Below are 72,089 nucleotides of genomic sequence, written 5' to 3'. Positions count from 1 at the left end.
TCTCCCCCCTTTTTCCTCTCTCTACCCCACTGATGTGACATTTGAAAATCCCTTGGTTAACATAGAGATTCTGGGAACATCAGAAGGTGGGGGGAAATGAACCATATTCTTGTAATCCGACCAGTTGAACATATGTGTTGGTACTTAATGAATATGATGTCAGTTCGGTTGTCATCTGAGACATTCTCATCAATGATAGGATGACATAAACTCTACAGTGGAAAGTCTGCACATTGTAGTTATCGGATTCACATGGAATTGTTGTTCAATTTAAATGTTTGAATATAAAATTATTGGTGAAAAGATTAAATGTAATTTTAGCTTCCAAATGAGAGATTGGGTTTTCATAAGGTTAGAGCTCTGCTCAATCAGTGACCCGCCCCTGTGAAGAGACATGGGCTTGAAAACACACCCTTCTCCCTCCACTATATAAAGCCTTGACGAAAATGTAACGACGAAGGTCCCTACATTAAAAGGACTAACATGTCAGCTGTTATGTGTACATTAGGATGACGATCCGATGTCAGAATGGTTCAGATAATAACTACAGAACGAAGCCAACCTGAGCTTTGGTTGCGAATGGTATGAACTTTGAACTCTTATTCACTACAGAAGTGATACCTCCTAGCCATTGAGTTAGCAACAGCAGCTGCGAATGTGGGCTAGGAAAGAACAGACAGAGTATCCCGTCTACCACGCAATGACCGTTACTACAACGTCTCCAATTTACCAGCAGAGACATTTTTCAAAGGACTCTGTTGGTCAACACAGTCTTCCATCTACCACCAACCTACTGAAGCGCAGCTCAGAGTAAATATTTATTGCATTTTCCTTTTCCAAATGGGTGGTCATTTAGAATGCATAAGATACTATATTTACGATAGCATGGCATCTCCCTTTGTTCCTCAAGTCTTCCCGCTCTTTCACTCAAACCCAGCCCCTTTTCTTTAGTGTAACCAGCTGTCATATCTGTTCCGTCCGCTAGGGACGTTTTCCTTTATGATGTCATTTGTAATCAAGGTATGATTAATTCTGTGTATATGTAATTCTTTGTGATTAGTTAGGTATTTAGTAAATAAATAATTACATCCAATTTTGTATTGCTGATTCAAATTGTTAGCCAGGGTTCGTGAAGATAACCAAGAATTTACAACTTTCAGATGAGACTGAAATAAGGTGACGATTAATATTGAATGCTATTGATGTAAAATATTACTAGGTCTTCAAGAGTTTATTCGGAAGATGACAGCTCTATAAATATTATTTTGTGGTGCCCCGACTTTCTAGTTAATTACATTTACATGATTAGCTCAATCAGGTGATATTAATTAAGGAGAAATAATTTTATAGAATAGCATTTCATATCACTTAATCTGGCATAGCCAAAGACACGACAGTAGTATGGCTACCTTGGCAAACATGTCAGTGGTCATACCTTCCTGTGTGTGTGTGTAACGTCGGGAGAGTGATGGGTGTGGAGTCAGGCGCAGAGAGCAGAAGTTTCATGGGAAAAAAACGCTTTAATGTCCTCAGTAAACAGGAACAGGTACAAAAATGGGTGAAGACAGGCGCTAACACAACCCAAAGACCACTGTTACATAAACCGGACAGCGAAAACCCAAATTCAACAATATACCACCTACGTACACAACCACAAGCGGGCTAAACGAACTTAAATAATACCCACCCCAAAACCCCAACAAGGAACAGGTGAAAACAATTAGACAAAAACAAATGAAAAGGAAAAAGGGATCAGTGGAAGCTATGTAGAACGGCGACGACGACCGCCGAGCGCCACCTGAACAGGAAGGGGAGCCACCTTCGGTGATATTCGTGACAGTGTGGTGTCCCATATATAACAGGAGTTCCCTGATCCTGGTGCAGAATACACAGGGTTTCTCAATATCGTCTCAATCTCCATATTGTCTGAAACCATTCAATAATAAAAAAAGATACAAGTAAAAGTTGTGTCTAGTAAAATGTTTATGCCGAGTTCCAGGTCTCTCTCCATTCAGAGACATTGGTATCAAGTCAGTCTGGACTCCATCACATCATTTTGCAAATCTCCAAGTGCTGGCTCCATAGATGCATTTGTGAACACATACACACATAGCCGCGCTACAGTAGGCAATATCAGCCCACTAATACAGTAGGCAATATCAGCCCACTAATACAGTAGGCAATATCAGCCCACTAATACAGTAGGCAATATCAGCCCACTAATACAGTAGGCAATATCAGCCCACTAATACAGGACTGAACCAAAATATAAACAACATGTAAAGTGTTGGTCCCATGTTTCATTAACTGAAATAAAAGATAGCAAAATCAAATTCTGTGCACACATTTGTTTACATCCCTGTTAGTGAGCATTTCTCCTTTGCCAAGATAATCCATCCACCTGACAGGTGTGGCCTATCAATTAGCTGATTAAAGAGCATGATAATTACACAGGGGTACCTGGTGCTGGGGACAATAAGGCCACTCTAAAATGTGCAGTTTTGTGACACAACAAAATTCCACAGATGTCTCAAATTTGAGGGAGCGTACAATTGTTATGCTGACTGCAGGAATGCCCACCAGAGCTGTCGCCAGAGAAATGGAATGTTAATTCCTCTACCATAAACTGGCCTCACAACCGCAGATCACATTTATGGCGTTGTGTGGGTGAGCAGTTTGCTGATGCCAACCTTGGGGACAGAGTGCCCCATGGTGGCGGTGGGGTTATGATATGGGCAGGCATAACCTACAGACCATGAACACGATTGCATTTTATCGATGGCAATTTGAATGCACAGTGACGAGATCCTGAGGCCCATTGTGCGACCAATTTAAAAACAAAAAAAGTTATCTGTGACCAACAGATGCATCTCTATTCCCAGTCATGTCCATATATTAGGGTCTAATGAATTAATTTAATTTGACTGATTTCCTCATATGAACTGTAACTTAATAAAATCAAGGAAATAGTTGCATGTTGCGTTTCTATTTTTGTTCAGTATATTACCAATAGTGTATGTTGAATGTTGAAGTTTGAACAGGTCAGGCTTAACCTACCTAATTCTGGTCTCCCCATCAACAACCGTTGGTGAGCAGGCAAGAGGTGAGGCTGAAGGTAAAGGCCTTTGTCAGCACCCCATTGATGAGCATTGCAGCGAAGAGCAAATCCTGGCCCTTCATGAAAGATACTGGTCGGTGACACACAAACACAGATTACAGTATTAATGGTGGTTATGATTAACATGGTGGAACCAACCTGATTGCTGCATTCACCTTTCTATTTCACTTCAATTATCATGATATGTGAAGTGGCATGGTAAACAGAGCAATCAGACTGGTCCCCTAGGCTAGGTTATGAAGGTGAATTGTTACAAAACCCGAAACTGTTTTGACCTTTGACCAGGTCAAATGTCACCAACCTGATTCAAGTGTCCTCCCAGTACCATGTATAAGAATGCTCACAGCGAAGGCATGTCTGCGTGATGCTGGTCTAATTGGTGGTTGGTACGCAGTGCTGTCATGAGCCTGTATGTTGGGTGGTACGGTAATAGTTAGTCTCATCACCAACAGACTTAGGGGACTCTTTTCAGGGTTCAGTTCATCAGAGCTTCATATTGAAGTGTGTCTTCAGGACTACATGCATTAAGAAATGTAGCAATCTTTTTTTAAATGTTTTCTTTGTCAATGGAAACTAGCCTAATTCTGCCCTACATGCATTTGTTGGTGTTTTCCTTTGGATGTTTAGAATATTAAAACAATATTCTGCACATAGGATGCTTGTCCCATTTAGCTCTTTGAGCTTTTTCTTAATTCACTGCCATGATGAAACTCCCTGATGCTAAAATGTTCGGACCAAGGTAGGTGTAACTCATTGTATGCTCAAGTGTGGCGCTACCTAGAGTGAATTTGCATCCGTGGAGGCTGCTGAAGGGAGGATGGCTCATAATAATGGTTGGAACGGCACAAATGGAATGGCATCAAACATATGGAAACCATGGAAACCATGTATTTGATGCCATTCCGCTCAGACCGCACCAGTCATTACCACAAGCTCGTCCTTCCCAACTACGGTACCACCAACCTCCTGGGATTTGCATATGTCTTCCTGATATCTGTTTTCTTTTCTGGAATATCATGATTTGGGTCTTTTTAAGGTTTACTGCCAGGGTTTTCTGTCTCTCTCTCTCTCTCTCTCTCTGACAGTTATATTGACAGTTATATTAAGTGGGCTATTTTGCACTGTGACTTACCGTAAATGACTTGAATCCACCCTCACATCGACCTTTGAATCAGGAGTCCATTAAATCCAATGATCAACACCCACAAGTTCTCTATACTTTTTGATTGAATGATTGATTGGCAGTATCCAGTTACCTGGGCGACCGGGGCAAATACTTGATTGTTGGACCTCGGAATAAGCCTATATTCTGTGAATGTAGATGGGGATATTCAGTTCCTCACTGTTTAATTCTTTTCAATCATGCTGGTTTCAGAGAACAGCCAGGCCATGGCCTCACACAAGTGATTGTAATCATACCTTCTCTGATATACCTGCAATACCCCCTAACTTGCACCTTGATTGGTTACTTTCACAGAGATTATTTGTCGCATTGTAACAGCTATCAAGGTTCTGACGACCTCTTTTCAACCTACTTTCATGGTAATGTTCCTTCAAGTGGCTGCCAACAAGGATGCTATTTTCTCCCTCTGCCCTACATTAGCTAGCGAGATGGCAGACCTTGGCAGCATGCTCAAACGCACCATGCATCAGTGGACATTGTGCTGCTCGTGAAGTCTTACAATGTAGGCTAAATGAACACTGACACAGATAACACGCATGGCCAGATCTAGGTCCATTGTCTTGCAAAAACATGCCTCAAAATGGGTTTCACTTGCAAAAGTGGAAATGTATGGAGGGCAAAGAAAGGACTGTAGATTGTCTATTTAAAAAGTCAATCCATGGACTATTATTGAGCATGGTAAAAGTACAGCGGGGTGTGAAACTAATTGTATCCCAGGGGCCGCAGTCGGTCTTCAACGAGGTCCGGAGGACAGCACTGAAAATTGGTTATATTTCCTTGCCGTCAAAATTAGCAAGAAATAGTCCTCTATCCATCATAAAAATTTTAAAAAGTATGCTCCCTGACTGTCTAGTTTTCATTTCAGTGATTATTAGTCAGCTTGACACAGTCAATAAACTGTGAATGTAGGTCCATTATCATTTCTACAGTTTCGAATTGGTTTTAGTCATTTTAAATGATATTGAATTCTCCCCCCGCCCCCCATTTGATTTATTTGTATTAATATGTATTTTTGCTCAAACCACCCACTGGCCAGATTGGGCCACATGTTTGACACCCCAGTGATACAGTGGTCTTTATCTAGATCAATGGGACATGCACAAGCACCATCACTCCTGCCAACTGTTTCACCTCTTGTTGATGGACTAGAATCAACTACAGTATTAGTGTAATGAACTATTAGTATTTGTGTGCCTCCCTGTCAACATGAATTGGCACTCTGTGTTCACTCAATTTTTCTAAGGTATCCCACACATCTGATAATACAACAAACACTTGAAAGTATCCACTAAATATATCAAGACATAGTGCAAAGTATCATGAGGTTCACTGAAGGTGACACAAGGACAACCATCTTGTTCTTTCCCATCAAACACATTACGTAACCATGACCAACCCTGATTTAAGGGATTGGTCATTTTTGGTAATGACATTACCTTCCCACAACGTTTTGGCAACATAATCTGAAGGTAATAGCATAGCCACCATATTTGGTAATCTTCCTTACCACCTCAATGCGTCACAGAAACTTGATTTCATAACGTTACATATTGGTCCTGATTATACCCACAGAAAACGTCAGACTGATATGGGTTTTTAAAGGCTGCATGTGCATTTGCATGGCCTTATTCATGAAATAATTTGCTATTCAGATTGATGTATGGCTCACAACCTATTTCAGATGAGAAGCATGCACCCTCGAATGTATTTTGAATGCATAGATAGACAGTTTTGGTTCATTCAATGTTTAGATATAAAAAAAAAACTAAAGTTCTCCTTCTGTTTTTAAAATCATAGAGAATAAATTCCATATTTTCCGCTGGAGTGTCAATATTTAGTGCTACCACTAGAGGGAGATGTTCAGTGTTGCTACTGCCTTCATGCACTGCTCTTCACATTGAGAAGAAGCAAGCTAACTTTCCCTTCTCGTTCATTTATCCTGTTTTACAGTGCATTCAGGAAGTATTCAATCAATCACAGAACAACAGCAAAGGACCTTGTGAAGCTGCTGGAGGAAACAGGTACAAAAGTATCTATATCTACAGTAAAACGAGTCCTATATCGCTGAGCAAGAATGGAGCAACTGCTCCAAAACCACCATAAAAAAGCCAGACTACGGTTTGCAACTGCACATGGGGACAAAGATCGTACTTTCTGGAGAGATGTCCTCTGGTCTGATGAGACAAAAATAGAATTGTTTGGCCATAATGACCATCATTACGTTTGGAGGAAAAAGGGGGATGCTTGCAAGCCGAAGAACACCATCCTAAACGTAAAGCACGGGGGTGGCAGCATCATGTTGTTGGGGTGTTTTGCTGCAGGGGGGACTGGTGCACTTCACAAAATAGATGGCATCATGCGGCAGGAAAATTATGTGGATATATTGAAGCAACATCTCAAGACATCAGTCAGGAAGTTAAAGCTTGGTCGCAAATGGGTCTACCAAATGAACAATGACCCCAAGCACACTTCCAAAGTTTTGGCAAAATGGCCTAAGGACAACAAAGTCAAGGTATTGGAGTGGCCATCACAAAGCCCTGACCTCAATCCTATAGAAAATTTGTGGGCAGAACTAAAAAAGCGTGTGCGAGCAAGGAGGCCTACAAACCTGACTCACCAGACTGACCAGCTCTGTCAGGAGGAATGGGACAATATTCCCCAAATTATTGTGGTAAGCTTATGGAAGGCTACCCGAAACATTTGGCCCAAGTTAAAGAATTTAAAGGCAATGCTTCAAAATACTAATTGAGTTTATGTAAACTTCTGACCCTCTGGGAACATGATGAAAGAAATAAAAGCTGAAATAAATCATTCTCTCTACTATTATTCTGACATTTCACATTAATAAAATACAGTGGTGATCCTAACTGACCTAAGACAGGGAATTTTTACTAGGATTAAATGTCAGGAATTGTGAAAACCTGAGTTTAAATGTATTTGGCTAAGGTGTATGTAAACTCCCAACTTCAACTGTATGTCTTGTTAACTGTATGACAGACATTCGTGCCTGATTTGCCCTCTGATTTTCAATGCATCAATTGTTTTTATTGAACTGTGTACACACCTGATTGATGAAGATAGGTGCTTGGCAGAGAATATGGAGAAAACCTTTCTGTGAGTGTTTGGTTCTTGTTAAAAGGCACAGCAGAGTTATACAGTCATGAATCAGTTTTAAGAATCTTTCCAAAATGTTCCAACGCTATTTGATTCTTTGACTTTAGAAATGTTTATTATTTAGTTGGTATCAATCTTAAACCTGCCACCATGTTTCCTTTCGAACTGAGCTAATACATTAAGCAAGCAAATCATTTGAATTGATTTCATAACTGCAATTACTCAGGTAATGGATTCTGTTGAGGTCAGCCTATCTAACTTGCGAAACCCTCCGTTTAATCAGTACCCCCTCAGCTACGTCCCTAATCGCTGGTCGTAGGGACAGCTCCATCTCATTAAATGAGGAGGGCTCTGGCAGTGAAGATGAATGGTCTCATCAGGGAGAGAGATATCATGCCTGAGCATGATATCCTGTTTTCACCCAGGTAAGCATCATCCCTAGCAGCCCTCTCACTATAACAACTGTTTTAGGAGTTTTACTTGTATTAGTGCTGACTGTCTGTGTGTGTCCATCTGCTTGTCAGTTACCCCTTGAGTGAGGACCACTCTAAACCAAACCAGTAAATGAACAATCACTGCCCCTGCTGGTGTGACCGGACCCTCATGTTTCACACTGCCTAAGTCATCATCCACAGAGTGGGTGCACTGGCAACACTGTTATTCACACTTATTAACTAGTGGATTAAAACCTGTTTGTGATAGGGGGCAGCATTTTCACATTCGGATGAAAAGCATGCCAAGAGTAAACTTCCTGCTACTCAGGCCCAGAAGCGAATATATGCATATTATTAGTATATTTGGATAGAAAACACTCTGAAGTTTCTAAAACGGTTTGAATGATGTCTGTGAGTACAACAGAACTCATATGGCAGGCGAAAACCTGAGAAGAATCCAAGTAGGAAGTGGGAAATTTTCTCATGGATCTCTCTGTACTTTGCTCCGTTCATCTTTCCCTCGGTCCTGACTAGTCTCCCAGTCCCTGACGCTGAAAAACAGCCCCACAGCATCATGCTGCCACCCCCATGCTTCACCGTAGGTATGGTGCCAGGTTTCCTCCAGACGTGACGCTTGCCATTCAGGCCAATGCGTTCAATCTTGGTTTCATCAGACCAGAGAATCTTGATTCTCATGGTCTGAGAGTCCTTTAGGTGCCATTTGGCCAACTCCAAGCTGGCTGTCATGTGTCTAACTGAGGAGTGGCTTCCATCTGGCCATAAAGGCCTGATTGGTGCTGCAGAGATGGTTGTCCTTCTGGAATGTTGTCCTTCTGGAAGGTTCTCCCATCTCCACAGAGGAACCCAGGAACTCTGGTCAGCTCTAGGAAGAGTATTGGTGGTTCAAAACATCTTCCATTTAAGAATGAGTGAGGCCACTGTGTTCTTGGGGACCTTCAATGTTACAGAAATGTTTTGGTACCCTTCCCCAGATCTGTGCCTCGACACAATCCTGTCTCGGAGCGCTACAGAGAATTCCTTCGACCTCATGTTTTGTTTTTTCTCTGACATGCACTGTCCACTGTGGGACCTTTATATAAACAGGTGTGTGCCTTTCCAAATCATGTCCAAGCAATTGAATTTACCACAAGTGGACTCCAATCAAGTTGTAAAAACATCTCAAGGATGATGAATTGAAACAGGATGCACCTGAGCTCAATTTTGAGTCGCATAGCAAAGTTTCTGAATACTTATTTAAACAAGGTATTTCTGTATTTAATTTGTAATACATTTGGAAACATTTCTAAAAACCTGTTTTCATTGTCATTATGGGGTATTGTTTGTGGACATATGTTTATTTAATCCAATGTATAATAAATCTGTAACGTAACAAAATGTGGAAAAAGGGAACGGGTCTGAATACTTTTCGAATGCACTGTATAATGTCTTAACAACGGTCCTCCAAAAGCGGCCCTCCATAATAGTGGTTGATGCTTGGATTTAAAAACCTCTTGTAACTAGGGGGCAGTATTTTCATTTTGGGAAAAATAACGTTCCCAAAGTAAACGGGCTATTTTGTCAGGACAAGATGCTAGAATATGCATATAATTGACAGCTTAGGATAGAACACACTCTAAAGTTTCCAAAATTGTAAAAATATTGTCTGAGAGTATAACAGAACTGATATTGCAGAATAAAGCCTGAGAAAAATCCAATCCGGAAGTGACTCATGTTTTGAAAGCTCTGCGTTCCGATGCGTCCCTATTGAGCAGTGAATGGGCTATAAACCAGATTCCTTTTTCTACGTATTCACCAAGGTGTCTACAGCATTTTGACGTAGTTTCAAGCCTTTATGTTGAAGAATGAGCGTAAGCAACTACATTGCGTAAGTGGTCACCTGATGGCTCTCAGAGTGATTCTTGCGTAAAATACAGAGGTAGCCATTTTTCCTCCCGGTCCTACTGAAAAGCGAATTGTCCCGGTGGATATATGATCAAATAGATATTTGAAAAACACCTTGAGGATTGATTATAAACAACGTTTGCCATGTTTCTTTCGATATTATGGAGCTAATTTGGAATATTTTCCGGCTTTGTTGTGACCGATTTGTTTGTTGTGATCGATTTCTCAGCCAAACATGAAGAACAAACGGAGCTATTTCGCCTACAAAAATAATATTTTGGGGAAAAAGGAACATTTGCTATCTAACTGGGAGTCTCTTGAGTGAAAACATCCGAAGCTCATCAAAGGTAAACGATTTAATTTGATTGCTTTTCTGATTTTCGTGACCAGGTTGCCTGCTGCTAGCTAGGCATAATGCTATGCTAGGCTATCGATAAACTTACATAAATGCTTGTCTTGCTTTGGCTGTAAAGCATATTTTCAAAATCTGAGATGACAGGGTGATTAACAAAAGGCTAAGCTGTGTTTCAATATATTTCACTTGTGATTTCATGAATTGGAATATTTTCCAGTAATATTTATGTCCGTTGCGTTATGCTAATTAGTGTCAGTTGATGATTACGCTCCCATCCGGGATGGGTAGTATCAAGAGGTTTTAACTTCCTAAAAATTCCAAATGCATAGACAGTCATTTTTGTCAACCTCTTCATGTAACAGACGTATCGCTCACTGAGTTGTATCTCCAGGTAGCCCTTTGCTCTAATAATTATACATAGGTCTTGAAAATGGGCCAATTAAATCTACTTGCTCAATGTCCAAGGTGCATAAAGATGTGGCTTGTGTGATTAAACGTCACTCAGCTATAACACCTCCACAACTGTACCACAGTGCAATCCAGTGCCGTTTAAGATGAGGTTGGCCTTATTTCTATTAAAGCATATTGGATGACTGTCAGTCATATTCTATTCACCCAGTTCAATGTAACGTCGATAGGATTAGGCTACTACATGGTACTCAAAATTTCCCTATACCCATCATGGGGTTGCTCCAACCTAGCCTATGAATTAAAATGTTCAATGTAGGTGTGCGCAGGTCAAGAGAAATTTGAGTAATCATGGTGACAGACATTGACACATTCAATATCGCCTTGCACACTCTTGCTTTCATCTAGCTTATCTAGGGTGTAATCATTAGTCAAACGTTGCAAATGAGAGTTTCTATTGGACAAATTCAGGTATGTTAATCCACATCTTGTTCCGTTTGCTTCTGTTTAAGATTTTTTTTTTTCAACAGAATCGGCACCCCTGATCACACGCAAACACAGTTCACTTTCATAGCAGCCACATACGAACAGCATGATCCCTTTGATCGGTGTATAATTCCTTCTTGCATCGACATGCTCTCCTCTCACCTTTTTCTTTTGCTTGTGGACTTCAGTACATAGGACATCAGCTGTCTGACCAAGTGGAAAAAAAATTCCAAGCCAAACCTTCATATCATAACCGCTACACACAGCCTACATTGTTGTAATGATATTAGCTAACGTCATAGTCAATATAGCTAATAAAACGAATGCATTAGTAAACCCACTACAATCATGCTGCACAATCTGCAAGCAGTTTAGCAGTTACACTGGCAGGCCCCGGTGTTAATACATTTGTAAAACCAAACGCTTTGTTAGGTGGAGCAGCACAGGGGAACCCAAGAACAGACTCAGACCAAGAAACAGGGATGAATGAACCAAGGTATTTCTTGTAACACAGGGAGATATGGAGTGCAGATCCGGGGAAGCTCGGATGAGTGGTAGGAAACTAGATGTGGAGGCTGAGGTTGGAGTGAGCTGGGTTGGAACAGGGTAAACAGGTCCGTAGCGGAATCCAATGGAGTGGTGGTGTGGTGGATCCAGAACAGGGTAGCAGGGTGGTGAGATGTGGAACAGGAACCAGAGTCAGAGCGGCAAAATGAGCAGAGACTACGATCTGGCAGAGTGGAAGTGGCAGGACTGAGTATTTGTAGCGGTATTGACTATGGAACATATTGCAGCTGGTGAGGATCCGCTCTGGCTCCAGCACACCTGTCTCCAACCACACAATCACAAACAAACAGAAAGGGGGGGGGGGGCGAGAGTGTGTACTGGAGGGGTGGCTGCAGGACAAGGAGACCTCGGATGTCCACTAGGGGGTGTGGCAGGAGCAGATGTGAGACGCTTACCTTGACTTGGTAGTTGGATAGCCTCAAATGTTCCCTATAGCCATCATGAGGTTGCTAAAACTTAGCCTATGAATTACATTTGACAACATAGGTATACAGGTCGAGAAATTTGAGTAATCAAGGTGACAGCAGTGTAGCAGTTACACCGATGGGCCCCGGTGGCAATAAATAAATAAAACCAAAAGTATACCTTGACTGGAAGCGTGTTTCAATGAAACCATGTTTCATCGAAATGTACAGTTGTGTGTCATGCGCATAGCAGTGAATGTTAACATTATGTTTCCGAATGACATCAACAAGAGGTAAAATATATAGTGAAAACAATAGTGGTCCCAAAACGGAGCCTTGAGGTACAGTTGATTCGTCAGAGGACAAACCATCCACAGAGACAAACTGATATCTTTCCGACAGATAAGATCTAAACTAGGCCAGAACTTGTCCGTGTAGACCAATTTGGGTTTCCAATCTCTCCAAAGAAATTGGTGATCGATGGTATCAAAAGCAGCACTAAGGTCTAGGAGCACGAGGACAGATGCAGAGCCTCGGTCTGACGCCATTAAAAGGTAATTTATCACCTTCACAAGTACAGTTTTACTGCTATGATGGGGTCTAAAACCAGACTTAAGTTTCATAGCACAGGAAGGAGCTCTTTCAGTAGTTTAGTTGCAATAGGGTCCAAGAGATATAGTACTAAAACACTTGTGTCTCCCTTGATCCTAGGTCCTGGCAGAGTTGTGCAGACTCAGGACAACTGAGCTTTGGAGGAATATGCAGATTTAAAGAGGAGTTTGTAATTTGCTTTCTAATGATCATGATCTTTTCCTCAAAGAAGTTCATGAATGAAATGAAAGCCATCCTCTCTTGGGGAATGCTGCTTTTTCGTTAGCTTTGGGACAGTATCAAAAATACATTTTGGATTGTTCTTATTTTCCTCAATTAAGTTGGAAAAATAGGATGATCAAGCAGCAGTGAGGGCTCTTCGATACTGCACGGTACTGTCAAAAGACTTCCAGTTTGGTGTAGCGCCATTTCCGTTCCGTTTCTGGAAGCTTGCTTCAGAACTCGGGTGGTTTCTGTATACCAGGGAGCTAGTTTCTTGTGACAAATGTTTTTGTTTTCAAGGGTGCGATTGCATCTAAGGTATTGCGCACGGTTAAATTGAGTTCCTCATTTAGGTGGTTAACTGTTTTTTGTACTCTGACGTCCTTGAGTAGGTGGAGGGAGTCTGTAAGGGCATCTAGGAATCTTTGGGTTGTCAGAGAATTTATAGCACAACTTTTGATGATCCTTGGTTGGGGTCTGAGCAGATACTTTTTTTGCAATTGCAAACATAATAAAATGGTGGTCCGATAGTCCAGGATTATGAGGAAAAACATTAAGATCCACAACATTTATTCCACGGGACAAAACTAGGTCCAGAGTATGACTGTGGCAGTGAGTAGGTCCGGAGACATGTTGGACAAAACCCACTGAGTCGATGATTGCTCCGAAAGCCTTTTGGAGTGGGTCTGTGGACTTCTCAATGTGAGTATTAAAGTCACCAAAAAGTAGAATATTATCTGCCATGACTACGAGGTCCGATAGGAATTCAGTGAGGAACACTGTATATGGCCCAGGAGGCCTGTAAACAGTAGCTATTATAAGTGATTGAGTAGGCTGCAAAGATTATGACTAGAAGCTCAAAAGACGAAAACTACCCCTAACTGGGAGGGGGCCAGAGACAATTACTCGATGCCAACACATCTTTCTAGCTGATTTACACACTGAAGCTATGTTGTGCTTAGAGACCTCTGACTGTTTCATCCTAACATCGTTGGTGCCGACGTGGATAACAATATCCCTATACTCTCTACACTCGCAAGTTATAGCGTTAGCCAGCACCATCTTCAGATTAGCCTTAACGTCGGTAGCCCTGCCCCCTGGTAAACAGTGTATGATCAATGGATGATTTGTTTTAAATCTACTACTGCGGGTAATGGAGTCGCCAATGACTAGGATTTTCAATTTGTCAGAGCTAATGTTGGGAGGCTTCGGAGTCTCAGACCCCATAACGGGAGGTGTAGAGACCAGAGAAGGCTCGGCCTCCGACTCCGACTCTACTTAATGGGGAGAACCAGTTGAAAGTTTCTGTCGGCTGAATGAGCGACACCGGTTGAGCATTCCTACAGCATTTCCTTCCAGAAGCCATGAGAAAATTGTCCGGCTGCGGGGACTGTGCGAGGGGATTTATACTACTATCTGTACTTACTGGTGGCACAGACACTGCATCATCCTTTCCTAAACAGAAATTACCTTTGCCTAACGATTGCGTCTGAAGCTGTGCTTGTAGCACAGCTATCCTCGCCGCAAGGCGATCGTTCTCCTGTATATTATGAGTACAGCAACTGCAATTAGAAGGCATCATGTTAATGTTACTACTTAGCTTCGGCTGGTGGAGGTCCTGACGAACCATTTCCAGATAAAGAGTCCGGAGTGAAAAGGTTGAATGAAAAAAGTTGAGTGAGGGAAAAACTAAAAACATAAACGGTAATTCAAAAGTAAAAACCGTATTGTTGGCAGGTAGCAAAGTAAGGTTACACCCATTCAGCATCGTTCAAAACCTCTTAAGCTTTAGCCCCACCCATCTCGTTTCGCTCTCGGATCACATACTTGATGCTCTGGCCAATGATTTGTTACCTCAGGATAACACGAAAACAGTCGTACCAGCTCTGCTGACAACAATTTCACAACACTTTTTTGCCAACGTTTACTAACACAGGCCATATTCAACAGGTGTTGTACACTTTAGCTTGAGACATGTAGCTAGCTAGCTAGTTAAACAATGAACCTAGCTAGTTAAACAACGTGTAAGATCACACCCACCACGTAAAGTTAGCTAACGAGCCAGCCAGCTAACGTTAGCTAGTTAAACAACAATGAACATAGTGCCAAATCATGTCGTTACTACTTTGCATGAATCTGCAGGGAGCTAACCAACCAGGTTCAATGTTAGCTAGCTAACATTAGGCTATAACTAGCAAAACAATCGAATCTGGGATATGAATAATAACGTCATACACTTAACGAAGTCGTGACTTGCGACATATGTGACCCGTTTCAGGAAACTAGGCATATCAGAAATGTGTATAACTCCCATATAAATTAAGTAATTTCTCAGGAAATAACACTACAATAACATACAATTATGTACAGAACAATATATCCTGGGTATGCACATTCACTCTCTCTTTACCTTAACATGTGGTCACAGCAGATATATATTGCTATATATAAATGGGGATGTGCTGGGTCAAACTGTGATAAACAGTCATTTGTTACATAATGAAAGTGTGATCAAGATAGTCTCTCCAACCAATTAGTCCTGAGAAACAATCACCATTGTGGAGCATTGTTAGCACAAAACCTTATAAAAATGTATACAAGTACACTATTCCATATTGGCCCTCCAGCAAAGTCCACATCCTGGGAAAAGCCAGAGATCTCATTTAAAGCTCTCCAAATAAGACCCAATCAATGTAATACCAACCATTTAAAGAGATTACCATATCTTCTTCCTGGGAGACTTTGCTATTATATTCCTCATACGGGTCTACTTACTAACTAAATTGTTATGTAACCCAATGCGTTTTTACAGTGCTCTAGTGCCCGTGTCGGTCATCAGCCTCAGAACACTGAGGGAGTCAGGGTGAGTAGCGTCTTATGAAATCAAAAATTGGCCCATCAGGTAATTCCAGAGCCTACAAATAGACTAAGGTGATTGGAAACACATTGGCTCCTAAGGAGAGGACCAGTTCCAATGTGCTCTTCATTTTAACCCCTACTTCCCCTCGCTGGCTGGCCAGAAAACCTTTAAGCTTAGCCAGGGTGGTCTAGCATTACCTCTATAGCTTAGAAACCCTGGTTTCATATACATTGGGTACACATACATGGACATGCATTTGTTTTATTCTTTTGAATGACATTTCAGCATAACAAAAAACAAGAGTTCTTTGAAAGAAAGAAACAACAATACAAACAGTCTACAAATAATTGTAATGTACAAAGAACCACATGTGCAAATGAAGATTGACAGCAAGGAATTTCGTTATCTATTGGATTTATTAAATCTGATAAACAGATACAAGGCACATGCAGTGTTTGTGTATTTTCACCACTTGTGTTTCTGTTTTGTATTTATTATGGAGCCCCATTAGTTTCTGCCAAGGCAGCAGCTATTCTTCCTGGGGTCCAACCAAATGAAGGCAGTTATACAATTTTAAAAACATTGCAATACATTCACAACAGATTTCACAACACATTAAGTGTGTGCCCTCAGGCCCTTAATCTACTACCACATATCTACAGCACAAAATCCATATGTTATTGTGTGTGTATAGTGCATATGTTATTGTGTGTGTGTATGAATGTGTCTGTGCCTATGTGTCTGTTGCTTCACAGTCCCCGCTGTTCGATAAGGTGTATTTTTATCTGTTTTTTAAATGTGATTTTACTGTTTGCTTGATGTGGAATAGAGTTCCATGTAGTAATGGCTCTATGTAGTACTGTGCACCTCACATAGTCTGTTCTGGACTTGGGGACTGTGAAGTGTGGTATGTCTGGTGGCATGTCTTGTGGGGTACAAACATGCAGCTTGGTGCATTCAACATCTCAAGTAGTGATGAAGTAGTGATGAAGTTAATCTCTCCACTCTGAGTCAAGAGAAATTGACATGCATATTATTCATGTTAGCTCTCTGTGTACATCTAAGGGCCAGCCGGGCTGCCCTGTTCTGAGCCAATTGCAATTTTCCTAAGTCCCTCTTTGTGGCACCTGGCCACAACTGAACAGTAGTACACGTGTGACAAAACTAGGGCCTGTAGGACCTGCCTTGTTGATAGTGTTGTTAAGAAGGCAGAGCAGAGTATTATTATCTTAGCTACTGTTGCATCAATATGTTTTGATCATGACAGTTTACAGTCCAGGGTTACTCCAAGCAGTTTAGTCACCTCAACTTGCTCAATTTCCACATTATTCATTACAACATTTAGTTGAGGTTTATGGTTTAGTGAATGATTTGTACCAAATACAATGCTTTTAGTTTTTGAAATATTTAGAACTAACTTACTCCTTGCCACCCATTTTGAAACGAACTGCAGCTCTTTGTGAAGTGTTGCAGTTATTTCAGTCGCTGTAGTAGCTAACGTGTATAGTGTTGTGTCATCTGCATACATAGACACACTGACTTTACTCAAAGCCAGTGGCATGTCGTTAGTAAACATTTTAAAAAGTAAGAGGCCTAGACAGCTGCCCTGGGGAATTCCTGATTATACCTGGATAATGTTGGAGAGGCTTCCATTATACAACACCCTCTGTGTTCTGTTAGACAGGTAACTCTTTATCGACAATACCCTCTTAAGGATCACACCCTTTTTAAAATTTTCGCCTAAAATTACATACCCAAAACGAACTGCCTGTAGCAGTATCTGAAGCAAGGATATGCATATTCTTGATACCATTTGAAAGGAAACACCTTGAAGTTTGTGGAAATTTGAAATTAATGTAGGAGAATATAACACATTAGATCTGGTAAAAGATAATAAATACATACAAAAAATGTCCTATTTTTTTTCTCCCATCATTTTTGAAATGCAAGAGAAAGTCCATACATTTAGGTAGCTTTTGTTGCTGGCATGTCATGTCTAAGTTTGTTAATCTTTTCTATGAAAAAAATATTAAAATATCAGTGGGTTTTGTGATGAATGAGCCATCTGAGTTGATTTATATTTTTTTGCCCAAAATATATCGTGCCAACTGGGTGCATCCTGCTTTGACTGTTTGTTAGCCAGCAGAGCGCATCCAAATGAACTGACCCTGCCAACTATAAATGCAAACGTCTTTTTCCTGAAAGCCATATGCACATACCAAGGTCCCCGTTCCACTCCAAACGCATGCATGCATGTATTCACACACATTGGTAGTTCAAGTTGTAGCTTTTTCCACAATTGTTAAATAATTTACTTCAATAATTTTCAACAGCATAGGAATCATCAACTATGACAACACTGTATCCTATATTAGAGGAGGCTGGTGGGAGGAGCTATAGGAGGACGTGCTCTTTGTAATTGCTGGAATGGTATAAATGGAATGCTATCAAACACATGGAAACTTGTATGACTCTGTTCCATTGATTCCATTCCAGCCATTACAATGAACACCAACCTCCTCTGTCCTATACACAGAGGAGGCCTATACACATGAACAAAAATGTAATGTAATTTGGCCATAGGCAAAGGAGAAAAAAGTTCGATAGACTTTTGCAAAGCTGTCATCAAGGCAAATGGTGGAAATTTGAAGAATCTCAAATTTAAAATATATTTTGATTTGTTGAACTATTTTTTTGGTTACTACATTATTCCATATGTGCTATTTCATAGTTTTGATGTCTTCACTATTATTCTACAATGTAGAAAATAGTAAAAATAAAGAAAAATCCTTGATCTTTGACCGGTAGTGTATGTCATATGAAGCCTCCATAAAAGGGGTGATTGCATTAACGTCACATCCAGAATGAGAACATCTGTTTTGCAAAAGGCAAATAAGAGAGGAGAGTGAAATCATTGTGGAAGATATAAAGGGAAAGCATCAGAGCAAATTGAGAATAGCATGACATGGTCAGTGTTAATGGCCTTCATTTTTTCGTCTTCGTGAACGTTTGGGACAAACATAGGATGTGATACAACAGTATACAACATATTTCTTCTGACAGTCAAGCACTGTCTAGTCAATTGAATTCATGAACGGTCTAGAATTAGATGTGCAACACTGTGTCATACAGTCATATAGTATTTTGTTACCAGCGAAGTACAACCACAAGCTAAAGTCAATATCATAACACTGTACAACATCTAGTTCCGTGTCTATAGTATGTCATTTAGGGCTGTCATCTTCCCACAATCGTCTTATGACCTCCCTAAGGCCCAGACCCAGAGGGTGTGAAGGTGTGTGGTGTCCTCCACTGTTGTGTCACCCCAGGGCCACAGAGGGTGTTTACCACCATGGTTTGTATAAATATCCCATTAAAATGATCTAATTCCTGAATGTTTATTGTGCATGGGAAGCTGGAAATTATCAATGAGCTGATTAGGCTATCCCTTGGATATTGAATGATTGATGAGCCAAGCTTTGGTTTCCAGCTTATGCACTTTGTTATGGACCGACAAGACTTGAAATGTGTCAACATCCTCCATGTCTAAAATAATTCACCAATGTGTTTAAACATCTAGAAATATGTAGGCTGTAGTGGTTATGGTGGTCCTCTAGGTACACCTTTCCCTGTTACCAAGAAGACTGTTAGGTTCAACTTACTGTCAAAAATGATCCTCTCTCCCATTGTCTGCTTGACAGCCACATTTTCCACATTGCAAACGGCCTGAAAAGCTTAGTGGAGAGACCAACAGCTAAATCCATGACAATTTAAGAGATAAAGGTCAATAATCATTCTGAAATATATTTTATATTCTTTGTGACAGTGGGAAAGACCATACAGGGTGTCCTGAAAAGTCTATAGATAGCTCCCTCACCATGCTGCTTACTAAGTCTTTTCAGATCAGATGGTTAGTAGTTAAAATACAATCATCTCAATGCTCAGGTCTTTTCAAAAGAAAGACAGCCTGCCAATCGTTGATCTAATGCCCCATGTCTGAATCCAAACAGTCAGATGTTCTAAAGTGGGTCTCCCATTCATTGTCTCTTAATCTTTGTTCCTGACCTGCTCTGGTGAGACCCCTACACTGTAGAGCTTCTAGTCACATCTCCTCCCCATGGACTATTGGGGCATGGCCTTTTAGATCCCTCTCTGATCATGCCTAGATTATGAATCATTTGTTAATGCCAGTAATGCCTTTTAACTTAAGATTTATGCCTTGTACATTTTCAGTTAGCTAATCTCAACAATAGTCCTGCTTCCCCATTGCTAAATCATATTTTCGGAGTCAGATATTCAGTTTTAATCAACTTGGTTCATAGTCTTATCACAGGTCACATGTAAGGTGTATATACAATATGCATCCAGTATATACAATTTTACTTCACTACAATAATAACAACAATATATGTCATTTAGCAGACGCTTTTATCCAAAGTGACTTAGTCATGTGTGCATACATTTTAAGTATAGATGGTCCTGGAAATGTAATCTACTATCTTGGCATTGCAACTGCCATGCTCTACCAACTGAGCTACAGAAGATCTCTAGGATTTAAGTTAAAGGAAGTTAAACCATGTTGTACGTACAGTATCATATACTTTGTTTTTGATGTATGAACTATTACATACAGGGTCTGCATTCAGGTAATGAATTTGCGCTGATCCTTACACTAACTCTCTCATAACAGTCTAAGGACACAATGCAGAAGATACAGTTCCTCTACCACTGGTGGTACTGAAACTAATTCCAAATATGGTAATTTTACCCTTCTAACGCAACAGCCAAAGAAAACACACAAAAAACTGCACATGAAAAAATGGCATTTCCTGTTAGTCCCAGTCTTCCTGTTTTGGAATCCATTGTTTTGACTGCCTCCCAATTCCGTTTATTGACCCTGGTGGTGAGCATGTTAAACAATACCACAGAAACCCAACCTGACATCATCCTCCCCTTCACGGGCCTCAGACTGAGGAAAAGCTCCCTTCCTCCCCTTTTCATTAAACCTCAACGTTACTGTTGCACACTGCGGTTGTGTGTTCAAGGCCAGGATGATACAGAACCATGTCAGCAGTAGTAGAATAGCCCATTCCCTCACTGCTATCGCAATGTCTAACGACTTCCTATGACCTTAACTGCCCCCATTCCCTAATGTTAGTAAGAGGGGGAGAGCCATTGTCTGTGAATTTACATATTAACCACCAGGGATTACGAGGTTGTCTGTTTTCTTAGCGCCCAAGCCAAAACTCTGGGAAAGCTATCATTGCTAGGGAGACTGGAATACATACACCAAAAAAATGTGGTTCATATTTTTGAAGGCACACAATCCATTGTGTGCCTATTACTGGAGTCTGCATTTGGAATGTAGGTCCACCTGCAATTTCTTGATTTGGCAAAACAAATATTCCTTGCGAAAAACATTGTTCCAAAAGCCATTTAAGCAAAATGTAATGATAATTGAGAGATTTGTGGAAATGAGGAAGTAACATTGAGTATGTTGGTAGATGGGTATGATATTCATCTAAATCGGTCGGAGATTTGACACAAAAAAAAATCTACTTGATCATTAGACAAATCAATCTGTTTAATCACTCTAATTTATTTGAAACTATTATGGTAATACTGTCTAGATTTGACATTTCTCTCTGGGCACATTCCGCAAACTATGAACAAACTTTTTGCTCAGAAAACTTTCAGCCACAAAATAATACACAGATAGTGGTAATCAGCTGGTATTAATGTAGGGTTGTTTACACCACACAATGCACGCTAAGCCTAATGTCTGTGCACTTTGCTAGATAATCCCAAAATACCCCAAAATAAATGGACTCCATTGAAGCTCTCGTCCAACAATGACTATGACTCAGTCAAGATGTTGTCAGATAGTTGAAGCAGGGCCATTGCCCTCAGTTCTTTCCTTAATGTCAGCCATCTGAAACTTTTTGTAGGGCTAGTCAAGCTACTTTCCAGTCAGGCCTTGTTTACCCAAATGGCCATCTGAAAATACCTCTCCAAACCCCAAGGTGAAAGCTAGCAAAGGAAAAAAAGACTACCTATGTGAAATGCACTGAAAAAAAAAAGTCAGCTGATTTACAGTTGACTTTAATTTTCTACGGTTGTTTAATGGAATTTCAGTGCTGCTCATTTTCCACTGTTCTTTAGTGAGATGCAACCAGTTCACAGGCATTGGATGTATTGTGTTCAATTAATGAACTACACTGTACTAAACATTAGGAACACCTTCCTAATATTGAGTTGCAGCTAGGGCTGTGGCAGCCATGACATTTTACCAGCAGGTTATTGTCACGCAAAAGTATGCGGTCTCACTCTCACGGTAATTGACCGTTAATCAACATAAACACATTTAGCATCTCCAGGCCTACATTTAAAAAGTCTAATAAATCTATTTAATATACACCATCACAATAAATCCATTATTTATTTTAGTCAGGTCTATCATATGGAGAAAATGTATTTCAGAAGAAGAGATGAGTACTGTATGTTATCTGGCTATGCTCCATGCTTTAGGCTGTAGGCTTGTTCATTTAGCTGACAAAATATGCGTATAAGTCCCTTGCTATTATTCTATATTATATGATATTATAGTAAGAAGAATATAATTGAACTCAACTGAATAAAATAGATAGGATATTTTTCCCATTGTAAAGAGAGTGTGCATATGAAGAGCGTAAAAGTTATATTTTGAAACCGGTCCTAAACGCTAGATTTAGAGTTATTTGGCAACTTTAGTTGGGAATGTAACAAACCGTGGAATTTCTTAGAAATCAAAACATAACTGGGCTGCATGGTGCAACTATATGCTGTTGATTTGAAAAAGTTGCAAAAAAAAGCTTGCACTCTATTCCTTGCCTCAGGCTACACAGCTGTCCTCTCATCAAGTGATCATATTTTCACCCATCAGACTATTCTCAATTTAACCTTTACTAATACAGTACCAATCAAAAGCTTGGACACACTTACTCATTCAAGGGTTTTTCTTTATTTGGACTATTTTCTATATTGTAGAATAATAGTGAAGACAAACAATGAAATAACACATACAGGGAAGAAAAGTGTTACAAAAAAATATATATATATATATATTTTACATTTGTAACGGCTCTCGTTGGTAGAAGGAAGAGTGGACCAAAGTGCAGCGTGGAAAGTGTTCATGATATTTTATTTAAAAAAAACACTCAAACAAAATAACCAAAGTGAAAACGAAAGCACACAGTTCTGTCAGGTACAGACACTAAACAGAAAACGACAACTTATATGTGATCCCTAATCAGAGACAACGATAGACAGCTGCCTCTGATTGGGAACCACACATGGCCAAAAACAAAGAAATAGAAAACAGACATTCCCACCTGAGTCACACCCTGACCTCACCAAACATAGACAATAATAAGGATCTCTAAGGTCAGGGCATGACAATATTTGAGATTCTTCAATTTAGCCACTCTTTGCTTTGATGAAAGCTTTGCACACTCTTGGCATTCTCTCAACCACCTTCATGAGGTAGTCACCTGTAATGCAGTTCAATTAACAAGTGTGCCTTATTAAAAGTTCATTTAATGCGTTTGAGTCAATCATTTGTGTTGTGACAAGGTAGGGGTAGTGCACAGAAGATAGCCCTATTTAGTAAAAGACCAAGTCCATATTCTGTCTAGAACAGCTCAAATAAGCAAAGAGAAATGACAGTCCATCTTTACTTTAAGATATGAAGGTCTGTCAATCAGGAAAATGTCAAGAACTTTGAAAGTCTCTTCAAGTGCAGTGGCAAAAACCATTAAATTAAAAAATGCTTCACAGTAACAGATATATCTCACCGTCAACTGTTCAGAGGAGACTACGTGAATCAGGCTCTAACCCAGACGCTTATAAGAAATCCCGCTATACCCCGATGAACCATCAAACAGGCAAAGCATCAATACAGGACTAAGACTGAATTGTACTACACTGGCTCCAACGCTCGTCGGATGTGGCAGGGCTTGCAAACTATTACAGACCACAAAGGGAAGCACAGCCACGAGCTGCCTGGTGGCATGAACCTACCAGATGAGTTAAATTACTTCTATGCTCAATTCGAGGCAAGTAACACTGAGACATGCATGAGAGCACCAGCTGTTCCGGACGACAGTGTGATCACGCTCCCCGTAGCCTATGTGAGTAAGACCTTTAAACAGGTCAGCATTCACAAGGCCGCAGGTTCAGACGTATTATCGGGACGTGTACTCCGAGCATGCACTGACCAACTGGCAAGCGTCTTCACTGATATTTTCAACCAGTCCCTGACTGAGTCTGTAATACCAACATGTTTCAAGCAGACCACCCTAGTCCCTGCCTAAATGACTACAGACCCGTAGCACTCACGTCTGTAGTCATGAAGAGCTTAGAAAGGCTGGTCATGGCTCACATTAACACCATTATCCCAGAAACCCTAGACCCACTCCAATTTGCAAACAGCCCCAACAGATCCACAGATGATGCTCTCTCTTGCACTCAACACTGCCCTTTCCCATCTGGACAAAAGGAACACCTATGTGAGAATGCTTTTCATTGACTACAGCTCAGCGTTCAACACCATAGTGCCCTAAAAGTTTATCACTAATCTCAGGACCCTGAAACCAAAAAGGGTTTCAGGGCCCTGAAACCAAAAACCTCCCTCTGCAACTGGATCCTGGACTTTCTGACGGGCTGCCCCCAGGTGGAAAGGGTAGGTAACAGCACATACGCCACGCTGATCCTCAACCTGGGTGCCCCTTGGGTGCGAGCTCAGTCTCCTCCTGTACACCCTGTTCACTCATGACTGCATGGCAATGCACGACTCCAATACCATCAAGTTTGCCGATGACACAACAGTGGTAGGCCTGATCACCGACAATGATGAGACAGCCTATAGGGAGGAGGTCAGAGGCCTGGCCATGTGTTGCCAGGATAACAACCTCCCCCTCAACGTGATTAAGACAAAGGAGATTATTGTGGACTACAGGAAAAGGAGGACCGAGCACGCCCCAATTTCTTGACCGAGGCTCTGCATCTGTCCTCATGCTCCTAGATATTAGTGCTGCTTTTGATACCATTGATCACCACATCCTTTTGGAGAGATTGGAAACCCAAATTGGTCTACACGGACAAGTTCTGGCCTGGTTTAGATCTTATCTGTCAGAAAGATATCAGTTTGTCTCTGTGGATGGTTTGTCCAAATCAACTGTAAATTTCGGTGTTCCTCAAGGTTCCATTTTGGGACCACTGTTGTTTTCACTATATATTTTACTTCTTGGTGATGTCATTCGGAAACATAATGTTAACTTTCACTGCTATGTGGATGACACACAGCTGTACATTTCGATGAAACATGGTGAAGCCCCAAAATTGCCCTCGCTGAAAGCCTGTGTTTCAGCCATAAGGAAGTGGATGGCTGCAAATGTTCTACAGACAAAACAGAGATGCCTGTTCTAGGTCCCAAGAAACAAAGAGATCCTCTGTTGAATTTGACAATTAATCTTGATGGTTGTACAGTCATCTCAAATAAAACTGTGAAGGACCTTGGCGTTACTCTGGATGCTGATCTCTCTTTTGACGAACATATCAAGACTGTTTCAAGGACAGCTTTTTCCATCTACGTAACGTTGCAAAAATCAGAAACTTTCTGTCCAAAAATGATGCAGAAGTGCTTTTGTCACTTCTAGGTTAGACACCTACAGACCCTTAAACTTCAGTTAGTGCTAAACACAGCTGCTAGAATCTTGACTAGACTATTGCTTGCTGTTTGAGGTTTTAGGCTGGGTTTCTGTACAGCACTTTGAGATATCAGCTGATGTTAGAAGGGCTTTATAAATAAATTTGATTTTATTTCTTTTGAATTCAAGGCACACTTAACCAGCATTGGTTAAGTGTGGGAAGGGGCTTAATATGAGCTGCTGAGAAATACATTTAAGAACACATATTTCACTCTAAGCATCAACCACTGTTGGAGGAAAATGCTCTTGCTGCGCGACAGGTGATATTACGCCTAAACTCTGTATGCCATGGGCCCTCCAAACCCGTTCCTGCAGATACCCCGTGCTTAATTTGGGAAACAAGGTTACATTTCTTCGGGAACATTGATAGTAAGATGTTTTCACTAGGAAACATACTTCACTAAACTGTTGCCAGCCTCTCTCCGCGCTCGAGAAAGGAATAAAGGAGAGAGATGAGGAGAGGGAAACACATGGTGGTGCATTCGGAAAGTATTCAGACCCCTTGACTTTTTCCACATTTTGATACTTTACAGCCTTCTTCTAAAATAGATACAATTGTTTTTTCCTCTTATCAATCTACACACAATGCACCATAATGACAATACAAAAACGGGTTAGTAGAAGTATTTTTGTTGTTAAAATATTACATATAAATAAGTATTCAGACCCTTTACTCAGTACTTTGTTGAATCACCTTCGGCAGCATTACAGCCTCAAGTCTACTTGGGTGTGATGCTACAAAAAGGTGATCCTTTGCCCCAGTCTGAGGTCCTGAGCGCTCTGTAGTAGGTTTTCATCAAGGATCTTTCTGTACTTTGCTCCGTTCATATTTGCCTCTATCCTGACTCGTCTCCCAGTCCCTGCCACTGAAAAACATCTCCATAGCATGATGCTGCCCCCACCATGCTTCACCGTAGGGATGGTGCCAGGTTTCCTTCAGACGTGACATTTGGCATTTATTTATTTTATTTCACCTTTATTTAACCAGGTAGGCTAGTTGAGAACAAGTTCTCATTTGCAACTGCGACCTGGCCAAGATAAAGCATAGCAGTGTGAACAGACAACACATAGTTACACATGGAGTAAACAATTAACAAGTCAATAACACAGTAGAAAAAAAGGGGAGTCTATATACATTGTGTGCAAAAGGCATGAGGAGGTAGGCGAATAATTACAATTTTGCAGATTAACACTGGAGTGATAAATGATCAGATGGACATGTACAGGTAGAGATATTGGTGTGCAAAAGAGCAGAAAAGTAAATAAATAAAAACAGTATGGGGATGAGGTAGGTGAAAATGGGTGGGCTATTTACCAATAGACTATGTACAGCTGCAGCGATCGGTTAGCTGCTCAGATAGCAGATGTTTGAAGTTGGTGAGGGAGATAAAAGTCTCCAACTTCAGCGATTTTTGCAATTGCTCCAGTCACAGGCAGCAGAGTACTGGAACGAAAGGCGGCAAATGAGGTGTTGGCTTTAGGATGATCAGTGAGATACACCTGCTGGAGCGCGTGCTACGGATGGGTGTTGCCATCGTGACCAGTGAACTGAGATAAGGCGGAGCTTTACCTAGCATGGACTTGTAGATGACCTGGAGCCAGTGGGTCTGGCGACGAATATGTAGCGAGGGCCAGCCGACTAGAGCATACAAGTCGCAGTGGTGGGTGGTATAAGGTGCTTTAGTGACAAAACGGATGGCACTGTGATAAACTGCATCCAGTTTGCTGAGTAGAGTGTTGGAAGCAATTTTGTAGATGACATCGCCAAAGTCGAGGATCGGTAGGATAGTCAGTTTTACTAGGTAAGTTTGGCGGCGTGAGTGAATGAGGCTTTGTTGCGGAATAGAAAGCCGACTCTTGATTTGATTTTCGATTGGAGATGTTTGATATGAGTCTGGAAGGAGAGTTTACAGTCTAGCCAGACACCTAGGTACTTATAGATGTCCACATATTCAAGGTCGGAACCATCCAGGGTGGTGATGCTGGTCAGGCGTGCGGGTGCAGGCAGCGAACGGTTGAAAAGCATGCATTTGGTTTTACTAGCGTTTAAGAGCAGTTGGAGGCCACGGAAGGAGTGTTGTATGGCATTGAAGCTCGTTTGGAGGTTAGATAGCACAGTGTCCAAGGACGGGCCGGAAGTATATAGAATGGTGTCGTCTGCGTAGAGGTGGATCAGGGAATCGCCCGCAGCAAGAGCAACATCATTGATATATACAGAGAAAAGAGTCGGCCCGAGAATTGAACCCTGTGGCACCCCCATAGAGACTGCCAGAGGACTGGACAGCATGCCCTCCGATTTGACACACTGAACTCTGTCTGCAAAGTAATTGGTGAACCAGGCAAGGCAGTCATCCGAAAATCCGAGGCTACTGAGTCTGCCGATAAGAATATGGTGATTGACAGAGTCGAAAGCCTTGGCAAGGTCGATGAAGACGGCTGCACAGTACTGTCTTTTATCGATGGCGGTTATGATATCGTTTAGTACATTGAGCGTGGCTGAGGTGCACCCGTGACCGGCTCGGAAACCACATTGCACAGCGGAGAAGGTACGGTGGGATTCGAGATGGTCAGTGACCTGTTTGTTGACTTGGCTTTCGAAGACCTTAGATAGACAGGGCAGGATGGATATAGGTCTGTAACAGTTTGGGTCCAGGGTGTCTCCCCTTTGAAGAGGGGGATGACTGCGGCAGCTTTCAATCCTTGGGGATCTCAGATGATATGAAAGAGAGGTTGAACAGGCTGGTAATAGGGGTTGCGACAATGGCGGCGGATAGTTTCAGAAATAGAGGGTCCAGATTGTCAAGCCCAGCTGATTTGTACGGGTCCAGGTTTTGCAGCTCTTTCAGAACATCTGCTATCTGGATTTGGGTAAAGGAGAACCTGGAGAGGCTTGGGCGAGTAGCTGCGGGGGGGGGCGGAGCTGTTGGCCGAGGTTGGAGTAGCCAGGCGGAAGGCATGGCCAGCCGTTGAGAAATGCTTGTTGAAGTTTTCGATAATCATGGATTTATCGGTGATGACCGTGTTACCTAGCCTCAGTGCAGTGGGCAGCTGGGAGGAGGTGCTCTTGTTCTCCATGGACTTCACAGTGTCCCAGAACTTTTTGGAGTTGGAGCTACAGGATGCAAACTTCTGCCTGAAGAAGCTGGCCTTAGCTTTCCTGACGGACTGCGTGTACTGGTTCCTGACTTCCCTGAACAGTTGCATATCGCGGGGACTTTTCGATGCTATTGCAGTCCGCCACAGGATGTTTTTGTGCTGGTCGAGGGCAGTCAGGTCTGGAGTGAACCAAGGGCTGTATCTGTTCTTAGTTCTGCATTTTTTGAACGGAGCACTCTTATCTAAAATGGTGAGGAAGTTACTTTTAAAGAATGACCAGGCATCCTCAACTGACGGGATGAGGTCAATGTCCTTCCAGGATACCCGGGCCAGGTCGATTAGAAAGGCCTGCTCACAGAAGTGTTTTAGGGAGCGTTTGACAGTGATGAGGGGTGGTCGTTTGACTGCGGCTCCGTAGCGGATACAGGCAATGAGGCAGTGATCGCTGAGATCCTGGTTGAAGACAGCGGAGGTGTATTTGGAGGGCCAGTTGGTCAGGATGACGTCTATGAGGGTGCCCTTGTTTACAGAGTTAGGGTTGTACCTGGTGGGTTCCTTGATGATTTGTGTGAGATTGAGGGCATCTAGCTTAGATTGTAGGACTGCCGGGGTGTTTAGCATATCCCAGTTTAGGTCACCTAACAGAACAAACTCTGAAGCTAGATGGGGGGCGATCAATTCACAAATGGTGTCCAGGGCACAGCTGGGAGCTGACTGGGGTCGGTAGCAGGCGGCAACAGTGAGAGACTTATTTCTGGAGAGAGTAATTTTCAAAATTAGTAGTTCGAACTGTTTGGGTATGGACCTGGAAAGTATGACATTACTTTGCAGGCTATCTCTGCAGTAGACTACAACTCCTCCCCCTTTGGCAGTTCTATCTTGACGGAAGATGTTATAGTTGGGTATGGAAATCTCAGAATTTTTGGTGGCCTTCCTGAGCCAGGATTCAGACACGGCAAGGACATCAGGGTTAGCAGAGTGTGCTAAAGCAGTGAGTAAAACAAACTTAGGGAGGAGGCTTCTGATGTTGACATGCATGAAACCAAGGCTTTTTCGATCACAGAAGTCAAAGAGTTCAATCTTGGTTTCATCAGACCAGAGAATCTTGTTTCATGTGACTTTTACTGAGGAGTGGCTTCTGTCTGGCCACTCATCCATAAAGGCCTGATTGGTGGAGTGCTGTAGAGATAGTTGTCCTTCTGGAAGGTCCTCCCACCTCCACAGAGGAACTCTGGAGCTCTGTCAGAGTGACCATCAGGTTATTGGTCACCTCCATGACCAAGGCCAGTTTGGCTGGGCCGCCAGCTCTAGGAAGAGTCTTGATAGTTCCAAACTTCTTCAATTTAAGAATAATGGAGGCTATTGTGTTTTGGGGACCTTCAATGCTGCAGAAATGTTTTGGTACACTTCCCCAGATCTGTGTCTCAACACAATCCTGTCTCTGAGCTCTACAGACAATTCCTTCGACCTCATGGCTTGGTTTTTGCTCTGACATGCACTGTCAACTGTGGGACCTTATATAGACAGGTGTGTGACTTTCCAAATAATGTCCAATCAATTGAATTCACCACAGATGGACTCGTCTCAAGGATGTTCATTGGAAACAGGATGCATCTGAGCTCAATTTCGAGTCTCATACCAAGGGGTCTGAATACTTAAGTAAATAAGATATTTTTCATGTGTTTTTTTTTATGTTGCAAAAATGTCTAAAAACCTGTTTTTTTGCTTTGTCATTATGGGGTATTGTTTGTAGATTGATGAGGAATTGTTTGTATTTAATCCATTTTAGAATAAGGCTGTAACGTAACGAAATGTGTAAAAATCCAAGGGGTCCTAATACTTTCCGAATGCCCTGTATAGCTAAAGGTAGTGTCACCCAATATTTAAAACAAATCATTTTACTAGGCTTTTCAAAATCAAATACAAATTCACAAATTGTAGGCTGACTATAATCTGCCCAGCCCAATCAATGAACCAACAGCATCGTGTAGTGCTCCGGGACTCTGGATTGAGAATTTGGAGCATAGCATAATACAGTCCATCCAGTATGCAAAATAATACAGTCCACACTCAAAGACAATTACTATTTAAAAAAAAAAAAATTGCAGTATAGAGTGTACCAAAGGCATATTCAATTAGTTTTATGAATTTCTGCCATGCATAATATATATATAACGGCAAAATCATAATTTCAATTAATGGAATTTTTGGTTTTGAGCTCAAAAGCCTATTCTATCGAAGCATAACCTCTAATATGCCTATGGGTGTTTTGAAATAATCCTCACCTTAGAAAGCTCTGTCCATTTTTAGTTGTGTTAAGCTTTGAAACAACATCCACAACGCCATGTTTTACATTCAGTTTCAACCTGCTGTTGAACTTCTTTCTTCAAATTGAGGATCAGAGTGAGGTAAGTTTTAAAAGCCTGATACTGATAAGCCTGATACTGATACTGATGAGTGTTCGATGAGATTTTCGATTGTATTTGCATTGATGTTAGTGTAGTTAGAGGGACAATAGAGCCCTGAGTACTAGGACATTAGGATATGGTCGTTAGCAAGTTGGATACTACCAAAGCATGTCTGGAGTGCGTAATAGGAGTGTGACACGTGACTCAACGCTCACTTGAATTTTACTGCGGTCATGACTCATGACTGCTGGTGTGGCGGTAATACAACGCTAGTTGCACCCCTTTTGCCCTCAGAACAGCCTCAAATCGTCAGGCATGAGCTCGATAAGGTGATGAAAGCCTTCCCGCAAGGCTGCTGGCCCATGTTGACTTCAATGCTTCCCGCAGTTGTGTCAAGTTGACTGGATGTCCTTTGGGTGGTGGACCATTCTCAATACAAACAGAAACTGTTGAGCGTGAAAAACCCTGTAGCGTTGCAGTTCTTGACACAAATCGGTGCGCCTGGCACCTACTACCATACCTCGTTCAAAAGCACTTAAATATTTTGTCTTGCCCATTCACCCTCTGAATGGCACACATACACAATGCATGTCTCAAGGCTTAAAAAGGATTCTTTACACTGTCTCCTCCCCTTCATCTATGCTGATTGACGTGGATTTAACAGGTGTCATCAACAAGGAATCAGAGCATTCACCTGGATTCATCTGGTCAGGCTAACTCCGCCATCTCACAGTACAGGCCGAGAACGACGTGAAACGAACTACCACATCTCGCAGTCTGCTTGATAGTCTGGAGATACTGCTGACAGATGATGCGAGATGCCAGACTATGACAAATCCTTAGTGATGTGGACACAGAGGAATCTCTCGACCCCATCGATGTGAATGGAGTCGTGCTCGCCCTCCGGTTCCTTTGCCCACGATCAGCTCCTCTTCCTTGCTGACATTGAGGGAGAGATTGTTGTCCTGGCACCACACTGCCAGGTCTCTGACCTCCTCCCTATAGACTGTCTCATCGTCGTTGGTGATCAGGCCTACCACTATTGTGTCATCAGCAAACTTAATGATGGTGTTGGAGTTGTGCACGTCCAGGCAATTGTGGGTGAACAGGAAGTAGATGTGGGGACTAAGCATGCACCCCTGAGGGGCCCCTGTGTTAAGGGCTTGGAAGCCACTATGGTGTTGAACGCTGAGCTGTAGTCAATGAACGGAATTCTCACGTAATGTTCCTTTTATCCTGAACCATCACACCGTGACATGTGACTGCATTCTCTGGTATATAATATTCCTCTGTGTGTGTGTGTGTGTGTGTGTGTTTGCGTGTGTGTTGTAGGAATAGAGAGATGACTCAAAGATACAGTCAGCAACATTCTTGTTCATCCAGCACCAAATTGTTGCATGTAGTTTAAATTAACATTACATGTATCTGTGCAACTGTGTGCACACACGCACAAATCCTTCCTTTTCCCTCTCTTTTTTTAGCTTCATTCTTTGTCATTTAAATCATCTTCAGTGCAGATTGAATGCAGACAGTTTTCCTCCACAAGTCCTGTTGCCCTGTCTCCTTTCTCTCGGGCTATGGGGAGTTTAATAAAGCTGTATATGAGATGAGTCATCCAGTATCTCTGGGCCAACACTCACAACGGGGTTCAATCCAGCGACAGGCAACACAAGGACACATTGTAATTGGAAATACATTTGGCCAGTGAGGGCTCCTTAGGACAGCAGGTGAGATCATAAAGAAAAAAGATTGGCCTGTAAATAAATCTTCTTATGCCTTTAGCTGTTTTTGTTCTGCGTCCTTTGCCAAGACACAGTAAATACCTTTCTTGACTTCCTCTAGTAACACTGAACGACTTAGTGATGGGGGTAAAAATCGGTAAAGTTACATATTGGGATATCATTTTTGACAATGTATCATATCGTATCGTTTTGACAATATTGCAATATTATTTTTGGGCTAGTTGGCTGTACCTGCACCAAAACTCCAGTATTTTTCCTTCATAATCTTTTCTCCATCTTCTTTTTAAATAGGGAGCCAATTTGTTTTCAGCTCTAGACACCTGCTCTTCGAACATCTCATTCCAAAATCATGAGCATTAATATGAAGTTGATTCACCTTTGCAGCCTCCATTCTTCTAGGAAGGCGTTCCACTAGATGTTGGAACATTGCTGGGCGGGCCTTGCTTCCATTCAGCCACAAGAGCATTAGTGAGGTTTTGGCACTGATGTTGGGAGATTAGGCTTGGCTCGCAGGTGTTCAATAGAGTCATTGGGAGTCACTGGAGTCATTGCAAATTAATTTGTGCCACTTGTGTAGCCTATCTGCAAAACAGATTATAACTTTTGTTTGTTGTTGTTGTCTTGTGTTATTATGCAATTATTAATAGCCACAGGTTCATAGCCACAGGTTCATAGCCACAGGAAGTAGGGGTGCTGTGAAGTCAAAATAATGTTTATTTAAGTAGTGCACTGGGCCTTTAATAGTCCTGTATTAGCAGACCGATATATCCTTCTGCAGCCAACCCCACCCCCATGGCCATGTTTAGTTAATTCATTGGAAGTTATAAATTGTGATCATGGTCACAGCTTTGTCGCAAATGTATCGTTCTTCACATTTAATGTCAGTTTCATTGTGGACTATTCCCTGATATGAGATGTAGGACTATCAGGGGCTATAGGCTACCTGCATCTAGCTCAGCAAACCATGGCAAAGTTACATTCCAATCATAAACCCAGATTTGAGTCAGTAGCCTATAGAAATTAAAAGTACATTTTGTCAAACAGGCCATTTATAATGGTTTGTAGTCTTATCTTTTAGCACACAGTAACAGCACAATTGCCAGAAAATAGCCTAACATTCATTCTTTAAAGTTAGTCCAAGTGTTTCTTCTACAGAGATTTTGAGATCCTCTCTCCAACTTTCATCACTTAAACTCTCTTTGATTGCATTTACGGTATCTATAGTTACGCACATGTGCAGACAGGATATATTTACAATCATAGCAGTCAAGTTAAATCGACATCCATTGATGGAAAATGATCTGGGGAGTTTATTAGGGCAAATTATATTTTTTCTTGTGACGTATAAAAATTCCTTTAACATCACGTTAATCTCGCAATAATTATTACTTTGATGGAAAACTGAATTTATCTTCGGATGTCGTTAAAAATGACGTCGATGTTCCTTAATTTGGTCGATAATGTTTTGGAAAAAGGGTTTATTGGATAAAACTCCTCTCTTGCTTTGAAAAAAACATTTGGGCTAGTTTTCAGGCCTTGTTAGCTGGATTTGAGTGGTCATTGGGTTAGACATTTTACTAGACCTGGCAACCCTGAATCACAGTATCAAATTGAAATACACATAGAATTGTGAGAATCGCAATAAATATCGTATCGGCACCTATGTATTATGATAGGGATGGAATAAGAATACGTATATATATATGGATGAGCGTTGGCCCGAGCGGCACAGGCAATATGCAATAGATGGTATGAAATACAGTATATACATATGAGATGAGTAATGCAAGATATGTAAACATTATTAAAGTGCCATTATTAAAACGAGTAGTGATCCATTTATTAAAGTGGCTAATGATTTCAAGTCTGTATGTTGGCAGCAGCCTCTCTGTGTTAGTGATGGCTGTTTAAAAGTCTGTTGGCCTTGAGATAGATGTTTTTCAGTCTCTCGGTCCCAGCTTTGATGCACACCTGCCACTCCTCTTTCGCAGTCTTTAATGGTCCTTTTTTACATCAGCCTAAATGATGCTCCTGTCAACAACTTGCTGAGCATTAAAAAAATGTATTCAACTTTCTGCATGTTACTGTTTCTGTCCCTGGCAGGGTCTTGAAATGATCTGCCTTTGCTCATTTCCTTTCCCCCATTCCACTCTACAAACATTGAAAATGGTCAATTATTTTGTGTACCTTTTTCAAGGATGTTGCCGTTTTGAAAGCTATTACTTTGTGAATAAATAAATAAATTGAAGAGCATAAAATACAGACTGCAAAGTGGAGATTAGAGGAAAACGTTGCTTTTCATTTAGGGAAAGACTGATTTTTAAAACATTTGATGACACAGTACATCATGTTGAGTTCATACATGTCTAATCTGACTTTTGATATAGTTTTGTATGGGGCAAAAAAGTGATCAGAGTGATGAGAAAAAATACTATTTTGCCACAGCAAGCCAATAGAAGTAGCCTACAAGACAGCAATCAATAGGATTAGTCAAAAGTCTCTGAGAATTATGTCTATCTGGATCTTATTTAATCTCCTGCTGTCATTACAGTGAGGCAACACACATATAATAATCTCAGGCCATGATAAGGCCTTCATACCATAGTTGTTGTAAAATCAATACTTTCACCATACTGTCAGCTTCTTTCCTTCTCAATCTCCCCCCTCCCTTCCATCCCTTCATCCTGTTCTCACATTCCCCGGAGCCTGACGATGATGTCACCAGAGAATTCCACAGGTTCAGGAGGAAGGGAGCGGGAGCTGGAGGTAGTGGGGGGGATGTCGGCGGGAGTGGATGGTTTATGAGTGGGTGGAGGAAGGGCAGTGGATCATATCCCCCCAGAGGAAATGAGAGAGGGGCTGCTTGATTGTTTTATACTATGTTTTTTTTTACTGTTGCAATAATTTACCCAGCTGCAACGGACAGCTGCAATTACACATCTAGACATGTGACCTACTGGGCCAACCCAGTCTTTTAAATGCTATCAACGGGAAAGGGGATAACAACACATGGACTAATAGGAAAGGAGTCCAATCCTCCAATTTATAGTCATACAGAGGTGTTGGGGGAACTCAGAATATGTGTGGTCTTTCAATAAGCTCTCACATAAGAATGAGATGTTCATCCATGTCTGTCAAACGTCAAATTTCTAAGTACTAAAAGGTTAAGTTTAGGCATTAAAATCAAATAAAATGTTCAAATAAAATTTGATTTGTCACATGTGCCATGAAACGCTTACTTAAAAGCCCTTAAATCTATTTCTTGAACTGCATTGTTGGTTAAGAAAACATTTTATGAATAAACTAAAGTTAAAAAAACAACAACAATAAAATAACAATAATGAGGCTTTATACAGGGGGTACTGGTACAGAGTCAATGTGCGGGGGTACAGGTTAGTCCAGGTAATCCGTATATGTATACTACCGTTCAAAGTTTTGGGTCACTTCGAAAGAAAGTCACTGGCCTTCTAGGCACCATCCCGGAGTCACCTCTTCACCTGTGATGTTGAGACTGGTGTTTTAATAAAGTTGAGGACTTGTGAGGCGTCTGTTTCTCAAACTAGACACTCCAATGTACTTGTCTTCTTGCTCACCGGGGCTTCCCACTCTTTCTTTTCTGGTTTAAGCTAGTTTGCACTGTTCTGTGAAGGGAGTAGTACATAGCGTTGTACGAGATCTTCAGTTTCTTGTCAATTTCTTGCATGGAATAGCCTTCATTTCTCAGAACAAGAATAGACTGACGAGTTTCAGAAGAAAGGTCTTTGTTTCTGGCCATTTTGAGCCTGTAACCGAACCCACAACTGCTGATGCTCCAGATACTCAACTAGTCCAAAGAATGCCAGTTTTATTGCTTCTTTAATCAGACCAACAGTTTTCAGCTGTGCTAACATAATTGCAAAATGGTTTTCTAATGATCAATTATCCTTTTAAAATTATAAACTTGGATTAGCTAACACAATGTGCCATTGGAACACAGGAGTGATGGTTGCTGATAATGGGCCCTGATGGTTGCTGATAATGGACCCTGATGGTTGCTGATAATGGGCCTCTGTATGCTTATGTAAATATCCCATTAAAAATCAGCCGTTTCCTTCTACAATAGTCATTTAAAACATTAACGGTGTCTACACTGTATTTCTGATCAATTTGATCTTATTTTAAATGGACAAAAAATTAGCTTTTCTTTAAAAAACAAGGACATTTCTAAGTGACCCCGAACTTTTGAATGGTAGTGTAGGTAGGGGTAAAGTGACTATGCAAAGATAATAAACAGCAAGTACAGAAGCAGCAGTGTATAAACAAAATGTAAAAAGTATGGGTGGTCATTTGATTGATTGGCCATTTGATTGATTGTTCAGCAGTGTTATGGCTTGGGGGATAGAAGCTGTTATGGAGCCTTTTGGACCTATACTTGGCAATCTGTTACCGCTTGCCGTGCTGTAGCAAAGAGAGCAGTCTATGACTTGGGAGACTGGAATCTTTGACAATTTTTTGGCCTTCCTCTGACAGCGCCTAGTATATAGATCCTGGACGGCAGGAAGCTTGGCCCCAGTGATGTGCTGGGCCGTGCGCACTACACCCTGTAGCGCTTAAAGGTCGGATGCCGAGCAGTTGCCATACCAAGCGGTGATGCAACCGGTCAAGATGCACTCGATGGTGCAGCTGTAGAACTTTTGAATAGCTGTCTAATCGTGCTTCCATTGTTGTGTCGTCAGCAAACTTAATGATGGTGTTGGAGTCATGCTTGGCCACACAATCGTGGGTGAACAGGGAGTACAGGAGGGGACTAAGCACACACCCGAGGGGCCCCAGTGTTGAGGACCAGCGTGGAAGATTTCTTGTTGCCTACCCTTACCACCTAGGGGCGGCCTGTTGGGAAGTCCAGGAGCCAGTTGCAGAGGGAGGTGTTTAGTCCCAGGGTCCTTTGCTTAGTGATGAGCTTTGTGGGCATTACGGTTTTGAACAGCATTCTCACAATTATATGAAAAAATAAAAATGTATTTAACTTTTAACTAGGCAAGAACAAATTCTTGTTTACAATGATGACCTAGGAACAATGGGTTAACTGCATTGTTCAGGGGCAGAACGACAGATTTTTACCTCGATCTAGCAACCTATTGGTTACTGGTCCAACACTCTAACCACTAGGATACCTGCCGCCCCAGGCTACACATAGGTGTTCCTATTGTCCCGGTGGGAAAGGGCAGTTTGGAGTGTGATTGAGGTTGCGTCATCTGTGGATCTGTTGGGGCGGTATGCAAATTGGAATGTGTCTAGAGTTTCCGGGATGATGGTGTTGATGTGAGTCATGACAAGCCTTTCAAAGCGCTTCATGGCTACTGACGGGAGTGCTATGGAGTGGTAGTCATTTAGGCAGGTTACCTTTGCTTTCTTGGGCACAGGGACTATGGTGGTCTGCTTGAAACATGTAGGTATTACAGACTTGATCAGGGAGAGTTTGAAAATGTCAGTGAAGACACTTGCCAGTTGGTCTGCGCATTCTCTGAGAACACTATGTTAACCTGTTTAAAGGTCTTGCTCACATAGTCATCCAGAACAGCTGGTGCTCTCATTCATGCTTCAGTGTTGCTTGCCTTGTAGCGAGCATAAAAGGCATTTATCTCGTCTGGTAGGCTCGTGACACTGGGCAGCTCGTGATTGGGTTTCCCTTTGTAGTCCATAGTAGTTTGTAATGCCTGCATGAGGGCAGAGTGGGATTTCCACTCCTTGAAAGTGACAGCTCTAGCATTTAGCTTGGTGCTGATGTTTCCTGTAATCCAGAAGCCCCTTTGGGATATGTACGCACAGTCACTGTGGGGACAACATCGTTGATGCACTTATTGATGAAGCCAGTGACTGAGTTGGTGTACTCCGGGCAGCCGAGCGGAAATGGAGGAAAACTCGCCTCCCTGCGGACCTGGCATCCTTTCACTCCCTCCTCTCTACATTTTCCTCCTCTGTCTCTGCTGCTAAAGCCACTTTCTACCACTCTAAATTCCAAGCATCTGCCTCTAACCCTAGGAAGCTCTTTGCCACCTTCTCCTCCCTCTTGAATCCTCCTCCCCCTCCCCCCCCTCCTCCCTCTCTGCAGATGACTTCGTCAACCATTTTGAAAAGAAGGTCGACGACATCCGATCCTCGTTTGCTAAGTCAAACGACACCGCTGGTTCTGCTCACACTGCCCTACCCTGTGCTCTGACCTCTTTCTCCCCTCTCTCTCCAGATGACATCTCGCGTCTTGTGACGGCCGGCCGCCCAACAACCTGCCCGCTTGACCCTATCCCCTCCTCTCTTCTCCAGACCATCTCCGGTGACCTTCTCCCTTACCACACCTCGCTCATCAACTCATCCCTGACTGCTGGCTACGTCCCTCCCGTCTTCAAGAGAGCGAGAGTTGCACCCCTTCTGAAAAAACCTACACTCGATCCCTCCGATGTCAACAACTACAGACCAGTATCCCTTCTTTCTTTTCTCTCCAAAACTCTTGAACGTGCCGTCCTTGGCCAGCTCTCCCGCTATCTCTCTCAGAATGACCTTCTTGATCCAAATCAGTCAGGTTTCAAGACTAGTCATTCAACTGAGACTGCTCTTCTCTGTATCACAGAGGCGCTCCGCACTGCTAAAGCTAACTCTCTCTCCTCTGCTCTCATCCTTCTAGACCTATCGGCTGCCTTCGATACTGTGAACCATCAGATCCTCCTCTCCACCCTCTCCGAGTTGGGCATCTCCGGCGCGGCTCACGCTTGGATTGCGTCCTACCTGACAGGTCGCTCCTACCAGGTGGCGTGGCGAGAATCCGTCTCCTCACCACGTGCTCTCACCACTGGTGTCCCCCAGGGCTCTGTTCTAGGCCCTCTCCTATTCTCGCTATACACCAAGTCACTTGGCTCTGTCATAACCTCACATGGTCTCTCCTATCATTGCTATGCAGACGACACACAATTAATCTTCTCCTTTCCCCCTTCTGACGACCAGGTGGCGAATCGCATCTCTGCATGTCTGGCAGACATATCAGTGTGGATGACGGATCATCACCTCAAGCTGAACCTCGGCAAGACGGAGCTGCTCTTCCTCCCGGGAAGGACTGCCCGTTCCATGATCTCGCCATCACGGTTGACAACTCCATCGTGTCCTCCTCCCAGAGCGCTAAGAACCTTGGCGTGATCCTGGACAACACCCTGTCGTTCTCAAATAACATCAAGGCGGTGGCCCGTTCCTGTAGGTTCATGCTCTACAACATCCGCAGAGTACGACCCTGCCTCACACAGGAAGCGGCGCAGGTCCTAATCCAGGCACTTGTCATCTCCCGTCTGGATTACTGCAACTCGCTGTTGGCTGGGCTCCCTGCCTGTGCCATTAAACCCCTACAACTCATCCAGAACGCCGCAGCCCGTCTGGTGTTCAACCTTCCCAAGTTCTCTCACGTCACCCCGCTCCTCCGCTCTCTCCACTGGCTTCCAGTTGAAGCTCGCATCCGCTACAAGACCATGGTGCTTGCCTACGGAGCTGTGAGGGGAACGGCACCTCAGTACCTCCAGGCTCTGATCAGGCCCTACACCCAATCAAGGGCACTGCGTTCATCCACCTCTGGCCTGCTCGCCTCCCTACCACTGAGGAAGTACAGTTCCCGCTCAGCCCAGTCAAAACTGTTCGCTGCTCTGGCCCCCCAATGGTGGAACAAACTCCCTCACGACGCCAGGACAGCGGAGTCAATCACCACCTTCCGGAGACACCTGAAACCCCACCTCTTTAAGGAATACCTAGGATAGGATAAAGTAATCCTTCTCCCCCCCCCCTTAAAAGACCTAGATGCACTATTGTAAAGTGGCTGTTCCACTGGATGTCATAAGGTGAAAGCACCAATTTGTAAGTCGCTCTGGATAAGAGCGTCTGCTAAATGACTTAAATGTAAATGTAAATGAGTAAAGGTGGTCTAGAGTTTTTTCCCCTCTGGTTGCACATGTGACATGCTGGTAGAAACGAGGTAAAACCGATTTAAGTTTGCCTGCATTAAAGTCCCCGGCCACTAGGAGCGCCGTTTCTGGATGAGCATTTTCTTGTTTGCTTATGGCCTTATACAGCTCGTTGAGTGCGGTCTTAGTGCCAGCATCGGTTTGTGGTGGTAAATAGACGGCTACAAATATTATAAATGAAAACTCTCTTGGTAGATAGTGTGGTCTACAGCTTATCATGAGGTTCTCTACCTCAGGCGAGCAATACCGAAAGACTTCTTTAATATTAGACATCATGCACCAGCTGTTATTTATAAATAGACACACACCCCCACCCTAGCAGACGTTGCCGTTTTGTCCTGCCATGCACGGAAAACCCAGCCAGCTCCATGTTATCCAAGTCGTCATTCAGCCACAACTCGGTCAAACATAAGATATTACAGTTTTTAATGTCCCATTGGTAGGATAATCTCGAAAGGAGATCATCCAATTTGTTTTCCAGTGATTGCACATTGGCCAATATAACGGATGGTAGAGGCGGTTTACCCACTCGCCGACAAATTCTCACAAGCCACCCCGATCTCCGCCCCCTGTATTTCCGTCTTTTCTTCACTCGAATGACGGGGATTTGGGCCTGGTCTCGTGGAAGCACTATATCCTTTGCGTCCGACTCATTAAAGAAAACATATTTGTCCAGTTTGAGGTGAGTAATCGCTTTTCTGATATCCAGAAGCTCTCTTCGTCATATTAGATGGTAGCAGCAACATTATGTACAAAATAAGTTACAAATGTGAAAAAATAAACAAAATAGCTAAGTTGGTTTGGAGCCAGAGAAACGTCAGCCGTCCCCTCTGGCGCCATTATCTTACAATTCTTAAGGTTAGGTAAGGGTTAATGTGAGGATAGGCTTAAAACAAAAATATAAAAAACGACTTTATTGCTGGATTCAAACATCCAACCTTCAGAGGCAGATGCTTACGCCCTAGTAAAACCGAAACCTAATTGAATGTAACAGTGATCACTGTTGCCCCTAGTGGTCAGTTTCCATATCATCGTCCGACGCCCCCCAGACATGCATTGACATCGAATATTGACTTGTATCACAGGTGACCTGCCCTTTGGACAATAGGTTACTGTACACAGACATAGGAGAGAGGGCTATTATAGAGAAATATGGGCTTTGCAGTGTCTATTATATTGGCATTATTTATTACTACGCATGATTTATTTTAGCATGTATCATCATGTGTCACAGGGTGTTCAAAACAATTTCACATGCAAGAAGAATCACAACATACTTTATTATAGTGGACTATGCTTCTATGGCAAAGTGCACAATTGGTCTACTGGATTTAGCTTCAAAACTTGGACTGATTTACTGAATTTAAGACTGTGGCCACGTTTATAGGCCAATTAATACAATCAGATATCTATTCTAAGTAGAAACACACTCGGGAAACGGAAGATAGATAGGTGAGTGTTATTTGTGGAAAGAAAAAAATGTACTTTTGGGGAAAATATCAAAACCAATTACAAATTAACCGTGTGATCCCGCTTGCTCGTAAGCAAGCATTTCACAGTAAAGTGTACACCAGTTGTATTCAGCACGTGACAAATAAAATATGAGTTGATTTGATTTGACACATGCACTCAAACAAACATTTCTACATAGATAGCAAAAAGAATCCATACACATCTCGAAATTTCATATCATGTTGATCACATGGTGTTTGGCCTTCATGAACATGGTTATAAAACAAACCTCTCAAAGTCAATTTGTAAGTCGCTCTGGATAAGAGCGTCTGCTAAATGACTTAAATGTTAAATGTATGTTAAAAGTCAGACAGGAAACATAACTCAATTTAACTCCTCACAAAACGGCTCTATTGGCTCCTGTGGCTGTCAAGGTAAAAACAAAAACATTCTGGGAACCTTTTAAGAACAGATAATGTGTTTTAGGACAACTTTAGGTATATATAAAAAATATATATTCAAAATACTTTATGAAACATTTAATTCGGCCGAACTGCTATTAGCTCATAGACATGCACTGAATAATAGATTCATAAATAGGAAACCAGTGAACAAATAAATCAAAAGGATGTTTAAAAGTGTGTTCTATATCTGAGAGATATAAGAAAGATCAGGACATTTTGTTGCACTAAACTACTTCCATATATACTGTACTTCCATTCATTTTTAAACTGGTATCGGGGTACCTTCAGGTGAGTCTTGTGAGGTTTGTGGGCGTCCTAGAGCAGAACAACTGATACGTAACTGTATGTGTTTGTGAGAGTCTCACCTTTCCATAGACCTAATGAAACATTCTGGGGACCATTAAAGAAGAGATTTAAATGTGTTCTGAGAACGTTCTTGTAACATCAGGTGAATGTTTTTAGCACCCTAAAATAAGTATTGTAGAATCATCCGCACAACTGGACGGTTTTAGGGTTTTGGGAAGATGTCTTTTGTGATGTCCCCACAATGTTCACACCAGACTGTTCCCACAACCTACTGAAGCATTCTGGGAACGTTCTAAAGAACAGACTAAATGTGTTTAAGGAAGCTTCTTTGTCTTTGATTATGAAAATGTCTAGGAAATGGATAATCTGGTACTAGATTAGCCTTTTGGATGATTGACAATTTTATGGTAGCAATGCAGAATTAAACACAGCTGTTCCAAGTTCAATATTTGCCCCATGGCTATTAGGAAATACTTGTTTAAAAAATTACCTGACACATTTTCCCTAGAAGTCCAGGCAGTGTTTGTAGATGTACTTTCACGACTTCCACCGAAGGTGGTTCCTCTCCTTGTTCTGCGTCACCGGCCTACTAGCCATCACCGATCAATTTTTCTTTTTTGGGTTGTTTTGTCTTTGGTTCATTCACACCTGGTTTTCATTTGCTTTAATTTCTGTGTGTATATTTACTCTGTTTCCCGCTTAGGTTTGTGCGGGATTATTTTCATGTTGCTCGTTGAGGTTGTCCTCAGTTTATTCACGTGTGTGCCGTGTTATATGATAAGTAAGGAGAGTTGTTTTTCTCCTTCCTTGAGTGACTGTGTGTTCCTATGTCTTGAGCGTTTATTGGTATTGTACCTGAACCGTTTTTGGACTTTCCTATTAAAGACGCTACTTTGAAATCTCTGCTCTCCTGCGCTTGACTCCTAACTACCTTCAGCACAAAGTTGCAAAATGTACTGTAGATGTTTGAGGATGTACTGTAGATGTTTGAGGATGTACTGTAGATGTTTGTAAATGGGGTACCCATTAGAGATTAACACCGGAACTCCGGATATGAAGATTTTCAGAAAATACCCTGTCTCGTTTCCGGACTTCCTGACTGTATGGGAGACCAGGATCATGTTTTATTAGAAAATGAAAACATCAGATGAGAAGCTTGTGTAACTGCATGCTGAGCAATACATGACTAAGACACAAGCCTGGGTAATTGTGTTATCACTATTGTACAGTATGTATGTCATGTTGTGATCACATCAGTATCCATTATTTTCAAGACACAGTCAACAGGACAACACTATCAATGAAAAATCCCTGAACAGAAATAGTTTGTTTAGCGGGAACTGAGCACAGATAGGTGAGTGTTATTTATGGAAAGAAACAAATATTTTCCTGTAAAATATCAAACCAATTACAAAATAACAGACTGCGAATTAAAACTCCTTTGGGATAGGATTGGACATCAGGACATAGGATTGTATCAATGATAGTTTATAGCAATCTACTGGAACATCATATGAACCCATCTATTTATGGTAAAGTGCATGTGTATGCCTGTAAGATAAAAGCTCATTATAGGTAATTAATAGGGATGTCAACGGTTGTTTTTTATCAAGTTATTAGCAGAAATGAGCTGCAATTGAAGAATTTATTTGACAAAAAGCATTACAAGAATATATAGACGTCTTGATTTTGTCCAAAGTAACAGTAGGTCAAATCTGGTCAATTGATAAAGCACACTTTCTTTAACCTCAATGTAAACTTATTTTCACATCGCATTGTTATTTCTAACTGTATAGATTCATTCTGACAGTAATTCATTGAATGAATGATGACATTTTTGTTGTGTGATCAATAATCTGGCTGCTATTAATGTCCGTAAACTGGCCAATCCTTTTAATTCACAATGCTAATATGACATCATGTCAACGAAATGGGACTGGTTGGAGCACACATATTCTGGGACAAATACTGAGAGACTGAGATGTCATGATTGATAAAACTTCTACAGATGTGTATCAGATGTTAAATCCTTGCTTTCTGTTTTCCTATCTAGATGGTGTGCTATGAAACTATTGTGCATGTGTCTCTGTTCTTCCAATACACCCCACAAGGAGAATGGAGCAGGGGCTTAGTGAAGATCTGTATTGCCTTGCCACCTGGACCCATTGACAAGCTAAAGCCTGCATGTATCAACTCATCCTTCCCACAGCTCATTCCCTTCACAAACAACTATTCGCAAAGAATTTTCCAGTCTAAGAACCAGGTGGACATTGTGATCAATAGACTCAAGTCACATGTGACTAAATGAATGTGTGTGAAGCTGGTTTTGTATGGATTGAAGAGTCGACTGTGTTAAAAATAGTTACACATAAGTCAGCATATCATGTAAATTGACAGTTTTATCTGAATGCCTCTGCATATACTTTGTCTTTGATTTAACTTAATAAAGTTTTATACTACTATTATTAGCCTTTAACCTCTTCCCTCTACTCGGGACGCTTGCGTCCCAACTAGAGCTCTGGAAATGCAAATGTGCTACGCTAAATGCTAATAGTATTAGTTAAAACTCAAAAGTTCATTAAAATACACATGCAGGGTATCGAATTAAAGCTACACTCGTTGTGAATCCAGGCAACAAGTCAGATTTTTAAAATGCTTTTCGGCGACAGCATGAGAAGCTATTATCTGATAGCATGCACCAATACACTACAACACAAAAGCACAGCAGGGGACGTAAACAAAATAATTAGCATTTCGGCGTTACACAAACCGCACAATAAAATAGAAAACAGTCATTACCTTTCACCATCTTCTTTGTTGGCACTCCTAGATGTCCCATAAACACTATTGGGTCTTTATTTCGATTAAATCGGGCCATATAAAGCCAAGATATCGTTATATGTAGACTGTGTAAAATTCAAAAAGTAGACGATAAACTTTCACAAAACACTTCGAAATACGTTTGTAATGCTACTTTAGGTATTAGTAAACGTTAATAAGCGATAAAAATCATCAGGAGGCGATGTAAAAATCATTAGCTGTCGTCTTGGAAAAAATTTCACGAGAGAGCTCTTCAAAATGATCTGGGCGGAGACTGGAGGTAAGTGGTTCCCCTGTTTCGGTTCAACCAAGAATCAAAGATGATTCAATTCACAAGACTCTAGACAACATGGGGATGCTGTGGGAGTTGAATGCTCGGTCTTATCTAATTCGGCTCACTGTGAACAATTGCTGGAAGTGGCGCAAGGATATTTATTTCCATTTTCTGTGATCAGGTTTTCCTGCGCTTTCCGATGTAACGCACGTTATGTTATAGCCACAGTCGTGATTTAACCAGTTTTAAAAACGTCCGAGTGTTTCCTATCCACACATTCTAACCATATGAACGTACTATATTCCTGGCATGAGTAGCAGGGCGCTGAAATGTTGCGCGATTTTTAACAAAATGTTCAAAAAAGTAGAGGGTAGGAGCAAGAAGTTAACGGTCCAATGCATCCGTTTTTATTTCAATATCTAATCATTCCTGGTTAACAATTAACAATTAATACATTACTGTGATTGTTTTCAATTAAAATGGTCAAAAAGAAGCAAAAATAGCATCTTATGTCACACCCTGAGCCTTTTCATCTGTGTTTGTGATTGTCTCCACCCTCCTCCAGGTGTCGCCCATCTTTCCCATTATCCCCTGTGTATTTATACCTGTGTTCTCTGTTTGTCTGTTGCCGGTTCGTTTTGTTTCGTCAAGCGACCAGCGGTTTTCCCTCAGTTCCTGTTTCTCCATATTTCCTGCCTTCCCTGGAGGCTGCCTGCCATCCTATACCTTTGCCCCACCTATCTGGATTACTGACCCCTGCCTGCCCTTGACCTGTCTTTTGCCGGCCCCTGTTGGATTAATAAACTGTTGGGTCTTAGTCATGTTACGAACTGGTCATGCGGACCCGGGCCAGCTGCGCAATGCCATCTCCTCTCAAGGAGCCACCATCGGTGGGCACGAGGAATTGCTTCGTGGCCTTATGGAGGGGGTCCAAACGTTGGCTGAACGCCATGACCGGGCTTTGGACAGTTTGCTTTAGCAATTCCGCGGGTTGTCTGGGAGGCAGCCTACCATGTTGTCAGTGGGGAGCTGAGTACCTGTTGGTTATTTCTAGCTCAGTGTGCCCTCGTCTTCGAGATTCAGCCTTCCTCTTTCCCCTCGGATTGCTCCAATATGGCCTACCTCATCACAATGATGTACGGGAGGGCACTCACCTGGGCTACTGCTGTATGGGAACAACTGCCGGCCATATGCGTTACTCTGGAGGGGTTCTTGGGAAAGGTGAAGAAGGTTTTTGATGCTCCATTCTCTGGAAGAGTAGCTGCCCAGAAGCTAATCCAGCTTCTGCACTACTCCCGCAGTGTGGCAGACTATGCGATGGATTTCCGCACGTTGGCAGCGGAGAGTGCCTGGAACCAGGAAGTGCTGTTCAATAGGTTCCTGCACTGCGTCTCGGAGGAGGTCAAGGTCGGGAGTTACCTACGGATCTCGATTCCCTCACCGTGTTGATCATCGGTAATTATGGGAACGACGGACGGGAACAGAGAACAGAATTACATAGAGACGAGTTTTCATTGGCTACGGCGTCCCCAGCTTGTCTAGAGTCACGTCATTTATTGCGCAATATATTCTTGGTGTAACCGAAACAAAGGAACTCCTTTCCTGCTGTCCCGGCTCAGATTTTGGTTCGACATTTGGAAGAGAGCAATTCCTACAGAGACAAGTATAATGATTTCACTCCTGATGATTTTTATCGCTTATTAACGTGTACTAATACCTAAAGTTGCATTACAAAAGTATTTCGAAGTGTTTTGTGAAAGTTTATCGTCGACTTTTTGATTTTTTAAAAACGACGTTAGGTTATGAAATGCTAATTTTTCTTTCAATTACTCGCAGTATTCCGAGTTCGATATCTAGGCTATATATGGACCGATTTAATCGAAAAAAGACCCTAAATGATGTTTATGGGACATCTAGGAGTGTCAAGAAAGAAGCTCGTCAAAGGTAATAAATGTTTTATATTTTATTCCAGCCTTTTCGTTTGCGACGCTAACGCAAAATCTGTCGTTAGGTGAAGTTGAATATTTTTGAGGGTGCATGGTACCAGATAAAAGCTTCACATGCTTTCCCGAAAAGCATTTTACAAATCTGACTTGGTGAATAGATTCACAACGAGTGTAGCTTTAATTCAGTATATTGTATGTCAATTTTAATGAAAGTTTGAGTTTTATCAAAAACTATACGTGGCGCACTTGAAATGTCCGCTGATTTGATTCCCACAGCGGAAGCACTTCTCTAACAAGTTTTAAGTACATTTACATTTACATTTAAGTCATATAGCAGACGCTCTTATCCAGAGCGACTTACAAATTGGTGCTTTCACCTTATGACATCCAGTGGAACAGCCACTTTACAATAGTGCATCTAGGTCTTTTAAGGGGAGGGGGTGAGAAGGATTACTTTATCCTATCCTAGGTATTCCTTAAAGAGGTGGGGTTTCAGGTGTCTCCGGAAGGTGGTGATTGACTCCGCTGTCCTGGCGTCGTGAGGGAGTTTGTTCCACCATTGGGGGGCCAGAGCAGCGAACAGTTTTGACTGGGCTGAGCGGGAACTGTACTTCCTCAGTGGTAGGGAGGCGAGCAGGCCAGAGGTGGATGAACGCAGTGCCCTTGTTTGGGTGTAGGGCCTGATCAGAGCCTGGAGGTACTGAGGTGCCGTTCCCCTCACAGCTCCGTAGGCAAGCACCATGGTCTTGTAGCGGATGCGAGCTTCAACTGGAAGCCAGTGGAGGGAGCGGAGGAGCGGGGTGACGTGAGAGAACTTGGGAAGGTTGAACACCAGACGGGCTGCGGCGTTCTGGATGAGTTGTAGGGGTTTAATGGCACAGGCAGGGAGCCCAGCCAACAGCGAGTTGCAGTAATCCAGACGGGAGATGACAAGTGCCTGGATTAGGACCTGCGCCGCTTCCTGTGTGAGGCAGGGTCGTACTCTGCGGATGTTGTAGAGCATGAACCTACAGGAACGGGCCACCGCCTTGATGTTAGTTGAGAACGACAGGGTGTTGTCCAGGATCACGCCAAGGTTGTTAGCGCTCTGGGAGGAGGACACGATGGAGTTGTCAACCGTGATGGCGAGATCATGGAACGGGCAATCCTTCCCCGGGAGGAAGAGCAGCTCCGTCTTGCCGAGGTTCAGCTTGAGGTGGTGATCCGTCATCCACACTGATATGTCTGCCAGACATGCAGAGATGCGATTCGCCACCTGGTCATCAGAGGGGGGAAAGGAGAAGATTAATTGTGTGTCGTCTGCATAGCAATGATAGGAGAGACCATGTGAGGTTATGACAGAGCCAAGTGACTTGGTGTATAGCGAGAATAGGAGAGGGCCTAGAACAGAGCCCTGGGGGACACCAGTGGTGAGAGCACGTGGTGAGGAGACAGATTCTCGCCACGCCACCTGGTAGGAGCGACCTGTCAGGTAGGACGCAATCCAAGCATGGGCCGCGCCGGAGATGCCCAACTCGGAGAGGGTGGAGAGGAGGATCTGATGGTTCACAGTATCGAAGGCAGCCGATAGGTCTAGAAGGATGAGAGCAGAGGAGAGAGAGTTAGCTTTAGCAGTGCGGAGTGCCTCCGTGATACAGAGAAGAGCAGTCTCAGTTGAATGACTAGTCTTGAAACCTGACTGATTTGGATCAAGAAGGTCATTCTGAGAGAGATAGCGGGAGAGCTGGCCAAGGACGGCACGTTCAAGAGTTTTGGAGAGAAAAGAAAGAAGGGATACTGGTCTGTAGTTGTTGACATCGGAGGGATCGAGTGTAGGTTTTTTCAGAAGGGGTGCAACTCTCGCTCTCTTGAAGACGGGAGGGACGTAGCCAGCGGTCAGGGATGAGTTGATGAGCGAGGTGAGGTAAGGGAGAAGGTCACCGGAGATGGTCTGGAGAAGAGAGGAGGGGATAGGGTCAAGCGGGCAGGTTGTTGGGCGGCCGGCCGTCACAAGACGCGAGATGTCATCTGGAGAGAGAGGGGAGAAAGAGGTCAGAGCACAGGGTAGGGCAGTGTGAGCAGAACCAGCGGTGTCGTTTGACTTGGCAAACGAGGATCGGATGTCGTCGACCTTCTTTTCAAAATGGTTGACGAAGTCATCTGCAGAGAGGGAGGAGGGGGGGGGGGAGGAGGATTCAAGAGGGAGGAGAAGGTGGCAAAGAGCTTCCTAGGGTTAGAGGCAGATGCTTGGAATTTAGAGTGGTAGAAAGTGGCTTTAGCAGCAGAGACAGAGGAGGAAAATGTAGAGAGGAGGGAGTGAAAGGATGTCAGGTCCGCAGGGAGGCGAGTTTTCCTCCATTTCCGCTCGGCTGCCCGGAGCCCTGTTCTGTGAGCTCGCAATGAGTCGTCGAGCCACGGAGCGGGAGGGGAGGACCGAGCCGGCCTGGAGGATAGGGGACATAGAGAGTCAAAGGATGCAGAAAGGGAGGAGAGGAGGGTTGAGGAGGCAGAATCAGGAGATAGGTTGGAGAAGGTTTGAGCAGAGGGAAGAGATGATAGGATGGAAGAAGAGAGAGTAGCGGGGGAGAGAGAGCGAAGGTTGAGACGGCGCGATACCATCCGAGTAGGGGCAGTGTGGGAAATATTGGATGAGAGCGAGAGGGAAAAGGATACAAGGTAGTGGTCGGAGACTTGGAGGGGAGTTGCAATGAGGTTAGTGGAAGAACAGCATCTAGTAAAGATGAGGTCGAGCGTATTGCCTGCCTTGTGAGTAGGGGGGAAGGTGAGAGGGTGAGGTCAAAAGAGGAGAGGAGTGGAAAGAAGGAGGCAGAGAGGAATGAGTCAAAGGTAGACGTGGGGAGGTTAAAGTCGCCCAGAACTGTGAGAGGTGAGCCGTCCTCAGGAAAGGAGCTTATCAAGGCATCAAGCTCATTGATGAACTCTCCGAGGGAACCTGGAGGGCGATAAATGATAAGGATGTTAAGCTTGAAAGGGCTGGTAACTGTGACAGCATGGAATTCAAAGGAGGCGATAGACAGATGGGTAAGGGGAGAAAGAGAGAATGACCACTTGGGAGAGATGAGGATCCCGGTGCCACCACCCCGCTGACCAGAAGCTCTCGGGTGTGCGAGAGCACGTGGGCGGACGAAGAGAGAGAGCAGTAGGAGTAGCGGTGTTGTCTGTGGTGATCCATGTTTCCGTCAGTGCCAAGAAGTCGAGGGACTGGAGGGAGGCATAGGCTGAGATTAACTCTGCCTTGTTGGCCGCAGATCGGCAGTTCCAGAGGCTACCGGAGACCTGGAACTCCACGTGGGTCGTGCGCGCTGGGACCACCAGATTAGGGTGGCCGCGGCCATGCGGTGTGGAGCATTTGTATGGTCTGTACAGAGAGGAGAGAACAGGGATAGACAGACACATAGTTGACAGGCTAGAGAAGAGGCTACGCTAATGCAGAGGAGATTGGAATGACAAGTGGACTACACGTCTCGAATGTTCAGAAAGTTAAGCTTACGTAGCAAGAATCTAATTGACTAAAATGATTAAAATGATACAGTACTGCTGAGGTAGGCTAGCTGCGTTTTTGACACTACCCTAATCAAGTCGTTCCGTTGAGTGTGAAGTTTCTACAATGCTGCTATTCGGGGGCTAGCTGGCTAGCTAGCAGTGTTGGTTACGTTACGTTGCGTTAGGAGAACGACAATAGCTGGCTAGCTAACCTAGAAAATCGCTCTAGACTACACAATTATCTTTGAAACAAAGACGGCTATGTAGCTAGCTATGTAGCTAGCTACGATCAAACAAATCACACCGTTGGGACTGTAATGAAATGAAATGAAAATGTGATACTACCTGTGGAGCGAAGCGGAATGCGACCGGAATGCGAAAGTTCTATTCAGTAGACGTTGGCTGGCTGTTGGCTAGCTAGGAGTGTCTCCTACGTTAAGGACGACAAAATAGCTGGCTAGCTAACCTCGGTAAATTAAGATAATCACTCTAAGACTACACACTCTAAACTACACAATTATCTTGGATACGAAGACAGCAAAGACAACTATGTAGCTAGCTAATACTACACTAATCAAGTCGTTCAGTTGAGTGTGATAGTTACTATAGTGCTACGGTAGCCGGTGAACGTATGCTAGCTGGCTAGCTGCTAGGCAGATAGGAGGACGACGAAATACGATAATAACGCAATTATCACTCCAAGACTCCACGCTCTAAACTACACAATTATCTTGGATACGAAGACAGCAAAGACAACTATGTAGCTAGCTAACACTACACTAATCAAGTCGTTCAGTTGAGTGTGATAGTTACTACAGTGCTACGGTAGACGGTGAACGTGTTGGGCAGATAGGAGGACGACGAAATACGATAATTACGCAATTATCTTTGATACAACGACGGCTATGTAGCTAGCTAAGAAGAAATTGCTAAGATTAGACAAATCAGACCGTTGTACTATAATGAAATGTAATGAAATGTAATGAAAAAGTTATACAACCTGCAGACCGAAGGAGACCGAAGCGCGGATGCGACCGGCTCGCTCCAACCCGGTAGATGGAAAAAGCTGTCCTTGAAACAGTCTTGATATGTTCGTCAAAAGAGAGACCAGGGTCCAGAGTAATGCCGAGGTCCTTCACAGTTTTATTTGAGACGACTGTACAACCATCAATATTAATTGTCAGATTCAACAGAATATCTCTTTGTTTCTTGGGACCTAGAACAAGCATCTCTGTTTTGTCCGAGTTTAAAAGTAGAACATTTGCAGCCATCCACTTCCTTATGTCTGAAACACAGGCTTCTGGCGAGGGCAATTTTGGGGCTTCACCATGTTTTGATCATTGAAATGTACAGCTGTGTATCATCCGCATAGAAGTGAAAGTTAACATTATTTTTTCGAATGACATCCCCAAGAGGTAAAATATATATTGAAAACAATAGTGGTCCTTGAGGAACACCGAAATGTACAGTTGATTTGTCATAGGACAAACCATTCACAGAGACAAACTGATAGCTTTCCGACAGATAAGATCTAAACCAGGCCAGAACTTGTCCGTGTAGACCAATTTGGGTTTCCATTCTCTCCAAAAGTATGTGGTGATCGATGGTATCAAAAGCAGCACTAATGTCTTGGAGCACGAGGACAGATGCAGAGCCTCGGTCTGACGCCATTAAAAGGTAATTTACCACTTTCACAAGTGCTGTCACAGTGCTATGATGGGGTCTAAAACCAGACTGAAGCATTTTGTATACATTGTTTGTCTTCAGGAAGGCAGTGAGTTTCTAACAGCAACAGCTTTTTCTAACATTTTTAAGAGGATTGGGAGATTCGATATAGGCCGATAGGTTTTTAAATATTTTCTGGGTCAAGGTTTGGCTTTTTAAAGAGAAGCTTTATTACTGCCAGTTTTAGTGAGTTTGGTACACATCCGGTGGATAGAGAGGCGTTTATTATGTTCAACATAGGAGGGCCAAGCACAGGAAGCATCTTTTTCAGTAGTTTAGTTGGAATAGTGTCCAGTATGCTTGAAGGTTTAGAGGCCATGATTATTTTCATCATTGTGTCAAGAGATATAGTACTAAAACACTTGTGTCTCTCTTGATCCTAGGTCCTGGCAAAGTTGTGCAGACTCAGGACAACTGAGCTTTGTAGTAATACGCAGATTTCAAATCAAATCAAATTTTATTTGTCACATACACATGGTTAGCAGATGTTAATGCGAGTGTAGTGAAATGCTTGTGATTCTAGTTCCAACAATGCAGTAATAACCAACGAGTAATCTAGCTAACAATTCCAAAACTACTACCTTATACACACAAGTGTAAAGGGATAAAGAATATGTACATAAAGATATATGAATGAGTGATGGTACAGAGCGGCATAGGCAAGATGCAGTAGATGGTATCGAATACAGTATATACATATGAGATGAGTGTGTAAACAAAGTGGCATAGTTTAAAGTGGCTAGTGATACATGTATTACATAAAGATTCAGTAGATGATATAGAGTACAGTATATACGTATACATATGAGATAAATTATGTAGGGTATGTAAACATTATATTAAGTAGCATTGTTTAAAGTGGCTAGTGATATATTTTACATCAATTCCCATCAATTCCCATTATTGAAGTGGCTGGAGTTGAGTCAGTGTGTTGGCAGCAGCCACTCAATATTAGTGGTGGCTGTTTAACAGTCTGATGGCCTTGAGATAGAAGCTGTTTTTCAGTCTCTCGGTCCCAGCTTTGATGCACCTGTACTGACCTCGCCATCTGGATGATTGCGGGGTGAACAGGCAGTGGCTCGGGTGGTTGCTGTCCTTGATGATCTTTATGGCCTTCCTGTGACATCGGGTGGTGTAGGTGTCCTGGAGGGCAGGTAGGTTTCCCCCGGTGATGCATTGTGCAGACTTCACTACCCGCTGGAGAGCCTTACGGTTACAGCCCGACAGCCTTACAGCCCGACAGGATGCTCACGATTGTGCATCTGTAGAAGTTTGTGAGTGCTTTTGGTGACAAGACGAATTTCTTCAGCCTCCTGAGGTTGAAGAGGCGCTGCTGCGTCTTCTTCTTCACGATGCTGTCTGTGTGGGTGGACCAATTCAGTTTGTCTGTGATGTGTACACCGAGGAACTTAAAACTTACTACCCTCTCCACTACTGTTCCATCGATGTGAATAGGGGGGTGTTCCCTCTGCTCTTTCCTGAAGGCCACAATCATCTCCTTAGTTTTGTTGACGTTGAGTGTGAGGTTATTTTCCTCACCTCCTCCCTGTAGGCCGTCTCGTCGTTGTTGGTAATCAAGCTTACCACTGTTGTGTCGTCCGCAAACTTGATGATTGAGTTGGAGGCGTGCGTGGCCACGCAGTCGTGGGTGAACAGGGAGTACAGGAGAGGGCTCAGAACGCACCCTTGTGGGGCCCCAGTGTTGAGGATCAGCGGGGTGGAGATGTTGTTGACTACCCTCACCACCTGGGGGCGGCCCGTCAGGAAGTCCAGTACCCAGTTGCACAGGGCGGGGTCGAGACCCAGGGTCTCGAGCTTGATGACGAGCTTGGAGGGCACTATGGTGTTAAATGCCGAGCTGTAGTCGATGAACAGCATTCTCACATAGGTATTCCTCTTGTCCAGATGGGTTAGGGCAGTGTGCAGTGTGGTTGAGATTGCATCGTCTGTGGACCTATTTGGGCGGTAAGCAAATTGGAGTGGGTTTAGGGTGTCAGGTAGGGTGGAGGTGATATGGTCCTTGACTAGTCTCTCAAAGCACTTCATGATGACGGAAGTGAGTGCTACGGGGCGGTAGTCGTTTAGCTCAGTCATTTAGCTCAGATTTAAAGAGGAGTCCGTAATTTGCTTTCTAATGATCGTGATCTTTTCCTCAAAGAAGTTCATGAATGCCATCCTCTCTTGAGGAATGCTGCTTTTTAACAGTTCACCGCCAAGTCGAAAAAAACACAGCCATTTTTCCAGCCAACAAGAGGAGTCACAAAAAGCAGATATAGAGATAAAATTAATCACTAATCTTTGATGATCTTCATCAGATGGCACTCATAGGACTTCATGTTACACAATACATGTATATTTTGTTCGATAAAGTTCATAATTATATCCAAAAATCTCTATTTACATTGGCGCGTTGTTATGTTTTGCCTCCAAAACGTCCAGTGAAAGTGCAGAGAGCCACGTCAATTTACAGAAATACTCATCATAAATGTTGATGAAAATACAACTGTTATGAATGGAATTAAAGATATAGTTCTCCTTAATGCAACCGCTGTGTCAGATTTCAAAAAAGCTTTACGGAAAAGCACACCATGGAATAATCTGAGTACAGTGCTCAGAGACCAAAACAAGCAATACAGATACCCGCCAAGTTATGGAGTTAACAAAAGTCAGAAATAGCATTAGAAATATTCACCTGCCTTTGATGATCTTCAATGCACTCCCAGGAATCCCAGTTCCCCAATAAATGTTAGTTTTGTTCGATAAAGTCCGTCATTTATGTCCAAATACCTCCTTTTTGTTCACTCATTTAGTACAGTAATCCAAATGCGCAGGCACTAGGTCCAGACAAAGTCAAAAAAGTTATATTACAGTTCGTAGAAACATGTCAAACGATGTATATAATCAGTCTTTAGAATGTTTTTATCATAAATCTTCAATAATATTTCAACCGGAGAATTCCTTTGTCTTTAGAAATAAAAGGGAACGGAGCTAACTCTCACAGGCGCGCGCCTGACTGATCACATGGCCTTCTGGCAGACCCATGACTCAATCAGCTCTCATTCTCTCCCGCTTCACAGTAGAAGCCTGAAACAAGGTTCCAAGGACTGTTGACATCTTGTGGAAGACTTAGGAAGTGCAATATGACCCCACAGACACTGTATATTGGATAGGCTAAGACCTACAAACCTCAGATTTCCCACTTCCTGTTTGGATTTTTTTCTCAGGTTTTTGCCTGCCATATGAACAAGAATAGACTGACGAGTTTCAGAAGAAAGTTATTTGTTTCTGTCCATTTTGATCCTGTAATCGAACCCACTAATGCTGATGCTCCAGATACTCAACTAGTCTAAGGAAGGCCAGTTGTGTTGCTTCTTTAATCACAACAACAGTTTTCAGCTGTGCTATCTGTAACGTCTGCTTCCAACTCACACTCTCAAACACGTAGATCCTGTCACGGAATTCTAGGAGTGGTGGGTGTAGAGTCAGGCGCAGAGAGCAATACTTCCAATGTATGCTTTTATTTCGCGTGGTCTAGCCAACATTCAGGCAATGACCATAAATCAGGTATGTCTCCAAAAACCAGGAAATAACATACAACAAATTACACAGGAGAAAAACAACTTCACCACTGACAGTAGGAATAAGCCAGCACAAAAGTAGGCGGGCATTGGAAGTTTAAATAGACCATTGATGAACCAAAATAAGCAACAGGTGAAAACAATCAAGACAAAACCAACAGAAATGAAAAAGGGATCGGTGGCAGCTAATAGACTGGTGACGACGACCGCCGAGCGCCGCCCGAACAGGGAGAGGAGCCACCTTCGGTGGAAGTCGTGACAGATCCCCTGAACGCAGCTCACTCTCCAGATTCCAATCACCTGTATTCGGATCACCTGTTCACACACCTGTATGCCATTTACACACACTGTTTAGTTCAGTTCTTTGCACCCCATCATTGTGAGGTATTGTTTGTTTTGATACACATTTCCATTCGGAGCTCTGTTTTCCCGGGATTAGTCCACCTGTGTATCATAGTTTTGGCCATCCTCACTAACGACGCCTATTCCCTGCCTGTTCTTTTGCCTATCGGATTTCCTGTCATCAACCTCTTGCCTGATCTCCTGGACTATGTTGCTAGCCTTTTCCCTGCCTGTACTGTTGCCTTATCGGACCCCTGTGTATGACCTTCTGCCTGCCCCTAGACCCAGCTACCTGTCTCCTCCTGTGGTCCTTTACAAATTAACACCTGCTACACCCTGCGCTTGAAATCAGCTCTCTGTCTCCCATCATATTCATTACACTAACATAATTGCAAAAGGGTTTTCTAATGATCAATTTACTTTTTAAAATGATGAACTTGGATTAGCTAACACAACGTGCCATTGGAACACAAGAGTGATGGTTACTGATAATGGGCCTCTGTATGCCTATGTAGATATTCCATTAAATAATCTGCAGTTTTCAGCTACAAAGGTAATTTACAACATTAACAATGTCTACACTGTATTTCTGATCAATTTGATGTGATTTTAATGGACAAAAAATGTGCCTTTCTTTAAAAAACAAGAACATTTCTAAGTGACCACAAACTTTTGAATTGTGGTGTTAATATATATTATATATATATAAAATTTGAAGAACACACGCAGATCCAGGTACTTTCAGCAGATTCTGGAGTTGTAGGCAAAATCATGGAAAACAGAAAGGAAAACACTGAACACTGCTGCTCATGCTCCAAGGTGATTTTATTTATAACAATGTTTCGACCCTTAGGTCTTCATCAGGCATCCATGTCCAAGGGGGGTGGAAGGTCCTATATATAGGAGCAGTACTCAGTGACATCACTTCCTGAAACTGGAGGTAAAAATATATAACATTGGTTCACAATATTAACATTCAATGCATCGAAATACATGATCATACCCAAGGAATGTGATCAATATTTACAGTAATATAGATATATACACACAATATTCAATATTCATTAGGATGAAAGTATTGGGTGAGGCATGATCGGACATGTTCTGCTTTTTCTTTAACTTTTGGTTGAAGGCTTTCCAAATGTTGTAAGCCCTTCAAAACAATAATTGGCATGTTTTACCAAATTGTCTTTGTACTCCCTTTCCTTAAACCTTTGTGTGAGGTCCGTGGTCTGTTTCTGGTTAGAAGCATCAGAGCTGCATTGTGGTCAAAAGACAATAGTTTAAAACATGCCAATTACCATTTTGAAGGGCTAACACCCAGTACTTACCATTGGGAAAGGCATTTAAGGACATTATCAGGAAGCACTGGTACATTATTGATTCTGACCGACAGTTGAAACCCATCTTTAAATATCCCCCACGTATGGTCTTTAAAAGACCCCCAAACGTGAGAGACATTGTGGTCAGATCTGATTATCCACCAGAGAAAAGGGAAACTTTCTTGGACAAGGTTGTTTACATGTTGAAATGTCCTTGTGGTCTGTCTTACATATGGAAAAACCTGTAGAAGCCTTAAGACCCGGATCTGTGAGCACCGCAGCAATATACGGACAGGTGAGACAAAAAATCTGGTTGCTGTTAATAATGTATAAGTTGGACATCCTATTAGCTCTTTGAGATGCATTGGAATAGAAATGTTCAAGATGTCACGCGGGCTCAACACACTGACTTCTCTTGGCCTTAACGAGGAGTCCGACTTAAAACCATTTATATAGTTTATGTCCAAATTATTATTATTTAAAAAATCCTAATTACCTATTGTGTATATATATATATTACTGTGTATATATATATATATTACTGTGAATATTGATCAGATATATGATCATATATTTCGATACATTGAATGTTAATATTGTGAACCAATGTTATATATTTTTACCTCCTGTTTCAGGAAGTGATGTCACTGAGTACTGCTCCTATATATAGGACCTCCCACCCCCACCTTGGATATGAAAGCCCAATGAAGACCTAAGGCTCGAAACGTTGTTCTAAATAAAATCGCATGGGAGCATGAGCAGCAGTGTGCAGCGTTTTTCTTTCTGTTTTCCAGAAATATATATATAAAACCCATAAAATCACATTTTTGACAGCACTGGCTTTTAAGGAGTACCTGCTTGTGTATGATGCTGGTCACATGGAGATGTGAAGGGTTCATGGGTTATAAATGCCTCCTTCTCTCCATGTACCTATTTTTGTCAGTCTTCATCAATTAGCTAGGTATCACATTACCTTTTGAAGAATGAAGGTATCTGTGAGTCATCTCAATTAAATTAAAACACTCTATGAACATTTATTATCAACCTGTCTATTATGAAATGGTATTATAATAAGGGTTATTAATGTATGATAATGCACGTCTGCAGTTTTCAAAGCCATATTTTTTTTTTACTGAAAAATTAAAAGAACTTGTCCTACTACATCTCAAACAGAACATCTTGTTTTGTCCATTATATTCCAGTGCGTTCCGTGTACATTGACATTAGAACATACAGCCAAGTACAGTAACTATTCCCATCAGTGGTAGTACCCACTGTTCCTGACAAATGAGAGCAAGTTGGTGCTTTTATCCCTATAGAACAAGAGCCTTCAGGGAAGATCGTGGACATGCCACCGTGTGAGTTTGATAGAAAATATCACATATGTTGTTTTCTTCTGACGAGACTGCTTGTAGCTGCAACATTAAGAGATTAGAGATCATTTGTGTTGCATCTAGCATCTACTTATCCTCTCACACGTATGTGCCCTGGGTGCAAAGACACAAGCAGATGCACACACTCCGAATCCCTCAGACAGACACTCACTCCCCCCAAACACACATCACTCTTCAAACACTAAGCTTCGGCCTTGAAGAGTACACGCTTCTAGAGAGACGAACGGAAGTCTTCCACCGTTCCATTGCGCATTTGCAGAGTCAATATTGGCCCTCCACACACATCTGTCTGTACATCACACACTGTAACCCAGAGAGTGAAGGTGCGTCACCTCTCTGTCTGTTGCTAAATTAGCTCCTCGGGGAAGCTCTTCCAATGGATCAGGTTGACAGGAACATTTAAGGCTCATTACGTGTTCTTGTCACAAAGGTCAGGCAAACAGTGCCAGGTTTAACAGCGATGCCACACCTGGACTCCCTTACTTCCTCTCCCCTCCACCTCTCTCCTACTGAGAAATCCGTCATTCCATTCATCCTGTTTATACACTAATCTTGTGTCTGTGTAATTTTGCTGGAGCCTCATTCTGTGATGTCACCAGTACAAGCTTATCCTCCCACTATGAAATTAGATTTCCTAAGCATGTTTCACAGTTGGGGGAGAGGGAGGGGAGAGATAGACACAATCCCATTTGTAGATTCATCCTGAAACTGCTGGTTGTCCACTGCATTTGCTGGTTATATGGTAATATGGCAGAATATAAACAGTGTAGGTATTCACTCCGCAAGGAAATCAAACAAGCTAAATGTCAGTATAGAGATAAAGTGGAGTCGCAATTCAAAGGCTCAGACACGAGACGTACAGTGGGGAGAACAAGTATTTGATACACTGACGATTTTGCAGGTGTAATCACGTGTATGTGACCAATACAATTTGATTTGATTAGTTACATTTTAAGTCCTCTTATTGTTACTTTCCAGAGATATGAGAGGAGTTAGAGAAGTCTGGCCTTGATTTAACCACACAAAGACCATGGAATGAAACATTCAAGATAATGCAATTTTATACATACATACTTTTACTCTTGCTGGGACATTTAGGACTATACTTTTTACACTTCACTTTTCCTTACCTTCCTCTCTTGCTCACAACACACACTCTTTGACATATGCTCTTCGACCATTCCATGGAGGTAAAAGAGATGTGGAGGAAATGGACTAATTCGCCCATTCATGCTTTTGCGTCTCAGAGTGTAGTCCTCAATGCTAAATGCACAGTGCAGAACTGCAGATCATACCCGTGAAAGGGGAAAGCATTTAACCCTGAATGAGCAGCACACACACACACACACACACACACACACACACACACACACACACACACACACACACACACACACACACACACACACACACACACACACACACACACACACACACACACACACACACACACACACACACGTCTGTGAGCTGTAAAGATGTATATCACGTCAGTCGACTAAATCCACCGCCCCAGGATGCTGTCTGCGTCTGGTCTTATTTTAGCCCAGAAACTCCAAAAATAGGCAAACTGTAATGTCAGGCTTTAAAATAGCAGTAATTGCAGCACACGATTGCTGTAGTGTGATGGCGGTATAAGGAAAATAGTCATTATACTAAGACCATATAGTTGAGCAAAGACAAAGCTGCTTGGAATTCCTCACAGACATGTCTCTACAAAAAAACGTGGTTCTCATAGCCTACGCTCAGACCACGTCCGGAAATAGGAGTCACCGTTGGTTCCAGTTTGGTATAAAATCAAGCAGATCCAGTGTTTTTAGAAAAATGAAGTCAAAATAGAAAATCAAGGACTAGAACAGAAATATTGAAGGAGAACACTTGGTGAATAAGAAAGGGAGGAACAAATGCTGAAAGAAAAAAAGGAAAGAAAAATCGGGGCCGAGACAAACACTAGGTGAACCAGGTGGGAGAAGACCATGAGATAAGAAAAGGAAAGACAGACTTTGATGAGTTGAGAGTGAGAAATGGTTGGGCATGTGGGTTTTGGCACTGCATTTCGTCATTCATCCCTTCCTACAGTCATTCTCATCTCATGTGAGAGCCAGTCCTAGAGCCTAGGGCCCAGAGCCACAGACAAAGAGAGGGGCCTGGGCCTGGAGCGCTTACGGTGCACACACAGACGGGCTAGCAGAGCACATTTTTTTTATTAATTTATTTTACCTTTATTTAACCAGGTAGGCAAGTTGAGAACAAGTTCTCATTTACAATTGCGACCTGGCCAAGATAAAGCAAAGCAGTTCGACAGATACAACGACACAGAGTTACACATGGAGTAAAACAAACATACAGTCAATAATACAGTATAAACAAGTCTATATACAATGTGAGCAAATGAGGTGAGAAGGGAGGTAAAGGCAAAAAAAGGCCATGGTGGCAAAGTAAATACAATATAGCAAGTAAAACACTGGAATGGTAGTTTTGCAATGGAAGAATGTGCAAAGTAGAAATAAAAATAATGGGGTGCAAAGGAGCAAAATTAATTAATTAATTAAATACAGTTGGGAAAGAGGTAAATTATAGGTGGGCTATGTACAGGTGCAGTAATCTGTGAGCTGCTCTGACAGTTGGTGCTTAAAGCTAGTGAGGGAGTTGTTTCCAGTTTCAGAGATTTTTGTAGTTCGTTCCAGTCATTGGCAGCAGAGAACTGGAAGGAGAGGCGGCCAAAGAAAGAATTGATTTTGGGGGTGACTAGAGAGATATACCTGCTGGAGCGTGTGCTACAGGTGGGAGATGCTATGGTGACCAGCGAGTTGAGATAAGGGGGGACTTTACCTAGCAGGGTCTTGTAGATGACATGGAGCCAGTGGGTTTGGCGACGAGTATGAAGCGAGGGTCAGCCAACGAGAGCGTACAGGTCGCAATGGTGGGTAGTATATGGGGCTTTGGTGACAAAACTGATTGCACTGTGATAGACTGCATCCAATTTGTTGAGTAGGGTATTGGAGGCTATTTTGTAAATGACATCGCCAAAGTCGAGGATTGGTAGGATGGTCATTTTTACAAGGGTATGTAGAGACCGGTCCAAAGGCATGTGGATCACACCTACCATTTCCCCAAAACTGGGATGTGAAATAGCCCTGGGCCCAGCCGCATGGGCCAGCTGTGAGCTGCAGCCTGTAGCCATGCTGAAGAGGAAGACTTGGCAGAGACCACAATATGTGGATGCACTCACATCTGGCAAAGTCTGGTCCAGAAGTACTCACAGAAAGCATACACCAGGACAAAGATAGATAGATGGATGGACGGACGGATAGACAGGTGGACGGACAGTGATATCAAGTGAGTAGTGTGAGGCCAAGCATGAATACTTTAGTGTTCAAATTCAGTGGTAGTATAAAAAGTTCAACCCTTACCGAAAGCACAACCCACTATAAAAACAACACAGATCTGTCATTCAGTCACTCCAGTCATACATTTCTTTAGTCAGCTCCATCCCCTGTCTCTCCTAAAGCAGTATGTGACTGTGTCTGGGTCATGGCCACAGAGATATGGGTCTGTAAAAGTCTCTGTCTCTATCTCATTCACAGGAACATTACGAGTCACACAGGGCCACAGTCCTAGGCTGGCAGCGATTGGATGCCAGTTCGAACAGGAAGCTGGACAGATAAAGAAGTCTCTGTAGTCGCCTTTGGCAGACGGAGTACATGGGAAACCAGGTCGGGATGGAGAGGGGGCAGGTTTGGCCCCAAACGAATTGCAGGGATGACATGGAACGGAAGCTGGACTGCCTGCCAGGCGCTTATGAGTGTTTCCCTTTGTGAGTGTTTCCCTTTGTGAGTGTTTCCCTTTGTGAGTGTTTCCCTTTGCGAGTTCCACATACAGTAGAAGGGAAACGGGACAAAAAGGACAGAGTTGGAATTGCTATTCATATCAATGGTGGATTTATTAATAAAAAATTAATAGGCTTTTGTGTATAAAACATTAGGGACACCTTCCAAATATTGAGTTGCACCCAATGATGTATATATACACTAGATGACTAATAGGGGGCACTCCCCACCATTGTAAAAAAAACATTTAGGAAGCTATAGAAATGCATGTATTAATGTCTACATTTGTTTTTGCCACATTTATTATATTACAGACACATTAATGCAGACTTTTACATGATATTATGTGAGAAAAACATATAAATAATACCACAAATACATATAGATATACAAACATTTTCCTTAAAGTATATATATTTTTTCTTACTAATGTTACTGTCCACACTACAACAACAACAATTATGAAACATTTAATTGAAATAGTGTAGAATTCCATTCATTCCTATGGAGGACTGCTACTACTGGTGAGTGCCAATATGGCTTCAAAGCCTCACAATGGCCAATACATACAGTAGAATTAGCAATCCAGTGTTTATATACTGTACATCACTGGTTACATCCCCTTTTGAACTCAGAACAGCCTCAATTCGTCGGGACATGGACTCTACAAGGTGTTGAAAGCGTTCCACAGGGATGCTGGCCCATGTCGACTCCAATGCTTCCCACAGTTGTGTCAAGTTGACTAGATATCCATTGGGTGGTGGACCATTGTTGATAAACTGTTAAGCATGAAAAACCCAGCAGCGCTGCAGCTCTTGACAAAAACGGGTGCGCCTGGCACCTACTACCATACCCCATTCAAAGGCACTTCAATATTTTCTCTTGTCCATTCACATTCTAAATGGCACACATACACAATCCATGTCTCGATTTTCTCAAGGCTTATAAAATATGATTTATCCTGTCTCCTCCCCTTCATCTACACTGTGGATTTAACAGGTAACATTAATACGGGGTCATAGCTTTCACCTGGTCAGGCTATGTCATGGAAAGATCAGGTGTTCCTAATGTTTAGTACACTCAGTGTACGAGTATGGATGTTCATGTTGCAGGTGCTCCCAGGTGATATTTATTTATAACAACGGTTCGACACCTCGTCATCAGGCGTCTTCCTTTCTGTTTCCATGAGTCTGCCTACAACTCCAGGACCTGTGGAAAGTACCAGGATGTGCTTCAGCTTCTGTACATGTTGCAGTGATCTATTCTATCCAGTAGGGGGGTGATAAACTACGGTGGCTTGAGTCTGCCTCCACACTCTTCACTCACTGCATTCTATTCTGTGCACTTTTACTTCAAGCAATTTTCCTCCAAGCACTGATGCACTCAGTGCTATTGTGCTTTTGAGGGTGGAAAGTATTTCAAATCCCATGATATGCATGACACTATTATTATACTTCATCCTTCATCACATGCAGAATCATTCCATCTATTCCTGAATGTTGTCGTTATAGTACATATTGAATAATCCAAATGGAGCCTCTGTCCTTGAGAATTAGTCATATTAGCTTCAAAGCATAATGCCTGCCCTTGTTGTTCGCTTGTGTAATCTTGTTTGCCATCGTCTTAGTTAGGGTTGCAAAGCTACCGGTAATTGACCAAAGTTACGGTAATCTTCAGTAATTTTGTCAATTAAAAGAAATTCTATAGCAATCTATCGTAACTTTGGTAATTTATACTTGAATAACTTAAAAATATATTTATTCATATATAGAATACATTTGTATATCTGTGTTTATATTGTCCATGAGTTTCTAGCAGATAGACCATATGGTTAAACAGAAAATAGCCTAATTAATGGAAAAGCATCTAATCAACAATGGCAATTTATTTATTGAGTTTGACGACAAAACATTGACAACAAATGCATATTGACAGTAAAATAAATAAAAGCGTATCATTTTTTGAGGGGGTATTTCATGCTCAAGCCCTCATGTTAAACACCAATGGTATTCCCCTAGCCTTCATGGCTTATATTTAGGATAATGTTTTACAGATTTGTCATTCTATATATTTTTTTATCACCTTAAGTAATTATGTCATATAAGAGCGTCTGCTAAATGACTTAAATGTAAATGTAAATGTAAATATGGCCAGAGAGGATCAGAGATAATTACAGATGCTTGTTATAATTTGGAGTACCCAAAACGACCGCCAGATATCTTGTGATGGATGACATAAATCCTTGAAAGATACACAATTCTGGTAGTTTACTGGTAAACCTTCTAGTAATATACCCTCCCTTTGTAACCCTAGTCTTGGTACAGTATTCCAAGCATTGACACGCTTTGAAATGTCTTGGCAAGCTAGGGTCTTACATGAAAACCTTATGTTTCATACTGCATTCAGCATTTCACTATACAGTGCCGTGTACACACTGCTAGGTTACGTTACGTGCAAATGAAGCATTTTTACAAAGACCTACAGTAAATAGATTTTTGAAAAAACGAATGGACCATTGGCTTACAGTTGGCTATTGCATACAAGTATCTCAATGCACTGTATTCAGATGCTTATGGTACAGAGTGAAAAACTGCCTGACTAATATGTTATTGGAGACATCCTCTTGATGATTTGGAGTGCTCAGTAAAGGTTGTTATATCTATGTGATTCAAAGTGGACTGCATTACGAGACAGTTTTTCCCCTGTGATATAACATTACCTTGGCAAAGAAATGCGTAAAACGGTACACTTCAAAATAATATTTTGGAGAACATCTTATCCCAAAACCCTTCCGGTGGAGAAAAAGAGAGCTGATTGATTCTTGACAACAGTGTTTATTTGGAGAGAGGTGCGTGTACACAGCCACCCTCGTCGACCTGAATTAAATATGTCACGAACATGGAATAATTCCCAGAGCCAACACTCTCAACACTGCAGCCATAACTTCTAGAGGGAAAGAGTCCACTCAGAAAAAAGACCCAACCAAAACAACTGCCACCACACATTTTGGCGATATTTATGCCCCTTAGAACCAGGGCAGTGGGAACACTAATTTTGGGGAAAAATAGTTTAGTTACAACATTCTAGCCCCCAAAACCATCCAGAATCTGCATTTTTTCAAAATACTCCATTCATGGAAGGCTAAAGTGGTGCAGGGAGGAGGGCAGGCAGCACCTGGCTATATGGGTTAGGGCCTTAAGGGAATACAATGAAGAGCTAGTGAAAGGTGTGGCTTAGTTATTTGAGAAACGAGAGTGTCTTTTTACACAGCGGTGTCTGACTTATGTAACAGCGCCTAGAGAGAGACCCCTTCTGGGATCAATCAGATATTTACTAAAACAATCTACGCGCTCTATATGAGGTCTCAAAGAAAAGACCCTGGCACGTTAAAAGGAATTAAACATGGTAGAGCTTCTGAGATCATCGTTCTCTGTTGATCAACCTTAAGCTGTTTATCATTGTTTCAGATATGAATCACTTGCATTATGACAAACCCATAATCAGGGCTTCCACAGAGGTGTATGGCCATTATCACAGACACTTACAATGCTGCTTGTGTGTCAGATATGATCGACCTGAGTGATCCTCTGAGTCTCCTTCCATAGAAATTTCTTCTTGAAGACATAATGCTCAACCTTCAGTGTCCTACTTCATATGTTCATTATTCCTTGACCTTATACTTGCATCCCACTCACCATACGAACAAGAGGGAAAATGCTTATTATTATGTGACAACCCTGGTGTGTTGTAACCATCATGGTTTTCTGGGTCAAGTGGAACCCCTGAAGAAAGCCAGAGGATTAATAGATTGAAAAGGGGGTGATCGTCATCAGGTAAACCAAATTAGAGCGCTGATCCGTTAGGACTACGCTCCGGTGAGGTTTAGAAGACAGGAAGCTGTAACCTGAACACTGACATCTTCCAAATGACTGAACTATAATTGGAAGCTCATTATCCACGACCATTAAAAGCAGAGACAGGAGAGGGACAATCTCAGGAGCCCAAATACCTTTTTTAAATTTATTTTTTAAAGGTGATGCAACATTTTGAGATGTCACCATGGCTATAAAAGGGTCACTTTCTATTGACAAGCAACTGTTTTTTTGAGAGACAAGCGAGTGCCAGAGTTCTGGAATGCTTGCTCCCCCGACAATGAGACAAAAGATAGCGAGATAGATGGAGAGAGAGAGAACCAGAGAAAGTCCCTGGGTAATGCTAGGGACAAAGAGCACAGAAAGTACTTTCTGTTGCACATGGACACTTTGCTCATGTCAAAATAACCATGTTGATAATATCAGAGTGCCAACCAAGCTAGCGTCTGTTTCATTTGCCCTACTGAATATCTAAATATACAAAAATAAACAATTCAATCTCCCTATTATGCAACTAAGGACAGCACAGCTGTTAAACATTGCAGGCTTGCATTCTGTGCCAAAAAGTGGAAGAGAGGACAAAAGAAAGACAGAAAGAGAGAGAGAGCTGGCAACACCATTAATCTATTTAGTTATGTTGCAAACGAAAGGAGAATAGAATGTCCTTGGTCATTTGCGCTGTGGGTCAAGTATTTCTTGACTTAATGTTCTCACAATTAGTAGAAATTTCTGTGAAATGGAGTCAATTGCAACAAGCTCTGATGCATTGTTCAAATTTTTATCAAGACAAAGTGAAGTTCTAGCCATCTGAGGTTTTTCCTCTGAATCCTGTGTTTGTTTGCTAACTAAGGGGATAAAGCATAAAACCTCTGGCAACAAACACAATGCATTTTCCAGGGCCTTAACAAGCCACAATCAATCCTGAAATGATTTGACTGAATCAAGTGGATGTGCTCTCCTGATTAGAATGGACAAGGTTATGTCCATCCTCGTAGGGTTATGACAATTGTAATGGAAAAGTAGGCCTACTAAAAACATTAGTAGTCATTTGTCATTTAAGGCTGGGACAGCTCCACTCACACCCGTTTCTAATGGAATGAAATGGATCAGATGTATCTAACTGGGAATCCGCCATACTACTATATTTATAGATACTATTTAAACATGGACTATATTCCAACCATCCATCCACACATCATCTTTGTACATGAACACTGAGACAGTCAAGAGCAGTTACAGTGCCTTCAGAAAGTAGTCATACCCCTTGACTTATGCCACACTTTGTTGTGTTATAGCCTGTATTCAAAATGGATTAAATAAAGGTAAAAAATCGCACCCATCTACACACAATACCCAATAAGGACAAAGTGAAAACATTTTTTTTTAACATTTTTGCAAATTTATTGAAAATGAAATACAGAAATATATCATTTCTGTTTGTCATTTCACACCCCTGAGTAAATAAATTTCAGAATCAGCTTTGGCAGGTATTACTGCTTAGTCTTTCTGGGCAAGTCACTAAGAGCCTTGCACACCTGGATTGTATAATATTTGCACATTATACTTTTTAAAATTCTTTAATCTCTGTCAAGTTGGTTGTTGATCATTGCTAGACTGCCATAGATTTTCATGCTGATTTAAGTCAAAACTGTAACTAGGCCACTTAGGAACATTTAATGTCATCTTGGTAAGCAACTCCAGTGTATATTTGCCCTCGTATTTTAGGTCACTGTCCTGCTGAAAGGTGCATTTGTCTCTGAGTGTGTGATGAAAAGCACACTGAACCAGGTTTTCCTCTACTATTTTGCCTTTGCTTAGTTTTATTTCGTTTATTTTTATCATAGAAAAAAAACGAATCATTGCCGATGACAAGCATACCCATAACATGTTGCAGCCCACCACCATGCTTGAAAATATAAATAGTGTTACTCAGTGATTGTGTTGTGTTGGATTTGCCCCAAACATAGCACTTTGTATTCAGTATGTAAAGTTAATTTATTTTCCACATTTTTTGTAGTCATTCAAAAATCATCACACTTTTATTGCACACAGAGTGAGTCCATGCAACTTATTATGTGATTTTTAAAGCACATTTTTACTGCTGAACTTATTTAAGCTTGCCATGGACAGGGGTTGAATACTTACTGATTTATGACATTATGGCGTATTGTGTGTAGGCCAGTGACACAAAATATAAATGTAACACAACAAAATGTGGAAAAAGTCAAGGGGTGTGAATACCTTCTGAAGCCACTGTAAACTCTAAATTCACTCTCTGTAGATTGGTCTTGGCACTGATTACATCTGAGGTAGCAATGCAAATCCGATAGGTAATTGAAAGAGAGTAAAAATAGCTCCAATCCATTTGAGGAAAACCAAGAATGCCTACTGACAACAGCGTAAATCGATACGGTCCTGTCGATCCAAGGAGCAGCCACAAGAATAATAAAGAGGCACTCCGCTTCTCCTTTCTACCCCTCCCTCGCTCCCTGTCCCTCGCTCCCTGCACTCATCTCTCGGACACCCACACCTCATTACAAGATTTTGTAACATTAATCTTCCCTTCTTTATTGTCCTTCTAACGGAACTCTCTTCCGACCCACCGACCTACCGCCTGCAAATAATCAAGACCCTTCGGAACATTTGTCTCTCCTCTCCAGTAGGGCTCTCATATTATCAAGTCTTCATATATTACAGTAGAGTCCGTAATTATTGACACCCTTGATAAAAATGAGCAAAAATGGCTGTATAAAATAAATGATTCAAATACTTAAAAAAAAATAAAAAAAATAAAAAATGAAATTATACTATTTTATACTAATACAACTCTCAGAGAAAGAGATTTTGATTAAGTAATACCTCGTTTTTTTTCTCAAAAATGTTGGGGCCAAAATTATTGACACAGCTGTTTACAATACCTTTCAATATCTCACCTTGCGAGGATATCGGCTCTGAGCCTTTGTCTAAGATGTTTTATGAGTTGGAGAACACATTAGGAGGGATCTGGAATTCTTCTAGATCCTTGATATCCTTCTTTTGCGCTTGTGGACGGCCCTCTTCTGTCTTCTGCCACTGTGTACTCTCTGTTTAGGGCCAAATAGCCAATCTAGTTTGCTCTATTCTTTTGTTATTTCTTTCCAATGTGTCAAGTAATTATCTTTTCTCATGATTTGGTTGGGTCTAATTGTGTTGCTGTCCTGGGGCTCTTTGTGTTTGTGAACAGAGCCCCAGCTTGCTTAGGGGACTTCTCCAGGTTCATCTCTCTGTATGTGATGGCTTTGCTATGGAAGGTTTTGGAATAACTTCCTTTTAGGTGGTTGAGAAATTGAACGGCTCTTTTCTGGATTTTGATAATTAGTTGGTATCGGCCTAATTACCCTGTCCCTGCAAGCTTATTTGGTGTTTTACATTGTACACTGAGGATATTTGGTGTTTGTCCCATTTTGTGAATTGTTGATTGATGAGTGGACCCCAGACCTCACAACCATAAAGGGAAATGGGTTCTATATCTGATTAAAGTATTCTTGCCAGATGCTAATTGGGATGTCACATTTTATGTTCCTTTTGATGGCATAGAAGGCCCTTCTTGCCTTGTCTCTCAGATCATTCACAGCTTTGTGGAAGTTATCTGTGACACTGATGTTTAGGCTGAGGTATGTATAGTTTTTTTTGTGCTCTAGGCCAGGTATTCCCAAACTGGGGTAGGCAATGCCGTCGGCAGTACGCCAAATAAAAATGTGATTCACATATTTTCGAACATTTGGATGGAATTTCTATTTGCAGTCCAGGCAACTGGACCTTTTTTGGAATACCATTATCTTTTGTTTTACTGAGATGTACTGTCAGGGCCCAGGTCTGACAGAATATGTGCAGAAGATTTAGGTGCTGCTGTAGGTCCTCCTTGGTTGGGGACAGAAGCACCAGATCATCAGCATTTGACATTTGACTTCAGATTCTAGTAGAGGGAGGCCGGGTGCTGTTCTAGTGCCCTTGCCAATTCATTCATGCATTTGTTGAAGAGGGTGGGGCTACAGCTGCATCCAAGTCTCACCCCACAGCGCTGTGGAAAGAAATGTGTGTTTTTTGCCAATTTTAACCACACACTAGTTGTTTGTGTACATGGATTTTAGAATGTTTTTCCCCCAACATCACTTTCCATCCATTTGTATAGCAGACCCTCATGGTAAATTGAGTCAAAAGTTTTTTTGAAATTAACAAAGAATGAGAAGACTTTACCTTGGTTTTGGTTTGTTTCTTTGTCAATTAGGGTGTGCAGGGTAAATACATGGTCTGTCGTTTGGTAATTTAGTAACAAGCCAATTTGACATTTGCTCAGTACATTGTCTTCACTGAGGAAATGTAAGAGTCCGCTGTTAATGATAATGCAGAGGATTTTCCCAAGGTTGCTGTTGACGCATATGCCACAGTAGTTATCGGGGTCAAATTTGTCTACACTTTTGTGGATTGGGGTGATCAGTCCTTGCTTTCAAATATTGGGGAAGATGCCAGAGCTAAAGATGATGTTAAAGAGTTTAAGTATGGCCAATTGGAATTTGTCGCCTGTATATTTAATCATTTCATTTAAGATACCATCATCACGACATGCCTTTTTGGTTTGGAGGGTTTGTAATTGTGTCCTGTAGTTCATTCAATGTAATTAGAGAATCCAGTG

This window comes from Oncorhynchus nerka, linkage group LG19 (genome assembly GCF_034236695.1).
Source record: "Oncorhynchus nerka isolate Pitt River linkage group LG19, Oner_Uvic_2.0, whole genome shotgun sequence".
Lineage (NCBI taxonomy): Eukaryota > Metazoa > Chordata > Actinopteri > Salmoniformes > Salmonidae > Oncorhynchus > Oncorhynchus nerka.
This window is presented reverse-complemented; position numbering follows the sequence as displayed.